We start from the raw sequence: 72,089 nt of genomic DNA, 5'->3' as shown, positions 1-72,089 counted from the left end.
TCGCCAATAGAGATGGACTCCCTCTGCTACTTACTCCTGAGCGAGGATTCTCTACATTCTTAGAAAGCCTCTACAATTGGCAAAATGGATTAATAGCATTAGTTGATTTAGTAGGTCCAACAATTAAAATATCTTTTTATATAATGTAAATAAAAAATACCATTCACGAGTTTGGGTTTATAAAGTAAAGAAATGTGATTGGTGAGTTGTAAAGACTATCTACAACTAAGAATGCTGAACATCTCTATCCATTGCTCCTCTTGTTTTTTGTTTTTTGTTTTTTTTTCATTTTTATGTTTCACTTTCAATATGACCGTTGTGCGTAAAAGGTCAGACTTCATGATAACATGTGGAGATTTAGCCAAATATCAAATCTCCAAATCAAACTGTATTGTTTTGGTCGTTGGATTTGGAGAAAAGGAAGAAAATCATCTGTACAAGCTTGACCTTTTACTAATAAATAAATAAACCCTCACAGTGAAAACTTGTAGCTGAACTATAATCAGCAGTAACACAGTATCGAAAAGATCCAGCTTATATCAAGAGAGAACATACGTACCTCCCCTGTAAATCCAGAACTCTCTGCAAACAGTATCTCTTGTACCTAATATTACAAGCGCTTGTAAACCTTCGCTCTTTGTCTATTCAGAACAAAATACTTGCTGAATAGTGAAATATTCTTCTCTTCTCTCTCTCTCTCTCTCTCTCTCTCTCTCTCTCTATATATATATATATATATATATATATATACATATATATATATATATATATATATATATATATTCATATTTATATATATATTCATATTTATCTCCTAACCAAGGTATTCGAGCCTTTCAAGCATTTGCAGAATCTGCACTGGCTGTCCGTGCATACAGATATTTCAATCTCAATGGGTGAAAATACCAGTCTGGCTTGGACACTCTAAAAGAAGAAAAAGGAAATTTATATTTCATGCTCAGATAATATACCTATGTAATACATGTATGTATAATAAACTGTCTTGAGAAATACAGGGTGAATTACCCCCTCATCAAATATTTTAAATGTGAAACCCGTGATTATGCTCACGACGACGAAGCATGACCATTAGAAGTGATTGCAAGGGGCTGTTGCTCACTGACGGCTACAGATGTTCCATTTACAGCAGTTCCATTCTGCAAGAAAAGAAAAGAAAAGAAAAAGATCTGCATATGAAAAGTTTAAGGGGAATAACCCAAAGAAGACTAATTCTTTTTATGAACATGGAAAGCTTACTCCTTCCTTTGGGACTGGCAGGGGATTATGAGTGGACTGGGATGGATTTTTTGACAGATCTTTCAGCAAACCCTGTGAGTAACAGAAAGCATAGAATGGATGAACAAATCGGCAATAGGAGTATCACATGTATAATTTCCTCACAGTGTAAATATCTCCTTTGGTAAGGGGAAGTACAAGATATACTGCGCCATAAATAAAGTCGAAAACAGGTGCCACTATTAGACTATGATAGAAAGAGAAAATGAGAATATTGTTGTCGTATTTTCTGGTGATGTTGATCTTCAAAACAGATGCAAGTTAAAGAAGAAATAAATGAATATACAAAATTAGTGTGTGGCTTCATCTAATTTTGATGAATATCCTGAAGGCAGATAACTCTTTTAAGTGCAAATTCAGAAAAAAGGCTAAAATTAGAGAAAGGAACAAAGCATTGTGCAATCAATGATTGATTAAGATGCTTTAGTAGAAATACAGTAGTGTTAGTTGATTTCTAGATACCCAATTAAGGTTGGAAGGAACTAATGACAATAAATGGAAAAGTAAAAAAGCAGTATAAAGTATACGATTGAAATGATGTCCATCGAGTAGTATGGTTTGAAAGAACTTCATAAATCAAAACAGAAGGTACACAAACTAATCATGAAAGATAAATGTTCATAACTAGCTAGCAAAGAAAAGTTTAGGTTTTTTTTTCCTTTTTTCTTTTTGGTGTGGTTGCCAAACTCACCCTAAAGAGCGCTTGTCGGAGCAGGTACAGGCTGGAGCCATGTCAAAGTTAACTAAACATAATGAAATCTTTTTAATATAAGTTGAACGATGTTTTAGCACAGTTAAATAACCTTCTAAGCTGTTGTGAGGTGTCAAGGACTTATACTCAGTGGTATCACATTAGACCACATATAGCTTTAACCGGTTCACTATCAGAATCTATAGATGTTCTCAAAGAATTAACTTGTTTCTTCCTAGTTTTGATAAAGCAAGACCTAACCATGTTTCCTTTAGATCTTTTGGTCTGTTTGTATATACATGTTTATGTCAGTGTCTGTGACATGCTCCTGACCTGCATTTTAAAGGATTAGGCTTGTACCCATGTCCACAACTTAATACATTTGTGTCCTGTGTCAGTTTCCAACCTTTTTCGTGTTTGCAACAATAAAAACTGATTATTTTATCTCAAAATCTCTCCTTCACAAACTGAGTAACATGCCAAACCAAAAAAGTGAACTCTTCCATGACAGTTAGGACAGAATTTGAATGGAAAAAACGTCTAACAGTTTAAATGAATGATTATAACAGGCTCATGAGAGAAAGAAATAGATTAAGTTATGAATAAAGAGAAGATTAAAGTCATTGTTGAAATAGATATAAAGAGTGCCCAGTATTAGGATATGGACTTCGAGAAGATTAAACTGGTAATTAAGATAACTATATAAATAGTTTTCACTTTTAAAGGACTTCAATAACAAATATTTTACCATCAAAACTGGACCTTGAACTATCACCAAAAAATATTTGTTGTATAACGAAGCCTACAGTTTTAAACTTGCAGGAAATTGAAGTTCTCAACTTATCATACCGAGTTTCAGATTAGCATATGCGTGTGATAGAATCCTTAAATTGTTTTATACCTTGAAGTGATCCTTTTACCGTTTTGTTCCTGTTTACCTAGTGGTCCAAGCTCCAGGTAGAGGAATAATACAGAGAATGCCTTTGATCTTAGTCTCATTTTTGCATAAATATTACTGCAGTAATGTTTCCTGAGCCTCAAACAGTAGAAAATTATTTATTATAAATTTTCGTCTCTCAAACTCTAATTTTTCATAAAAAGATTTTCCCTAATTCATCAAAATGACGATGTTGCATAGTGCGTTAATTCTTCTCCACCAATACCATCCCTGCTATTTAAAAGTTGTTTTTAACTGTCATACATCATAAAATATTGGGTCTCGTTGTCATGCTTTCCTCCAATCATCACTGCTCGCGTCGTCTATTTTACCAAATAGGCATAAAAAAAGAAAATAAATATGCTAATTTATTGGGAGAGGAAAAGAAACCCAGAGCTATTCTAGATACCCTATAAGCTGCGGTTGTAATTCTCTTAAAATTTAATTCATAAATAAAAACTTAAAAATTTTCAGGGTCTGTAAAATCCCTTACTGAAGGATTGAGAGCCGCAATTTCCAGATCAGCAAAACAATCTAGAAATGTATCATGCGTGTGAAAAGAAAGCTCAATTGTTCAAAATCTAACAACTATGACCAAGTACTAACAAAAAATCTAAGGTGAAAACTATTTACTTAATTTCAACCTTGCAGAGTTCAAATCAATATGAGAACAAATAGATGTAATTTTCAAACAATAGAATTTTTTTAGGGTAAAATGATCATTTCCCCCTTAAAGTATTGGTGAACTCTCCAGCTGCCCCCTAGAGTACCAATTTACCTATTTTGACCCTCAAATTATGTTATAGTTTCAATGTGATCATTTTGAAAGTCTATAGTCAAAAATTTAACAGATTAATGACGTAACATTTTTTTTTTCCTTCATGGGTTTTTATCAGTTCATCTCCTTTTTTTCCAAACTAAAAAAATATTTTTAAACTACTTTCTCCCAAGACTTCTTATCCTCGAAAGCTTTTTATGAATTAAAAACTCATTTTTTGGATCGCAAAAAAATACAAAATTTGCCCAAAAAACACTATCACATCATTATTTTGTTAATATTTGACTTTTATGCTCACAAAATGATCACATTGGGCACATACACATAGTTTAAGGGGCAAAATAAGCAAATTGATACTTTAGGGGGTAACTTCAGAATTCACCAATACTTGGGGGAATGATCATTTTATCCACATTTTTTATGACGCTGTAATATAACTCTTACCTTGTTTGCCCACATAAGTCCACATGCATTGCACAATGTCCTTGGTCCATCTGGCCCACGACGCATCATCGGTGTAGATTTTGAATTAATGCCACAATGATGGCATCTGAACGCATTCAAATTGAGATCAGCTAACAAAGCTGACACTATTATAGATTATAACATAGAAATAACTGATACATGAGCTTGACATAAGTATTGACAAAGTTGAATATGTAATCTTCACAAAAGCAGAAATGGATGTAATAAGATCATAGTCCTAAAATGTTAGTTTTATCAGAAAGAGTTTAAACTTTACACTGCCAAAATTGAATCATCACTTAAAGCTTACTCAGATGCTGCTTGTGGTCGACCATCTACTGTACCCCATCTTTGAGTACCATCCCATGTTGTAACACTTTGTGTTGCATCTTCAGGCTTTGACTTGGATGACGTAAACTGACCCTTGTTACGCTGCATCCTAGAATAAGTGAAGAGAAAAAAAAATTCAGTGTCATAACATGAAAATGAGTGATAATTAAAATTGTGCTACAAGTTCAGAAATTAACCAACACCCAATAAGGAAAGTTCAGCAGTTTCTAACTGGAACATGCCACACTTTAATTACAGAAATGAACATCGTACCAAAGAGTACACAAAACTATAGTTTGCTTGAAGTAATAGCACCAGATTTAGACCATTTCTCAGCCTTTAGAAAGTAAGGGAAAATCGGCAGATTATGTCCAGTTTAACTTTAGACACTGCCAGGAAGAGCAACAAAAATGATCGATGCAGGCTATCCTCAGTGTGAATATCATTTGAGTTTACTTAACAAAGTTTAACAGAGTCTCGAACTTTCAGAGCGAAGACAGAAGACAAAGGTTTGAAATTGGTCTCAGTGCGACAGGAATTGATAACAAAGTACAGCTTCAACTACTACTCCTTGTCACGGAATCCCATAACATGAATTCTTAAATTAACATCAAATTTTTTCCCCTAAAAGAAAACATAATCCATAGTAAAGAAGAACTTAATCGAAGTAATGTAACATTTACCTCAGTGCAACCTCCTTGCGAACAGTATACCGGATCTTTTTATCAAAATTCCTCTCTTTCCTCTTCTCTCGGAACCTCATCAATGATGCAACTCTATGAGGAAAATTTGACTTCTGCCAGCAATGAAACGAAATCACTTCTCAAAGCAAACACAAACTACCTTCATTGCAAAACATACATAACCAAACCAAACAAAGACATGCAAACCTACCCCTAAATACCAGTACCTTATTATACTGTTGTGAGGTTGACGGAACTGAAGGAACCGTACTTGTTATCTCCCTACCTCCCAACAACAAAAGTACGGCTTGGACCTGTCAACAAGTTTAAAAATTGGTCGTCTTCAGATTTATAGTCATAAATTATGACTCCGGAATAATTTCCGAGGAAGATATCTTATAAAAAGGGCTGAGTTTGTTAATCCATTCCCACTATAGTTAACGCGTTAAGCAGGGATTAAATCACTCATTTGCTCTCCTTGATGTTTAGGAACAGAAATATATATCCATACTTTCTTTCCAGAGTAAGGATTATTTTGCAACCCATCTAAAGAGGCAGATTAGTAAACTCTTAACAAGTCTAGAAGGTAAATAACTATTTTGTCAATGTTTTTATGTTTGACAAATTAAGAATCGTTAAGCCTATAATTTCTTCTTCGGCACTATTTTGCTTCTGAGAGTTATAAGGAGATATTAGCCTTCTGTAACCCTTGGCTAACCCATCGCGAAACGATAAACAACTAACAACGACAAAGTTCAATCCAGACAGAGCAAAACTTGACCTTCTTCACACTAGAGCCAATTATAAAGAGCATTAATGACCAAAATCGGATGTTTCTTTGATTAATGTGAATTCAACTATAAACTAACAAACTTAAAAATCTCAATCCAATCCAACCTTTTAGCAAGAGTTAATAGTTAACATGAGCAAATTTTGACTTTTTACGATTAATGTTTAAGAAAAATTTTCTCTTTCCCCAATTAACAGAAACCCTACTAACCAACGGAAAGACGAGCACTAATATTTCAGCAAGAATTAATGAATCAAATCCGTAAAAAAAAAAAGAACACCATACCTTTTCTGGTGAAACCGAATCAAACACGTAAACCTCGCCCTGAAACGAAAGCGTCAGCTGATTGCTCCCAATCTGAGGCCCAATCGCAGCGATGGGCTCCGACGGCAAATCGCCGTCATGATCCTGCTCATGCTCGTGATCTCCATCCATTCCTTCAACTCCGCCGCCTTCTCCTTCTTCGTACCGCTGTATCGCGTGCTCACCGTCCATCATATGCGACTCGTCGCCGGCGCTGGCGGCGGTGCCGCCGACGTGTGCGTCGCCGATCTGACCTTGGATCGGCATGGAGTAGCGATGATTCAAACCGGATGGCTTGGGGTTCATGATCGAATTGAGGTTCCAAGCTTCATTCCGTTCGATTGCTTGTTGAATCGAAACCCTAGAAAAAATTTCGAGGGGAGAGAGAGGAGATGGATCTGAGACACGATAGAATGTGGGGGGAAGGTGTGTTGAGGATTAATGTCAGCCGTTGGATTCGGATCGATGTTAGGAGGATGTCGGGGGGTGTTTTATGCGGGTGTTGAATTCGCCGTTGGGTTTGCTTAAGGGAATGGAGCTGGGGAAATGGACGGTGGAGATGGAGTCGTATTGAGAGCGACGGGATTATGCGAACGGTATTTTTAACCTTGACAGTAAATTAATTACTGTACAGTTGGATTTTTACTGAAGATGACTGAAACATTCTTTAAGGGAGGACTTTTCTATCTCTTGTTTTTATTTTTCCCTTTTCTGTTTTTCTGCTAGTTTTCTGGGATTTTTCATATTAATCCTTAAATATTTAATATTTTGAAATGGGTCGCTAAAATCATTCAAATTGCGGTCCAATAAAGCACAAGAAAATTGAGAGACCGTCTTAACTTAACAGTTTGGTAAGAATTCTATCAAATTAATCCCACCACAAGTAAAATCACAACACCACGTATACAATTAAATAAAAGATGACCCTACAATTGCCAAAGATATACAAGAACTCAATAATCTCGAATCCAAGAACATAATTTCTACAACAATTGACAACGCATCAGGGCATTTAGCCAATAACTCTCAATACAATATATACATACAACAACTCAAAACTCTGAATCCAAGAACATAAGATCACAACAACCGACAACACATCAATGCAATTTTCAGTCTAGTCCTTCTACCTGAATCCAAGAACATAAGATCACAACAACCGACAACACATCAATGCAATTTTCAGTCTAGTCCTTCTACTTCATCATCTCTCCAAAGCACTTGATCAACCGACAACACATCAATGCAATTTTCAGTCTAGTCCTTCTACTTCATCATCTCTCCAAAGCACTTGATCGTCAATCTTAGAGAGCTTGCCATCATCTAATCTCTTCCAAGTCCTAATAGCTTCAATCCCTAACCAATTCCTCTTACCTCTCCTTAGGCTAGCCGAAATGACCCTTGCTCGCCGAGGCCAATGAGCTCTTCCATAGCCATGGTAACCAAATCCCCCACCGTAACAAAACCATATACCATCAATTTCGCCACAAAAATCGTTAAGGTGATCGTGACCGAGGAAAACTGCCTTTACATCTCCCATAGAGACTAGGGATTTTAAAACACCGGAGTTGACAGAGGAACAAGCTACTCCTTCTTGATAATGGCCTATGAATTCTTTGAACCAGAGATCTCGAACTTCTGGTATTGCGATGTGGAAAAATGCTAAGGCTGGGGCTTGGAAATTTGCCTGTTTGACAATAATCAGTGTTGATAGCTAGTTAGAGATCTAAAGTTGAAGCTTCAGAACTAAAAAAATATTAAGAGCAGTTAACATTCTGTTTGAAGAATGAATTGTATCCAGTTCTACTTTCTGCTGAACTGTGAAATTCATACAGTTAACAAAATTACATGGGAAAGAAGTGATAGGTTTGTCATGATGATTAGTCTCGTCTCAGATCTATCTATAATGTTTAAGGCTGGGCAATTTCTCACCCAATGTAGTTGATAGGGTTAGGGCACTCGTTCATATTTTCTCCTTTTGATTTTCCTAGAATGAGAAATTACAATACCTTAATATGTTCAGGATATCTTGTCGCAAAATTTACAGGTCCGATATAGAAAGACATCAATCTGAAAGACAAAATAATCATGGGCTTTAAAATTTCTGTTTGATATTAGACTTGTTTTCATTTCTCTTTTCTCATAGAAAAAAATACAGTCTCTCGCCTTGGTCATATGTATGTTTGAGAGAGACTTCTGATTCAAGTTAAGGAGTTTTTGAAGTTGATATATAATATATGTCATGACCAGATAAAGAGATATAAACTAATGATGAACTTACGTCTTCAGAATATAAAGTCTCTATGGATCATATATCCGTAAATATAGATCTATTTAGCATATCGGAATTAGGCTCCACAAGTTCTCCTGTTAAGAGGAATCGTGGTCGACAATCACGTACCTTAATTTATACTTCATTAATATTGTGTAAGTTTGGAACACATGGCAAAGATTTCTCACATATTTAGGCTCTTCACTACCTTGAGTTACAGTGAAACTAAACGCATTGGTCACAAACCAAAATTAAACCCACTAAAGAATTGGTCACAAAGTATAGGTTTATTTCTAGGCAATTGCTAGGGAGTTCACCGAAACATGAATTAAGACCCACATTCAAGTTTGTAAGATGAATGCTAAAATCCAACATGATCGCATTGAGTGAATGTATATAACAATTTCATTCAGGTAAGAATCAAGAGAACATGTGATCACCTGAAGCTCTTGAGAAGTTCTCCGAAGCCAAGCAAGCTGAGACTCCTTGATATACCCGTAAGTTTTAAAACCATTAACCATTTCGCGATCGCCGCTATCAAGAAAATACAGACTGAAAATGCTCGTATTTGATAATTCCGACCCAAAAGCTCCCTTCACTGTAACATCATAATTCCCAAACCCGTCGATCTTCGTTGGCTCTACCGTGGACGGATTCACTTGTGAAATAGAGTAATCCATGAGAGAGATGAAAGACATCAGCTCCCCTCGAGTCATCGTCGACTCTTGATCATGGTTGCCCAGGATAGCAGCCCATGGTGTTCTGGACTCCATGACAGGTCGAAAAGCTTGGAAAAGAGACTCAGCTGCATCAGTTGCGCTGCTCCCAAATATATTGTCCCCTGATAACAAAAACCAATACATTTCAGTGAACTTCAACATCTGAGCAAAGAAAAAACAAATCCCCCTACTGTCTTCTGATCAAGATTACACTGGCCGGAAGCAACGTGACCAATGAATCTGAAAATTTCACCTCAAAATTTTCACCTGGGTTCACTCAAAAAACCCAAAAAAGATCCTCTCTGGGTCCAAATCCCACAAAGCACCACCTGGGTCAAACACATTTCTGCTAAAAATCAAAATTTGAACCCACCTGTAAAGACAACGAGATCAGGGTCCTCAGCCTGAATCATCCTCTTAAGGAACCTCGTAGTATTGAGATCAGAGCACCAGGCAGCCTCGCTCAGTTCCACATCTCTACACCGAGTGATCAACCCATTACCGAAGTGCATATCAGCCACCTACATAGATAGAACAGACAAATTAAAACCTCAAGCTTTTAATTTAGAATACTCCAGGGGTGGTCATAGGAGTTTGCACCGGCCTGCAGAATTTTAAAGGTGCCGTCGTAGCGGAATCGGAGAGGGAGAGGAGCCGGTCTCTTGACCCGCGGGGCGGCGGAAGGGTAGAGAAAGAGGAGAGGGAGGAGAGGGAGAAGGAGAGGGAGAAGTATGTGGCATGGCCGGCGACAGCAGCTGCACATCGAGTAGATCTTGACGGCGGACGATCCGGCCGCTGGCTTCGCTCGAGTTTAGTCTCTTCGGATTTTGGCTCTGATTTCAACTATTAACTATAACCATATTTCTGTCGGAAAATGCTGACTAATACTACAAAGGGTTTACTGTAATTTTTTTTTTACCATTGGACCCAACTGTCTGTTGCTGGGTTTTTTTTTTTTAGATAATTATTATTTTTGGATAAAATAATAATATGATGGCAGTTTGATATGCGAAAATTGGGAATTTTAACTGTATTTACAGTTAGGGCCTTTTTGGTTATTTCTCAAAAAACCAAAAAATAGAAATGAAAACCAAGAACTCTCAAAAAATACAATTTCACACATTTTCATCCCTAAAACTCACCTACAACATCTAATAAAATATTATTTTTATCCAACAACTCATCCATCATATCTAATAAAATATTATTTTCAAAGAACCCGTTCTACTCTCGAGGAGCGAATCCAGAAGCGTCGCGCCTTGCGTGCACATGCCCGAGCCCTGTTCCAAAAAGCACGAGAAATGCTAAAGGGAGAGGCAATTAAGGAATCGCCGAGATTCGAACGAGTTTGGGTACCAAAGGCCAAATCAACGCCTAAGGTAATAGCAGGTAATATTGCTCTCCAACCTTCGTCAATTTCAGGTCCCGAACCTTCGGTAAAGCCCCACCGCAGCGTGGATTTTCCCAAGTTCAAGAATCTTCTGAACAACCGTATCGATGCTCTACCCGAGAATCGAGGAAAAGCGCTTGTCAAGGAGAGCTGGGGATCGTTGAAGGAACTTCGAGCCAACATCCAGACTGGGGGTCGTACACGATCTCCTAACAAATCGATCTCTGCAACAAACAGCTCGGCGGTGGCCAACCAAACAATCCCAAAACCTATTTTTCTTAGAAATAGGTTTCCTTTTCTTTGATTTCCCTCTTTTTAGGGCATGTTTGGCTATTTCCACGAAAAAAAGGGAAATGGAAAACCCTCTTTGGAAATGATTTCAACACATATCAAGAGGTTTCCCAGTTTTCTTTTATTTAAGGACCAAGAGCCCGTTAAGGTTTCACCCTCACAAAAGAGTGATTCCAAACGTGCGACTCTTGCAGAAGCCAACAAGGTAGTGTCTACTCAGAAGAAGACGCGTCGGACAAACAAATGCGTTATACCTGAGAACCCATGTGAGCAGCCGATAGGTTACTCCGACGGCAACGTCAGCGAGTCTTTTATTTTGTTTGTTTCGCAAAGAAACCTCCCATTTTCACTGCCAAGTCACACAAAAAACAAAAAAAAGCCTCCATAGTAACAGTGCTTTTGATTTCCATTTTTTTAGTTTGTTTGACAATAAGAAAAGAAAAAGAGAAATGACCCATTAAAAAAGAAATTTATTCATCATGATACTCTCCAATAGTGCATTTCGGGAAGCGGATTCTCACTGTCCGTGTACCAAACTTATCAGGGCAGTATTATCAGCCTGTAGCTGCCCCAGGACCGCTCCACAGAGGGTCTCGATATTCGAGGGAATCTCAGATGGACCGACGAAGCCCAAGTCAAGGCGTTCCCACCAAAGAGGATCGATTGATCGAGATGACGAACTCCCAGAAGTTACCGTGCTTCTATTAATTAAAAACTCATTGATGTGATATTTCCAAGTGTTTTCACAGCTTTTTGTTGTGAAAACACATTTCTTGAAATGTGACATGGCATCCTAGGTGGCATCCTCATTTCCTTAAATAAAAAAATGAAACAAACATGTGAAATGGAAATGTGTTGAAACCAAAAGCTGATGTGGATGGGGGGATTTCCTCAAAGGTGACATGGCGGCTAGTTTTCTTCTTTTTTTGGCAAACAAACAGCCCCTTATTGAAAAGTAATCGAGGTTACAATTGCTTTTCATTGTAATTACAATTTTTTTTTTTGCAAAGAACCATTGCAGTGCACTTGAATTTATGATCGTCCATAAATTTTTGTTCCGCTTCTCAAAACTGATTTTATTTTTTTAGTCCTGAATCTTCAGAAGGAAAGAAAATATGAAATTGGGTACGAGGGGAGCAGAAGCGCAAGACTCTCCCACAATCTTTGGATGGGAATCTCTTGCGCAGCTTTTTATTAGCTATTCGTGCTGTTTCACTCATTATTGACTGTTTAATGAAACAAATTGATGCAGCTCTCTCCGGTCAATGAGCGTCTCATACGCCTGTGAGCGCGACAGTAAGCAGCAGCTAACAAAAATCTTTTAATTAGTTGTAAACGATAACGCTGAAGTACATGGAGCTTAATCTCCGAATGTATAATACAGCTTATCATGACTGCAGAAAATTTACAAATCCGTAACAAAATAAATAAATAAATAAATAAAAATCAAGAGGGCCTCTCGATATAACAAAACATAAATATCTCTGTTTAAATTTATAATTTACATATACATCCAGTAGATTATCGGACAGGAATTGAACACAACATAAACATCTGTTTAAATTTGTAATTTACATATACATCCAATAGATTATCCGACAGGAATTGAACGCCATATAAAATCGAGGAATACAAACTCTAGCCTCGTTTTCTTACAGAACCAAGAACCAAGATCATCGATGTAACCTCCCCTTTTTTCATACCCTAATGCAAGGTAATCCTTCTTTGACTTCTCTCAGCAACAATCTGTCATAATGTGCATGATTTTGGATTGAGGTCAGCTGACGTTTGCAGCCCAATTCTGTTGTAAACTGTGAATGGCTCTGAACCAAGAACACAGCCTCAGTTGCAAAGAGAATTGTTGAAACATGACAGCATTGACCTCCTTCAAGTGGTTCAATGTGTCAGATGAACCAGCTTCCTTCATCAACAAATAACTTTAGGGACAGCTAGAAAGACTTGATTTGTTATCTCATGTCTGCTTTTCGTGAAAAACGACCAATTGAAGGGGAGGGTTTCTTCAAGAGCAGCTTTTACCTTCTCATTCTGCATTATTTGATCACAGTAGTATGCAATTTTAGATTAGAGTAGCTATTACCTTCTCCTTCTTCATTATTTGATCACAGTGGCATGCGCGCGGGCGTGCATGTGTACACCTAAAAATGTGATTTATATATTGTAGTTTAGGACAGAAAAAGGTCTCCGTATAGAGCTAAACACCAAAGAAAGGTAAAGCTCTATAAGTTGAAGTCAATGAGAATGCCTACAAATTTGGATCCTCTCCACTACAAAACGGTAGTAGTAACACCACTACTTTTGATCATAACCATTGATTACCTTACTAGTGGGTGATTGTGGTTCCTTCTAAATCTAACACTCACCATACCCCCCATGAATTGCACTCATTCCTAATTTGCTCTCAAAGAAAAAGCTTAACCGTCAGCGCAAAAATAGTCCATACAATCATTTGTGCACACCCATGCATCCACATACACTTTCACACCCACTCATATTCGCACAGGCAAACACTTAACACGCACGGGGGCACACACAAATTTTTCACACATGCATGCATAAACATATTCATCATACACAGATACATGCACACGAGGTGCATAAGCCGGAGTACTGCCCTGAAAGTATAAATCCTCTTTAATTTATCAATAATCCTCTATAATGGAAGAAAAAATGAGCATGAGATAGCGGCTCATTTAGTAAAATGAGCTACCATGAGATAGTCATGTAGTGAGGCCCACCCTACTAGGCACATCAAAAGGTGTGGGTCTCACCAATCTATCTCTTGGTAGCTCATTTTGCTAAATAAACCGCCACCTTATACCCATCAAACCCATAATGAAATTAAGACTGATAATAACACCCAAGGGCCAAGGCAAAAAGAAAAGGAAAACAACTTTCCTTCTTGTTCATTAAGAACATGTCTATACTATTTAGATAATTGTATTATCTACAGGTTTTGAAATATGAATGCATGCTAAGTTGCTAACTTCCTGAGGTGGCAGTTCCTTGTAACTTCACTGTCATATGTCAAAGGTTATTAACAGAAAAAAGTTTTGGCAGTACCCTTTGGATAGAAAGGGTTCCAGGGATACTAAAACGTCACAGTGATCCGAGGCTTCACGTTGATGATTGCTCGTGAAGTACGAAACCATGAAGAAGGCTCTGGGCCGTACGAGTCTCGTCAGGAGTTCCAGAAATAATCACTGTTCCTTCTGCTCCTCCATGTTTTGCATCATAGATTGTGACCTTAGCACCGGATATCTTAAAGTTGAACAAACAAAATTAGGATGAGTTATAACGTCATTAATTATCAAAACAAACAGACGAATTTCCGTGAATATAAAGCATGGGAAAGCACAAGATTGTGTGCAGAAAAATTTTAATTGCCAAATAGATTCAATATGCTGTAGAAGAATACACTCCCTAATAGCTCATAGCTATAATAAGGAATTACAAGTTATGACAAACATGAATGATATACCTTGTATAAACCACTTGAGACTAAGTTTCTGAAGCCTTCATTCACCATCCATGGGCCACATCTAGGAAGTAATATCAATATTCAAGGTTTTCCATAAAAAAATATTTCTCATTTGTTTTTTTTTTCCTGAAACTTTTACTACATGTTAATATGTTATAACAAATCTTCCTCTTAGCCTTGGTCTACTGAATGTATGAATGCTTCTAATGAGGCAAATGATCATATTTATTAAGGTTATAGTTTTCATATCATAACATGATTAATTTAATGTATGTTTGGACTATGTTCTATCATGTGACCACAGATCGGAGGCAAGAAAAGTTGATTGATTAAGGTTTGAAAAAGTAATGCAAGACAATACAACAGAAAGAATCATGCGGTAATCACAAATTCAAATAGTAAATGAACTTGATTCTTAGATCTGACGCTCCCTCATAAAACGGAACCAACGGTAAGAACAAATCATTCCTGAATTTTTTGCCAGACCTAATCAGCTCATAAAATAACGAGATATATATTTTATATAGTATATATATGATCATATGACTATAACCTAGTATATATATCACACTCAGTCTAACCTAGGTACGAGAGAAGAGAGATGAGAGAGAGAGAAACTCAATATCTCACCTTAAGGTGCGATACGAGCTGCCACCCAACACTTTTATCCACTCCCATTCTTGTCTCAAGATGTTTGTGTCATCAAATAAATGCCATCAAATCTTAAAAGATTCTTCATATCTACCTCACGGGATCCAATGTTAATATCAACCGTCAAAAAAAAGTTTATGGATGACTATCTCTATCCACTAAGTTGACATAAGTTCTCAAGAAGAAGAACCCTCTTATTCGAATGACATATCAATCGATAGCGACTTGGTCGAGGAGGTAACACATAAATAGGACGACATGTGACATGCCATTATCTTATGGAAAAATTCATATACCATTAATATATGATAATTACTGATTAAATATCAACGACTTAAACACTAAGTCGATCAATCATTATCTTTTCCTAAGTTTAAAAATAACTAACTTTTACATAAATTTCATTCACAACTAAAAGAAGCAAACTGCAGATGAAATAACAGCCTATATGTCTACACCCAGTCTGCTTTGGATGCTTAAAGATGAAGCAATTTTTGTTAAAAAGGCTAGGCTACTCTACATCTCTTAGGTTTTGACAAAATTGAAGTCGGTGGGACCCTCAAGCTTTGATGGATATGAAAGGAATCTTTTGCATAGTTCCTAAAGAAGTCTATAAAAGGAGAAGAAGTTGATGGGTTGAGGGAGGCGTTTTAGAGAGTGAAGTCTGATCCTCTCTAGAGAAATCCCTCCGTTTTTAAGTTTTCAGTTTCCAGTTTTTATTCTAAGTCTGAGGGAGGTTTGTTTTTAAGTTTTCTTTTGAGTGTTTGTAAGATAAAGGTGTGCTCTACTATTACTACTACGATTCATCATCGCACGTCTGGTTTGTAAGTGTTTAAGTTTTCCTTCAAGTTTGTAAGCGTTTTATATAAATACTACTACTTTAGTTTGCTTCCGTTTTCGATGTTACTGTTCATTACTGTTCACATCGTTACTGTTCATTTTTCTATTCATTACAGCATTTTCTTCTTTAAATTTTGATATACATGTGAATGAAGTCAGCCGGTGTATATCCACACTGTGAGAAACTTGTAGATATTTGTAGTAAAAAACTACTACAGATATTGTATGATTGATATCTTTAATTTTGAAGCACCTTCTTTAGAGCTTTAATTCTAAGCCATTTATTGTTTAGCCTCTTTACTTTACAATAGCTTTAATCTTAAGCACTACTCTTGCTTTACTGTTTTCTTTGAATTGAATTTTAATTCTCTAAATTTTCTAGTATGATCTAGGATCTCTAGCATCTTCTAGTTCTCTGTCATTGTTCTCTTTTTCTTGCCTTCGTCGCAACTTACACAGCAACAGTAATGAACAATAACAACGAAAAACGGAAGCAAACTAAATTAGTAGTATTTACATAAGACGCTTACAAACTTGAAGGAAAACTTAAAACACTTACAAACCAGACGTACGGTGATGAACCGTAGTAGTAGTAGTAGAGCACACATTTATCTTACAAACACTCAAAAGAAAACTTAAAAACAAACCTCCCTCAGACTTGACTAAAAACTAGAAACTAAAAACTTAAAAACGGAGGGATTTCTCTAGAGAGGATCAGACTGCACTCTCCAAAACGCCTCCCCTTAACCCATCAACTTCTTCTCCTTTTATAGACTTCTTTAGGAACTATACAAAAGATTCCTTTCATATCCATCAAAGCTTGAGGGTCCCACCGACTTTAATTTTGTCAAAACCTAAAAGATGTAGAGTAACCTAGCCTTTTTTGACAAAAATTGCTTCATCTTTAAGCATCCAAAGCAGACTGGGTGTAGACATATAGGCTGTTATTTCATCTGCAGTTTGCTTCTTTTAGCTGTGAATGAAATTTATGTAAAAGTTAGTTATTTTTAAACTTAGGAAAAGATAATAATTGATCGACTTAGTGTTTAAGTCGTTGATATTTAATCAGTAATTACCATATATTAATGGTATATAAATTTTTACATAAGTTAATGACATGTCACATGTCATCCCATCTATGTGTTACCTCCTCGACCAACTCGCTATCGATTGATATGTCATTCGAAGAAGGGGGTTCTTCTTGACCAAAGACATGTTCTTGATATTGTTTTGCTCCCATAAAAACGTCATAGGCTTCTCTGGTTTCTGACCCAATAGAAGGATTAGTCATCCATTTATCAATGCCTGCCTTAGTAGCTCTGTGATGTGAAGTTTTCAAAAACAAGTGCGTCTAGGGCTTTTCTATCCGTGTTCATCTCTTGCTGTTGACAGGTTAAGTTTTAGAGTCTTTCTTAAGATGTCTAAGTTTCTAAGCTATCTCTCTCCTGACAAAAAGAATACATGTGTAAGAACTATGTCGGTTAAAAACTCAGAATCCTTAGATTATGAAAATATTGATCAAAGCATTCAAAATTGAAAAATGCCTAAAGTTAGTACTAATGATATCTATTGTAAAGAAGGTTTTAAACTAAAAACATCATATCACGTTAAAACCATTGAAAAAACAAAAACTGTAACCTCTCACACAGAGAAATTACAATTACTTAGTGATAAAGATATCCAAAGAATCACTGAAGATCCTACTCTTAAAAGATATCATTAGTACTAACTTTAGGCATTTTTCAATTTTGAATGCTTTGATCAATATTTTTATAATCTAAGGATTCTGAGTTTTTAACCGACATAGTTCTTACATAGGTATTCTTTTTGTCAGGAGAGCGATAGCTTAGAAACTTAGACATCTTAAGAAAGACTCTAAAACTTAACCTGTCAACAGCAAGGAATGAACACGGACAGAAAAACCCTAGACGCACACAAAGCTTAGCGGGCGAAAACCGTGTGAACTGCGACAACTAGTTAAGAGAATAAAGACTTAAAGAAGATAGAAAAGTAAACAAGTTAAATATTAAGCAAAAATAGAAACTCTAAGAAGTTCGCAGTGTCCCCACCAGTCAACAACACGGGATGAACAAAATATTTTCTTGTCTCCAATAACTCTGGCACATCTTCACTTTAACATCACAGCTACCCTACATGAACGAAACGGTCCTTAGGGCTGGGCGTATTCGGTTCGGTTCGGTTTTAAGCCCAATCCGCATCCAATCCGAATTTTTCGGATTCTCAAAACTCTCATCCAGATCCAGATTTTTTCCCATTCATCCGAATATTCGGCCCAACCGAAATTCGGTTCGGTTCGGTTCGGTTTCGGTTTTGAACCGAATTAACTCCATTTCACAAAAATCTGGGTAAGTTTTAGTTATATCCAAAACTGAAAAGAAGCAATCAAAACTGAAAAGAAACAATCAAAACTGTACTAAGCCACTTAATCAAATTGTATGATCTGAATATAACTAGCTTAATACACTAGGAGGACCATGTAATTATGTAGCCTTTTTTAGAGAAAGAACAATGTTTGGCAGGCACACACACCTTTTGATGATTTTCGTTAATTTTTAGCTGCCTTTTTCTCATCAAGAATTATCTTATATCCTTGACAGCCTATACTATAGGTTAATTTGATATCCAGCACCAGCAAGTTGTATTCATGTTATCACTGAAATTTGACCAAAACACTAAATTTATCCTTCAACCTCAACATCTTGTATTGATTTACGGAAATCTCACTTAACTATATCAGCGTACTCAAATATATGTTAGTATAAACTCCACCCCACAATTCTTAAATGCTAAACATTCAGCCATAAATTTTCTTCACACCCAAGGCTCGCAGTTACTTTTTGTTTAAGAATTCGGTTCGGTTTTTTTTGGGCGGTTCAGGGGTTCAAACCAGATCCAAACCGGTTTAATTCGGTTCGGGCGGTTTAGAGACTTCTTCTCATCCATTTAATTCGGTTCGGTTAACCGATCCGTTTTTTCGGGCGGTTTTTTCGGTTGAACCGGTTTGTTTCGGTTTTTGCCCACCCCTAACGGTCCTGACTATTTTCCGAGCCTACAAATATGGGAAATTACTACAATCTCTGGACTTCATCCTAGGGGTTCAGGTTTCAGAGAAGAATGCTATGATATAGGCTTGGATCGTTTTCAAAGTACCATCTGGTTCTACAAGAAACTTGAGTTTTTATTCGAGGATTATTCCTACTTTATGACTGACGGACTTCGAATTATATGCACCGACATTAGGCAGTCATTGATAAATGGATGACTAATCATCCTACTGGACCAGAAACCAGAGAAGCCTATGACGTTTTTATGGGAGCAAAACAATATCAAGAGCATGTCTTTGGTCAAGAAGAAGAACCCCCTTCTTCGAATGACATATCAATCGATAGCGACTTGATCGAGGAGGTAACACATAGATGGGATGACATGTGACATGTCATTAACTTATGAAAAAATTCATATACTATTAATATATGATAATTACTGATTAAATATCAACGACTTAAACACTAAGTCGATCAATCATTATCTTTTTCTAAGTTTAAAAACAACTAACTTTTACACAATACCTATATCCTCTCCTCCGTTCACATGTATATCAAAAATTAAAGAAAAAAATATTATAACGAATAGTAAAAATGAACAGTAACAGTGTGAACAGTAATGAATAGTAACAGCAAAAAACGGAAGCAAACTAAAGTGGTAATATTTACATAAGACGCTTACAAACTTGAAGGAAAACTTAAACACTTACAAACCAGACGTACGGTGATGAACCGTAGTAGTAGTAGAGCACACATTTATCTTACAAACACTCAAAAGAAAACTTAAAAACAAACCTCCCTCAGACTTAGACTAAAAACTGGAAACTGAAAACTTAAAAACGAAGGGATTTCTCTAGAAAGGATCAGACTTCACTCTCCAAAACGCCTCCCCTCAACCCATCAACTTCTTCTCCTTTTATAGACTTCTTACCTATGTAAGAACTATGTCGGTTAAAAACTCAGAATCCTTAGATTATGAAAATATTGATCAAAGCATTCAAAATTGGAAAATACCTAAAGTTAGTACTAATGATATCTATTGTAAAGAAGGTTTTAAACTAAAAACATCATATCACGTTAAAACCATTGAAAAAAACAAAAATTGTAACCTCTCACACAGAGAAATTACAATTACTTAGTGATAAAGATATCCAAAGAATCACTAAAGACCCTATTCTTAAATTCCTTCATCTTGGTCTTGTTCAAGTGTCTATTAGACCCCTTACTAGAAATGGCATCAACACCTCTGTTCTCCATATTCCTTCAATAATACAAAGAATTACTATAGGAGACCCACTCCTGCCGATATGTAATTTGAAGAATTTAATAACCAAAAAATAAGTTTCGATGGTAATTCCCTTGTTGAATGGAATCTTGATGGTTATACTGAATATCAAATAATACATCTGTTACAAAAAATGCTTATATATGCCAATGCATGTAGACAACAAGGTAATACAGAAAAAGATATTGCTAGTGGTGTATATCCACACTGTGAGAAATAACTTGTAGATATTTGTAGTAAAAAACTACTACAAATATTATATGATTGATAGCTTTAATTTTGAAGCACCTTCTTTAGAGCTTTAATTCTAAGCCTTTTATTGTTTAGCCTCTTTACTTTACAATAGCTTTAATCTTAAGCACTACTCTTGCTTTACTGCTTTCTTTGAATTGAATTTTAATTCTCTATATTTTCTAGTATGATCTAGGATCTCTAGCATTTTCTAGTTCTCTGTCATTGTTCTCTTTTTCTTACCTTCGTCGCAACTTACACAGCTTTGTTCTGTGTTCATCCAATGTTGTTGACTGGTGGGGACACTGCGAACTTCTTAGAGTTTCTACTTTTGCTTAATATCTAGCTTGTTTATTTTTCTATCTTCTTTAAGTCTTTATTCTCTTATTTATATATATATATATATATACGCAACTTACACAGCTTTGTTCTGTGTTCATCCAATGTTGTTGACTGGTGGGGACACTGCGAACTTCTTAGAGTTTCTACTTTTGCTTAATATCTAGCTTGTTTATTTTTCTATCTTCTTTAAGTCTTTATTCTCTTAACTAGTTGTCGCAGTTCACACGGTTTTCGCCCACTAAGCTTTGTGTGCGTCTAGGGCTTTTCTGTCCGTGTTCATCCCTTGCTGTTGACATGTTAAGTCTTTTAGTCTTTCTTAAGATGCCTAAGTGTCTAAGCTATCTCTTTCCTGATAAGAAGAATGCCTATATAAGAACTATGTCAGTTAAAAACTCAGAATCCTTAGATTACGAAAATATTGATCAAAGCATTCAAAATTGGAAAATGCCTAAAGTTAGTACTAATGATATCTATTGTAAGGAAGGTTTTAAATTAAAAACATCATAACATGTTAAAACTATTGAAAAAACAAAAAACTATAACTTCTCACATAGAGAAATTACAATTACTCAGTGATAAAGATATCCGAAAAATTACTGAAGATCCTACTCTTAAATTCCTTCATCTTAGTCTGGTTCAAGTATCTATTAGACCCATTACTAGAAATAGCATCAACACATCTGTTCTTGTTTGCTTACAAGACGGAAGATTCTCTGTTTTCATTGACTCTTTAATTGGTCTAATTGAGTCAAGTCTGAGCAATGGTCCTATATTCTTTAATGCTTTTCCAAACTTCTCAGTTTCTCTATCAGACCCTGGCATCCTCAAAGTGTTAACTTTAAATCTTCAAACCTTTGGATTTAATATGGATACTAATTCTGAGAATATAGCTTTAACCTATAGAATCTGCTATAAAGCCATGAATACGCTCACACTTTAGCTAAGGTTAACCCTGAGAAAGGAACAACTACTTTATTTCTTACCCACGCTAAAAATAACTTAGTTGTACCATGGACTTTAAAATGGAATGAAATTCAACTTCCTTCAGTTTGGAAATTAAGTCAAGTCATTGAACTCTTACCTCCTGAAAATTCTAATCTTTAAAGAATTATTGAGTATCCTAATGGTGATGTTGATGTTAACTTTTCCTCGTTTAGAAAAATTACTCTTGAAACTAACGACGAACGACGTGCCTTAGTTTCTTCAATTCCAACTCGGGAAAGAGACTTCTTTAAACACAAAAAAAAACTAATAGGAATTAAATATGACATGGAGCCAACTGCCATCTATGATGATTCTAATCCATCAAGACTAAGTATTAATGTTATTGAAAACTTTGATAATACACCTCCTTTTGAGATTGATAATGGCTGATAGGCCTTTAAGTCTCATCGGATTGTAGAAAAATGGAGGTTCCCTTGAAACTTGTAACTCGTAGACCAGTCTAGTATCAATATGCGGGACGTAGTGGGGAATATCATGAATATTTATCGTGAATCTGGGAGAGCCACCTATTATGGGAATCGTATGTTCCTTGTGAGCTTTTAAAAGGGAGACAATATTGTCATTTTCAACTTTTGCCTTAACAATGTCTTGAATATCTTGAGGAAAAATGTTTAGTTTGGACCATAGTTGCTCTCTGTTAAGACGTTCCATGCAAATATTTTGCTGAATGTATTCTGGTATCCCGAGGATTTGAAACATCTCATGAGATGTTAATGTAATTTTATTGGAATAAGGATAGAGATAATTAATCCCATACGAAAGATCTATAAAATTTTCTTTCAGCTGATGATTCTGTTTAAGAAATTGCTCATCATTCTCTTTTAAAAGATTGACTAGATGAGTCATATGAACTTTGATTTGTCTTTTGAGGTCAGTGCCTAAACAGATTGAACCAACAATACCTCTCTGATCAAAATCAGGTTACTGTCATTCTCACCATGAACAAATGCCAGCAAATGTTGAGGAACAATGACTTCAATAGATGTGTTTGTCACAACGGGTGAGGTCAGTGCCTAAACAGATTGAACCAACAATACCTCTCTGATCAAAATCAGGTTACTGTCATTCTCACCATGAACAAATGCCAGCAAATGTTGAGGAACAATGACTTCAATAGATGTGTTTGTCACAACGGGTGTATGAGGTACACTGTTGACAGCACCAATCATAAGCGAGTGAACCTTTAAAAGAGAATATAGAAGTCAAGAAATAGAGGATACCTTCCAGTCAAACCACTCCTAAAATCAAAGCCTGTTTCAGTATCAGGGATACCTCTGGGGTTTCCACTGCTTGTGATCTGCAAAATCTAAAGCCCCTGAATTCAAATATCTGTAGGCATATAGGTATTTGAGTTTGAACTCCGTGATAATGCAGTGGAGTTATCATTATAAACTATCAAGTAACAAAATATGGCAATATATGTCCAAAACACAGTTCAAAAGTATGAACTAACAACCATTAGGCCATGAACAGCTATCAACACAAAACGGATAGGAATATTTAGGTTTCAAGAACATCTAGCATATGAGAAATAATTAAAGTTTAGAGGTTTAGACAATTGAAAATATAGATGTAAGAGAAGGGATGATGAAATCAGTTAAAAGGTTAAGTAAAAACAGCCAGAACTTACACCACAAACAAAAGTCATTCATCCTTCAGCTTTATCATGGAGCACATCTTTAAAGTAGTCAAATGTGCAACAATATCTATATTCCTTCAAGGTCGTTTTGGATCATCTCCTTAAGTAGTAATTTCGGTTAGAAGTCACTAAGAATAACAATGATTAACTTAATCAAGGAGATAGCCGTCAACAAAATTGTGTGCAAGAGTAGGATTCATGCATTCGACCCGAAATTTTTAGGGTTAAGGGTTTGATTGTTGTTGTTTCTCCTAAAAAGCAGTTATTATCAAGCCCTTGGAACAAAAAAAAAATATTAGTCCACCCATGTACTACAAGGCAATATCAAATTAAATCATGACTTAACTAACCAGTAAACTCAATTCTCCCAAGATTTTCCTGAATTAAATAAACACTAGTGTAACATTTATTTCTCATGAAAATGGATGCATATTGTATATTAGTATAGATCTCAACTCAACAAAGCTACATGATTGGACACCCAATCACTAAGCCATAGGTGACACTAATATTGGGTAAGATATCACATACTAAGTGACACAAGGTGCTAATGCCACTCTGAGATGTGTGGAATATAAGCACTATAGTTCTAACTCACAAAAGAAGATTGCTAATGGTTATTGCCCAGTGTCAGTATATCGAACAAAAAATAATTATGAAATATAATTTTCTCCTGAGCATACAAATCTTGCCTGCCGACCCCAAGATCTTGGTGAAGGAGAATGATCAAAATGCCGAAGTCCAGTAGTTTCACTGCTGTATGAGAAGGGAACTCGATCTACTGCTAGATGATCTACAGCATGAGGAAGAGGAGGGTGCCGATCAATGGTATCAAGACCATGAGAAAGCCCGACGGTTTGCTCGTTTCTTGATCTATGTAGAGGAGGGATATCAGAGTAATGCGTCATGCCAGCACTTGCATATAGTTTCTGGGGGAAGATAGTCTCCCGGATCCTGCTCGTTATATGGAATAAGGCATCTTGAACAGAGTGCACTGTACCAATCACCTGAAGAAATAAATGTATACATACATATAAGGCTCATTAGTACATGTACCAACTACAGATGCATGTGCATATTGCCGAAGTATCACTCTTTTCAACGTAAGTGCATAATATCTTTTTGTGTAAAGTATCTAAGAAGCCTGCATTCACAAGGTATGAAATAACTAATGGTGGTAAATATCAATAGATGACATTACACATTTTATTCTTATCCAATTAGGCACCCAAAATAGTCATGTAGGGGAATATGCTATTCACCCCGACAATTCTGAGGACAAACATATGTACTATTGGTATATATAATCTCTTCCATCTCCCCTTCCTTAATGGCAGAGGGGTTAGGTTTCCTGTTCTGCATATCTTGCTCGCAAGTGAACTGAGATTCATCTTTTTTCAGAATAGTAGTTATTCATTTTGAATCTGTGTCTTCATTTCTTTTCGTTTTTATTTTAGTTTCTAACTTTCAGGAGAGTTTATATTCGCAGTAATGTTTTGACTACTATGGTTACTCCGCTCCTCTTGAGATACTTGTACAGGTTTCAGAAATTAAAGTAGTCAGAGAATGCTGGCCAATACTGCGTTGGCCATAATGTAAGCTTATAACAGCATGTCAAATTTGTGAATAACTGCGATGAACAGAAAACACAATGAGGTTATATGAATTTATGGTTTTCATATGGCTCCAGCTTCAGTAATTACAAAGGCATGTTTTGTTTTGTTTTGTTTTTTTGTTTTTGTTTTTTTTTTTTGTTTTTTTTTGGGGGGGGGGGGGGGGGGAATTTTTTTTTTTTTTTTTTGTTTTTTTTGGGGGGGGGGGGGATATATATGCAGGAGAAATATGTGATGATATAAAAATTATGTATAATAACCTTTTAAAAAAGTGTATATCTATATCCAAACTATCATTCATTTTAATTTCATGGGGAGGGTGTACAGGGTTTTATGCTAAATGCAACTGTCAGAGGAATGTCCTTGCTAACTGTAAAAAAGGAACAGGGTTAATAACTTAAAAATTGCAGAACTTTGCCTTTGAAGACAAGCATGATGGTGTGAAGCCATTCAGTTTGAATCTGGGACTGCAAAACTCCTAAAAGAAGCTTGCTTGCAATTCTTGGTAATGATACTTCTAGCAGATACTAATACACTGAACAAAGCTCTTAAACATCGCAAAGAGACAACAAAGCATCAGACCTGAACAACTTCATCATTTGGCTGAGCACAGTTTGGAACCTGCTCCTTCGAAAAAATTCGGATGTTGGCTCCGGTAGACCTTCTCATTTCAGCAATGATGGACCCACCTTTACCTAACAAACAACCTATATGTTGTGCAGGTACAAGAAGCCTTGCAGGTACCAAAGATCCTTTATCAACTCCTTCTATAAGTCTAGAATGCACGCGAAGAACAGCATCTTGTGCAATTGAACCTTTCATTTCAGAATTCTGCACCACTCAAAAACAGCAACATCATAAGAACTACAGGATCTCAAATAAAACTAAAAAAGTTATGGTTAGCCTACAGGATTTGGAGTGATGCACGCACCTCGTGAGCAGATATCACAATAATTCTTTCATCTGAATCGCTGACCGCATCTACAACCCTAATTGAAGCACCAGTTTCATTTTGCAAGTTTCGAACGATGATACCAGCCTTCCCGATAATACTTCCAACTCTATCTTTGGAGCATAACATTCTGAAGATAACATCCTCTTCATGAACTTTTCTGAGGGAATGTGTAGTAACATCTATTCCTGGATTTGACGTATAGGTCCTGGAATGATAATCTGGGGCATGATGACTGGGCACATAACTCCGATGAGCATACGGGTCCACAGGTGCAGGTGCACCAGATCCATCAGGAGTTGATCCGAATGATCTCATCGTACTAAAGTTGGTTGGTTCTGTCCTTGGGTTGCCTTGTAGACAACTAGAAACAGATAAAAGTGCTCTCCTTACAGCTGATAAACTCCCCGTGATCTGCCAGGAGTTGAAAGCACGTTATGTTTTTGAAAGCCACAATTGGCAATTTGAGAATGGGGCCATTAATTACAGAAATAAACACTAGAGAATAACTAACGCTACCACAGAAAATGAAATGCATCAAAAGACAATTGCCCACTTAAACAAATATCATGAATGTTTGTTTCATAAATTAAAAGATCATGTAAGACAAAAGCTTCCTCATGTATCAACTCACTTTCCCCAACTCCAACATCGCACATGCATTGCACATGGTTACTATCTCATTTGTCATAAACAGTAAGCTGTTATGGAAACATGGACAATAACCATACAAGGACACAATCATTAACAACATGGAATGGACTAAAATTGCAAAAATGGAAACTCCAATATAATGACTTTCATGGAAAGAAATCAACAAGAAGCATATTGAATCAGGAATAGAACCACAACTTCCTTAAAACGAATCCTAACTAAACTTTAAATCATAAACAACCTTAAGAGATATTCACTAAAATAGTAACAAGACGATTAAAAATATCCATAAACAAAAAAAAATTGACTAAAAGCAAAAAAAGAGAACATAAAATCAAACCAAACCAAAATCAAACCCTCATTACAAAGGTAACAACTTCAATCATAAATCAAGTTGTTTGTTCCCCCCTTCTACCATATACAACAGTTCCTAAAATGCCACCATTCTAAACCCTAAGTTCTGAAAATACTAGTCAAAAGTTGTCAAACAGCGTAACAATAATTTATTGGATTTTTTTAATTTTAAACTCATTCTGTTACCCTGGATTATTTTCAAACCCGCCCAGCTCAAAAATCATTCATACCCACAATATAAAACCTGATTTTTCAAACTCAGATTCCGTACTTAACCACTTTATTATAGCAGTTTAGATCGAACGGTAGCACTTTACTGTTCTTTAAGTTCTCGGGGGTGAATGATTTTGGAAGTGTGTGCGAATAAGGAAAATCAGAATAAAACAATTGGCTTACAATAAAAAAAAAAGAAGAAATTTTCATTTTAAACCCAATCTAATTTTTATTTTTGAAAACCGACCCACTCCCGTTTTAATTACCAAAATCGCCCATTCCGTGGCCACGTCAGCAACGTGGCCACGAAACGGGTTGATTTTTTTTAAAACAGCTTGCTAAATAGTAGGGGTTTCCAACCCCGACTATTTAGCAAATGTAAAAGCTAAATTAGTCGGGGTTCGCAACCCCGACATATTTAGCACAGCTTTTTTCGAAATGGTCGGGGTTCCCAAACCCGACCATTTCATTTGATGATTGACGCTAATTGCTTTGCGTCCCCTTTCATCCTGTTCCTAAATTATGGATCGCATTCATCTCCAGAATTATCAATTGCTTTGTCACCTCCCTTCATATAAAAAAAACAATAATCCTCCATCAAAATCCAATTCACCTCCAATTAAAATTCAAGAACTGGGAAGTCGTCGGCGTCGGCGTCGCCGTCGTAGTCGGCAAACCTTGTAGATGACAAGACCGCAGACGATTTTGAACACTAAATTAGTCTCAGGGCCTAATTTGCGGGCTCACGCGTTCAGCTTCTATTGAATTTGGATGGAGAGACTCACACGTGTGGCTGGAGAGAATAAAATCAAATGGTCGGGGTTGCTGACGTGGCCACGAAATGGGTCGATTTTGGTAATTAAAACAGGAGTGGGTCGGTTTTTAAAAATAAAAATTGGATTGGGTTTAAAATGAAAATTTCTTCATAAAAAACCCTAAGTTTATAGACATGAAAAAATGCATCAAACAATTAGTTTAGTTTGGATTCTCAAAATTAGGTCAAAAGATCAAAACTTTCTTACATAAATCAGCTCATCCCCAGCCGCCGCGCACACCGGCAACTGCTCCTTCCCCAAAACCCTAATCTGAGCTCCACTTTCCCCTCTTATCCGCTCCACAATCTTCCCTCCTTTCCCCAACACACACCCGACCTGGGTCCCACTCACCAACAATCTACAGCTCGCCTCCCTCCCCTCCTCAAGCTCTTCGATCCTCTCAAAAACCCTGACCAACGCCATCTGAGCCGATGACACGTCACCATAATCCCTCGAGCTCGAGTCAGCGGTGATGACGATGACTCGGTCGTCGGATCCGGGCACGGGGTCATCGATGCGGATCTTGGATCGGGTTTCATCGCGGATCTTGGAGATAATTGATCCGCTCTTGCCAATCACGCCGCCGGTTTTGTCGGTGGGGCAGAGGAGGCGGAAGACGATGTCGCCACGAGGGGCGGCGTTTGGCGGTGGAGATTTCCGCGGTGCGATCGAGTGGGCGCTTGATGGATTCCATGGAGCTCCGATTTGGATTTGGAGAGGTTTTGGGGGTTTAGGGTTTTGTCATTTTGAGATGCGGAGGTTTTAGACAAAAACACCCCTTCTTTTTTTATGTTTTTTTCCCGCTCGTTGATGAAGATATATAGCAGGACTATTTGTGGGACTATCAGCTGGTGGGCTAAGGCCCAAACTGGAAGGGGTTGAAGCTATGCCATGAAATAGAAAGATGCATACGAGTGCTGGGCCTTACTTTTCATTGGAACATCCCCGTGAAATTGAAAACCTTGAGCCCTTATAGCTTAATTGCACTTGCATACCATCAAATTTTTAAACTTTAACTTATATACCCTCACTTGTTTTTTTGACGACACTCATGTACCATAAGGCCAAGATTGGCAAATGGTTGTGAGAAGTTAAGAAGAGTTAACCCTTTCTTAGACTGCCAAATACAAAAAAAATTGTATAGGGTGTAAACTGCGTTAACCCCTCTCATATTTTGACGAACACAGAAAATAGTGCAAAGGGTTTACAAACCCCTTTAGAGGGGTTAAAATGAGTTAATCCCATAAAAACGAGGGGTTTATAGAGCAAGTGATCATAATCCTTTTTATTCCCAAACACAAAAAATAATCAAAATGATTAAAATAAACAAACCTAACAGATTAAAAGTTTTAATCCATCAGATTATCAAATGAGCTAACCATATTAACACTTGTCCTTAATCCTTCCACCTTTTAACTCTTTTGACAAATTGGGCTTAAAGTTTAAAATTTTGCACTTATATATCCTTATTACTTGTTTTGACAGCACTTACATACCCTAAAAATTTTAGATCTTGCACTTAAATACCCTAAAGTTCTTAAACCTTGCACTTAAATACCCTCAATCCTGCAAACTTGAGGTTAATTGAGTGTAAGTTTTAAAAAATTTCAGGCATCTAAGTGCTATTTTAAAATCTTTAGAATATTGAAGTGTAAGTTTTAAAAACTTTACGGTATGTAAGTGCTATCAAAAACAAGTGACGGTGTGTAACTAAAATTTTAAATACTTTAATGGTATATAAGTTCTGGAAAAAAAAAGCAAGTGAAGGTACATAAGTGCAATATAGGGCATTTAAGTGCAATTAAGCTTGAATAAAATACAAAAACTAAGGAGAGACGCTCTAGTTTTAGGTCTAGTTTTATGGGGATTAAGAGTTTGAGAGAGATGTAGGGTTATTTGCACTTTAATACTAAAAAATCTCACCTCAAATATTCTCAGATGATAAGATATTAAGATGGTTTCATCACAACTTCGAAGTGTTTTGATATAGTAAAAAAAGTCTTTGAGATGGCATTAGAAAAAAAAAACATTTACATTCAAATCTCAGTAAGCATATGCATCTAAACATGTCAAAAATAGAGTATAAAGTACACCATTGCTTCTAAGCAAGGTTCGTAACCAAAGACAATGAGAGTTTAAAAGGTTGTTTAATCCCATTAACGTGACTATCATGTTGATATAGGTACATAAATAATTCCTGAAAAAAACATCAGATACACACATGAACAATAAGTCTTTTGTCACGTGCTACATTCTTACACATCACCCCACTAAGAATCACGTTCTTCACAAGCTAATAAGGCTTCCACAATAAAGAAGCAAGGGAATTAATGCATCTTTAAAAAATAGTTAAATATTGTAAAGCATTTATAGCCCACGCGTAGAAAATGATTGAGGTCGCATATGGTCTGCTGATTGCTGATTTTTTTTTTTAAGCCGTGCTGGTTTTTTGTAAAGAAAAATCCACGAGATAAGACGAAATTTAATATATTGAAAATAAAAATAAAAACTTGATACGTTGATACGATGTCTTGAAAGCTAACTGAGTTTCAGCCAAGCCTTCAGCCTTTCACGGACAATCTAGCTGTTAATTTTGGATTTTTTTTTTTTTAATACGGAGTAATTAGGATTCTTCAGAATTACAAAAATTTTCAATTTCCGTGTTTTCTTTTGGTCGGATAGAAACTTGAGCATAAGATTTCATATGGGCATCACTTTCTCGATATAATTCATGAGAGAGTATAGGACTTCTAATAAAGCATAATTCCATCGAGATCAGAATTAAAACTGGGTTGAAGATTTTGGTTGGCCACGATAAAATTCTTGACTCCAAATTTAGAATTTTCCATGGGATCATTTAAAACTTTATGTAGACATACAATCTCTTAGCTTTTAGCGAAGGGAATAAAACAAATGGGTGGATGTACCTACTTATGGTTCAATCTTTTACTAGGGAATAGATTAAAGAAAAACTAAAAATATTAAAAACTCACCAGAGTATGCCACCTCATATTCTTCCTCCTTAAAATATTTCAACGCGTGTTATATCATCTAATATGTCCATTTAAATTACTATTATATCTCAACCATTAATCATATATGTACTCACTTTAAAAGTACGAGTTCGAGAAAATCTTTCTATGGTCAATATTATCTTTGCCTATTTGAATATTTTATTTAAATGAGCTATAATATATGAAGATTGCAAAAAAACCCCAAAAAGTTTCAAAAATTGCACAAAACACTCTTAAAAGTATAAAATTACACAAAACATCCAGACGTTATAAAACTTAAAACAACAAACATGAAACACTCAATATTTTAAAAACTATAAAAACACCCTTAAAAGTTTAAATAATAATAAAACACTATGAAATTCTGAAATTTCAAAACTTGTGAACAACAAAGATGAATTCAATGAATTACTATCAGACACTAAAAAACTAAAATTTATAAAAAATAACCTCAAAGTTATAAAAATTCCGAAAAACTCCTTCGAAAAGTAAAAAACGCACAAAATCCTAAAATTTAATAACTTATAACCAATACATATCAAATCTCAAAATTATCAACAAACCGCTAAAATTTTAAATTTTGCAACAAACAATCTAAAGTTTCAATAATTGCAAAAAATACCCTCAAAATTCAGAGTTGCAAGAAATATTCTGACATTAAAAAACTTACTACCAACACATGAAACATGAAAATTACAAACACTCAACTTAAAATTTAAATTTTTTAAAAACACTCTCAAAGTTTCAAAATTTGTAAAACACACCCTAAAAATTCAAAATCACGAAAAAGCGATTAAAATTTTAAAGCATAGCAAAAAAAGAGTAGTTGTTTGATATTCTCTCATTAAGATATGTAAATTTAACTTTTATTTTAAGGTTTTACTATCCTTTTTTGGCATATAAAAGTAATCTAATTTTATCAAAAAAGATAAAGGTGAAGAAGGATTGATAACGTCTCAATAAAAAATAAAACAGAAGAAATGAAAGGCATTATTTTCTAAATATTTTATAGAATAGGTTTTTTTGGAGTAAATTAGGAATTTTTGGAAGAGATTTTCATAAACTTTTTTAGTACTTTTATATGTTTATGTGGATGTTTTCATTATATAAAAGTATATTAGATTTAGTATTAATCTTTATTTTATAAATTTTTTAAAGTCTATCAATGATTAGGAACAAACTCCATATTATCTTTTGTGTCATTTAGCCCACTTTTAACCAATCATCTTGTCTTATAAGCTTTAATTATTCATTTTCCTTTTAGAATGCTATTTTTTAAAGTGTTTTTTTCTTTTACAATGCTATATTTTCTCAGGTCAAGCTTGGTTTCATGTTGGTCTCAATGACATGATAATTCAAATTGATTTCAGATTATATTTATTTTTTGGTAATTTAATTATCAATATAAAAATTTAAATTGGGTGTAGTTCATTTAAATGAATATTAAAGAAAATAAATAATCGCAATGCTAAAGTTTAGAGATATAAACTAAGGAAAAACCATCAGAGTGGAACAAATGAACAAGTTTTAGTAAGGAAATAAACCAAATATATTTAATCATGATATTTGACCATGTGCATTGCATGTGCATAAAACCTAGTTTAAATAAGGGTGTGTGCATGTGCGTATGCCTCTCTCTTTTTCTCTCTCTCTCTCTCTCTCTCTATATATATATATATTCCTCTATAATAATGGGAGCATTCAAGATTCACTATTCATACTACAGTAATGCTACAGTAATTACTGCAGTATTTGTTACTGTAGAACAAACAAGAAGATCCAAGATTCACTATTCATGCTACAACAAATTACTGTAGTATTATTGGTATAAATGTTATAGACTCATGTTAATATTATAGACTCTAATATGCATTTATGCAGGGGGAGTAAGTTAAATGTTATAGACTCATGTTAATATTATAGACTCTAATATGCATTTATGCAGGGGGAGTAAGTATATTTGTTTCCAAATGTTCTAATTCTTTTAGAATATACTTACATATGCATAAATTGTTTGTCATCATCAAAAAGGGGGAGAATATTGGATATCATGTTTCCATGATATAATTTTGATGATAACAATTTATTCATAACATGAATCACTATGTGTGTTACAGTGCACTAACATTTTAGTATAGATTTCAACATGAACAAGTGCAATATGTGTTCAAGACATCATGAAGTAAAGAAGATGAAGAGTTTATATATCAATATAATTTTTTATACATTTTTTTACTTAGAAATATTGTACAAGCCTTGATCACTCACACATACACACACATAGAGATTAGAACACATTAACACATGCTTAATGTGTTGGTTAACAATAGAAATCCATTATGTTAACCATTAGAGTATTCAGTTAATCATTGAGTCTAAAAATATTTCATACATTACATTTTTATCTCTTAATAGTCGACTAATTAGCTTTGTAGTCGACTACTAAAGTCAAAAAACAAAATATAAGTTTCTGTAAAACTACAGAGTAGTCGACTACTGAGAATTATAGTCGACTACTCAGATTTGAATTTTGATTTACAGAACTATTGTTTTACAGTATAGTCGACTACAAGTAACTATAGTTGACTACTGAGCATTGAAATCTATATTACAGAACATCTGTTTTACAGAATAGTCGACTACTAAGGATTATAGTCGACTACTCAGCTTTAATTTTTGATTTACAGACTTTCTGTGATACAGAGTAGTCGACTACTTAACATTATAGTCGACTACTAAGACAGTTTTTTCCATAATTCAAAATTTGAATTAGTGACAGTTTATAGCCGCTTTTAAACATTTTACCAAATGTAGGATCTGAAATAAATACACTAGAACACTAGAGGGGGGGAGGGGGGGTGATTAGAGTTCTTTTAAATTTTATGTAAAGTAGATAATAAATTGTAATAAAGAATGACAACAATCTTAGAAAATCATATTTACAAACAAGAGATTTTATACTGGTTCCACCAATCTGGTGTATATCCAGTCCCCAAGTAAATCCCGTTTGAGATTTTTACTATAATTTTGAAGCAAGTACAAAATTAAAACCAAACTTGACCAATTTGCAAGTCCCTACAAATTGCAACACCAATTGACAACACCTTACCAATTTCACACCAATCTCTAGACCAAAAGATCAACCTCTCTCAAACCGAGAGAACTTTCCTTGAATCAAACAACTCAATTCCTATAAGCCTTGATTTATAGTGTTGTGTAGCAGTGGCTTAGGAATAATTTTAACCTCTGGAAATTGCCTAAATAATTTGTATTTTGAATGATGATCAAAGGCAATTTCAGAAAAGATATTTTTCTCAATACTTAGTAAAATCTGAATTTTTAACTCTTGAAAAATGCACAAAGATTGAAGCTTATGGGTAGATAATCATGTGCTATTTTTCTGAACATATAACCTTTATATAGCCCTTGAAAAGACAATTTTTTAAACTTTAAAAACGTTTAAAAACGGCTATAAACTGTCACTAATTCAAAGTTTGAATTCTAAAAAAACTGTCTTAGTAGTCGACTATAATGTTAAGTAGTCGACTACTCTGTATCACAGAAAGTCTGTAAATCAAAAATTGAAGCTGAGTAGTCGACTATAATCCTTAGTAGTCGACTACTCTGTAAAACAGATGTTCTGTAATATAGATTTTAATGCTCAGTAGTTGACTATAGTTACTTGTAGTCGACTACACTGTAAAACAATAGTTCTGTAAATCAAAATTCAAATCTGAGTAGTCGACTATAATTCTCAGTAGTCGACTATAATTCTCAGTAGTCGACTACTCTGTAGTTTTACAGAAACTTATATTTTGTTCTTTGACTTCAGTAGTCGACTACAAAGCTAATTAGTCGACTATTAAGAGATAAAAATGTAATGTATGAAATTTTTTTAGACTCAATGATTAATTAAATACTCTAATGGTTAACATAGGGGATTTTTATTGTTAACCAACACATTAAGCCTGTGTTAATGTGTTCTAATCTCTATGTGTGTGTATGTGTGAGTGATCAAGGCTGGTACAAATATTTCTAAGTAAAGAAAATGTATAAAAAATTACATTGATACATAAGCTCTTCATCTTCGTTACTTCATGATGCTTTGAACACATATTGCACTTGTGCATGTTGAAATCTGTACTGAAATATTAGTGCACTATAATACACATAGTGATTCATGTTATGAATAAATTGTTATCATCAAAATTATATCATGGGGACATGATATCCAACAATTATTACTATATCAAAGGCGGAACTGTAGCGTTTAAGAACATTACTATAGCAGTATTACTGTAGCTCGTACATCTTCGCGAGTGCTTCTATAAACCTCACTGTCGTCTTCTCCTTCAATATATTATGGGTGAATAATTTGGTGAACGACAACCGGATCTACCCTAGAGCCTTACGATCCAGTAGTTCCCAGTCCTCGTCTAATTCCACCTTCTTATTTCCCTTAGCCTTGCCCATCAACAGACGGTTAAGGTCCTTTTGGTACAGATAGTCCTCCATCTGTGACTTTTAGTAGGTGAAGTCTGATCCGTCAAACTTCTCGACTTTTAATTTTCTTTCATATGCTATGGCTCTCGCACAAATCTTCTGAACGAAGCTCTGATACAGTTATTGGGAATTCGAAACAATCAATCGAACACGTGCTCTTCTGGATCTTGTACTAAGAGTTTAGCAAGTAGGAAATCATCGCAAATAAAAGAAAAAATTACAGGAAAGATAAATAAGAAGGAACACACCAGATTTAACGAGGTTCGGCAACGTGTCTACGTCCTCGGGAGCCACACCACACAATTTTTTGATTAATTTGAAGAAGATTACAATGTCCACTGTAGACGTCAAAAAATGCTTACAGACATCCAAATACCACTCAAGACAAAGAGAAGGTGATAAACATCAGTATCTAAGTCATGGGAGATCATACAAGCCCAAAGGAAGCAAAAGGTCTATGAATCAACACAAAAAAATGTGAATTCACAGAACAATGCAAACTACAGCGTGTGGGCGTGGCAGTACATGGTGCCGCGGCTGAAGCGCGGCAACCCATGGTGCCGCAGCTAAGACGCGGCAGCCTTAGCCGCGGCAGTGTCGACTGCCGCGCCCTTTAGCCGCGGCAGTATCGACTGCCGCGCCCTTTGGCCGCGACAGTGTCGACTGTCGCGCCCTTTAGCCGCGACAGCATCAACTGCCGCGCCTAAAGAGGCAGTTGTTGATCGGCTATTTCTTCAGTTATCGTCTAAGGAGGCTATAAATACCCCCCTATGGCCATCATTGACAAGGGCTGAGCATTTCCAGAACAGATTAGAGTAGAGAGCCTTGAGTTTTGGTGAATTAGAGCAAGAAAGAGAGTCTTCCTTCTTCACAAACATCCTCAAGAAGCTTCTGGCGATTCCTAGAGATCTAAGCTCTGACTTGATCTTTAGAAGAGTGAACATCTTACATCGATAAGATATTCGCTTCAAATTCTTACTTCGATAAACGAATGAAGAATCATTAAACCCTTCACAGTTCAATCAGAATCTGTGATTTGGTGGTCCACGAGTCAAAGCGCTCCCGGCACAGGCAAAGATCCCACGCAAGCAGCGATCCAAACAACGATCCTGCGTTTGTTTCTAAAAAGTTATAATTTTTATTTTGTTGTGTAAAAGAAGTCTTATAAAAAGACTATCTCTTTTGAATTTATTGTAATCGACCGAAGATATAATGAATTCCACAACAGAACCAACTTTTGACGCAAACATCCACAAATAGGTTTTTATCTCTCTAAGATCTCTCTGAAAGAATCCTCTCAAAACCCTCTTTTTCTATGTTGCATATAACCCTAAAATCGTTTAGGTATATATATAGGATCCCTGCCCAAAACACTTTCCCAAACAGTTTAGGAAACTGGAAATCTTATTTCTGATCGACCGGACCATGTGCTTTGGTCGACCAACAAGAATATCAATTTCTGCAGGGTTTTGGTGTATGTTTTCGGTCGACCGGATCACCTCGGTCGACCGACCAGAGCTTTAATTTCTGTCTGTTTTCCTGCAGGCGCATCGGTCGACCGGACGAGGTCCGCTGGTTGACCGGACCCACGTTTTTCCTGTTTTCTTCGATTGTTTGATTTCAAGTTTGGGTCTCCACACCCGAGACCAACAATATCGAGGCTGCCGAGGGCAAGCACGAATAGAGCTTTTGAGATATAGAGGATCTAGATATAGAGGAACAAGATAGATGTCTCTCCGGGATCAAGAGGACGACTCTAATACCATGTTAAGAATTGAGCTTTTGAGAAAAAAAAACTTATTTTATTCATTATATTGAATTGCTTAAACATAAAAACAAGAGGAAATGTTTCTAGAATCAACCGTGCTTTTTGGCTCGCGCTTTAACGCGCGAGCCGAAGCCAAAAAAAATTTTCCTTCTAGAATTAATACTGATTGACGTGAGACTAAAATAAAGAAAAACAGATACCTTGACATCAGCACACCTTACGTAAGCATGGCTTCAGAGAACACGAACACCTGAAATTCACAGTATGCTCAGAAAGAGTGAATGATTTCACAAGGAAATCTTATCTTTTTGTGCCTACCTATCTCCACCCTACCTTGGCGTGTTGACGCTTTTTGGTTATGTTTCTCTGTCATAGCAAAAAATAACCCAAGTGAAGTCTTTTTTTATGTTACTTAATATATTTCAGCTTTCTGAGGACCTGAGCTTATTAAAGCGTATTTGGTTATTTTTATTTCTTCTTATTGAAAATTGGTTAATTGATACAGATAATCGTGCTCATTTATATCTTCGGTGACTTTTATTACCCCTGGACTCATTTAATAGCACTTATCACTATTCAATTTGTGGAAAAGAGGGTATCTGTTTGCACTTAATTATTCTCAAAATATCATCCGAGGATGTTAACTGCCTATGTACAAGGAGGAGTGAGTGAGCGCTATTGAAGATATGATGAATAGAGTTATCTACAATTTACCAAAGAAAATTTTGAAAGTTAATTAGCTTATGTTTGCCGAGAAACCTTTCAATTTGTTTTTCTCATTTGGTATCGCTAGTGTAAGAACATATTTGGAATCTTTGGACTATAATCCACTTATTATTAGTGGATTATAATCCAACGTAATTAATAAATTTGGTGAATTATAATTTTAGTTTTCAATAGTAAAATGTTCCCAATAGGAAAATCCCAATTCAGTGTGTCTTTTGATACAATCAAATAGATTGTCATAAGGGCGCCATATTCTAGGAGCCCAAACTATGTGATTGAATAAATCCTCCCCTATCTGTTTCGGGTCGAGGGCCCCTTCCCCTTCTTCAAACTCCGATTCGTATTTTCATTATTATTATGTTAGGTGTTATTTTAATTAGAGAATAATATTTTTATGTATATAAATCGGGTTCCCGTAAACCGTCCCGAGAACACGGTTTCAAGTGAAGTATTGACCATTGGCCCTTGCATATATAACTCAGGATATCAGGAATGCACATGTGCCCGCTTATATACACTTTATATTTTTCGTCCAACTTCCCTTTATTAAACCTCATATTTGTATATTTATTTAAGTGACTATGCATGAAATGTTGTGCACTAACCACAGTATTATCGTCAAACGACTTTCGTAAAATTAATGAAAAATAACCATGACCCAAAACATATCCAATCAAGATCCATTTTGCATCACTCCTTTTGGTTATGATACTAATAAATGTAATCCTAGAACAACCCCTTACATCTCTGCAAAGCGTAAAGGTATTCATATTTAATCTGGTGTGATAGAAAGAACTATATATCTAGATATACAGTTCTTTCTACCACAACAACCAGTATTTTATACTATTTTTTAGTATTAAATTACAATATATATGTACATATATTAGGGGGGTGTTTGTTTCACTCTTTTTATAGATTAGGAATATAAATTGGATTTGATAGGGGTAAAACTGTAAATAAAGGATTCTAATGGTATCCTATTCCTAAGTTTGGTTCATAACGTTTTTACATATATGGATATCCATAAAGTTGGAAAAGAGGGGGGTTTTTATAGAAACCCAAATCAGATGGGTTTGGTGGATTTGGGTTGAAAAATTGACAACACCACATACTCTTCTCATTCCCTTTCTTTTTCGGATTCTGCCGCACCGCAAACCTTAGATTGGTTTCGGCCTTCTCCCGCTAATCTCCTCCCGCCTCTTTTCAATCCTGTTCGCGCCTCTTCTTGAATCGTTCTTTGATTTCTTTTTTGATTGTGAGCTTTGATTTTGAGCTTTTGTCGGTCGCTTCGATTTTTAGCTTCGTTCTTCGATTTCGAGCGTCGATTTCGAGCCTCGATCTCAAAAGCTTCAATCTTGAGCTTCTTTCTTTGATTACGAGCTTCGATTTCAAGCTTTGATCCCAAGCAATATTGTTTGTTGCTTCAGTTGGTTGCTTCGATTAGTTGCTTCGATTTGCAGGTTTGATCTTGAGCTTCTTTCTTCGATTACGAGCTTTGATTTCGATCTTTGATCCTAAGCAATGTTGTTTGTTGCTTCGATTGGTTGTTTCGATTTTCAGCTCTGATTTAGATCTTTGACAGTTGGAGGGATAAATCAATAACCCATTTTTTAAAAAGTAATATATGATCATGGATGGTTATTTTTCATGGTTGATTTTGTAGTGGATATTTGATAATTTAGGTATTCGTTGCTTCGGTTATTTGTCATGGTTGATCATGGATGGTTATAAATTGGGAGTTTTTTTTGTTTTTTGCTAGGGATTTTTGCTAATACACCCCAACATCGTGAAATTGATGAATAATGTAGACTACATTTTTTATTGCAACCATAATATATGGTTCTGTGTATAGTAAAAAATAAGAATACTAAAATGTTTTTCCCTATGTATGTTGACTTTGTATATTCAAGCGGATAGCCATAATATATTGCTAAACTCACTAGTTTATGAAAATAAATTCCTGCTATCTGATGTGAATTTTACAATGGATATAGATGGATAACGTCGATGAAGAATAATTAAAGAGAATGTGTGCTAATACAACCGTTTCTTTGTTTTGGTGGTTTCGGTTGATAATTTGCTGGAGCTTGGGTTGCTCTTATTTGGTTTTCTTGGTTTCAGTTGATTACATGTTGGAGCTTGTGATGCTCCATAGTTGATATTTTGGCAATGATGATTATCTTTTACTGAGAATGCAATCTAACTTATAACGTTTATTATGTTCAGGTGAGGCAATCTGTGATGAGAATGTAAACTACATTGAATTGACAATGTGTAGGTGAGGTAATCCATCATTAGAATGCAATCCATAATAAACCTATAAGTTGTAGGTGGGGGCATTCAATGTTCATAAAATGTCTTATTCCTGAGCCATACAATATCAACTAGATTTGTAATGATAGTTTACTCAATTCTAATAAAATTTTTCATTACAATATCAATAGTTTTTACAAATACAAGTACATGATATGCAGTTTACAATAATTAAAATGATACAAAATATCACCACTAAAATTGCAGAAATTTTCCAAGTTAGTAGTTGTTTTTCAACAAGTTACTATTCTTTCTTTAGCCTCTTTGATTTTAAAAAATACTTATATTCGAACCTGTTTTCTTTGACAAATTGGTTTTCTAAGTTGCTTATTTCTCTTCCTTCATGAGCCCATTCAAAAAAAATTGTATTCTTTATTTGGGTACTTTGCTCGCCCCCAATAATACCCCCCTTATTTTTACCATTCTTGCACAATTTCATGGGCGTTTGGAGATTGCAATCGCATCAAACTTTAAATTTTTTAGGGCATTCTTTTGATATCATATTGATGGAGGAGATGAAACTTTCAAACTATGAGAATTTTAAAAATGGTAAGAATGAGGGATACATTGGCACAATGAGCCCTTAATCCACATTTATATCCTCCAAGTCTTAGAATTAGCCGTTGCTATAGTTTTTTTTTTTTTTGAATTTTGGTAAACGGGTAAGATTACCCCAACTTCTCACTTAATAATATTTTGTCCGCGAGTGAGTGGCAAGATTACATATGGCGTTGTCATTTATTAATCCCAAAAATTTCTCATTCTAAACCAAACAAAATAATAGGAATTAGAGTGTTTCCATAAAGTTAGATTCTATATTAACATAAAAAGGTAAAAAAAAAAAAGATTCCACAACATTCTATAACAACAAAAAATTATCATTAATTTTTTTATAGATTAGGAAGGAACCCATAAAAAACACCCTTTTACTAATCCTATTCTTGCTCACTATTGAACCAAACACACCCTAGTTGTACATATAGCTAGTAGTACTCTAATTCTATTTCTTTTATTTTTATTTCCAATCTTAAGATCTTAAGAAAAAAGTCATTAATTGAACAATTAACAGGTGACTCTATCGTATCTGTCAAAATGACGAAAAAAGACATGCATCCATGTCGAATTTCGTGGAATCCCGAGGACTATACCTGTTTTAGATTATAAGTTACTAAAAATAATCTGAGATATTATAATTCAAAATAATTTGCTTGTCAAATACCGAAAAGTAGATTACAATTCATCTTGGCCACTTTTTAGGAAACATGCTCTAAATAATTTATGTGTCAAATATGCAAAAGTATCTTATCTTATACACCACGTGGCTGGTCTCAACGCGGAGACATGGACCCAACTTTTTTCATTCACATCCACCCCCTCGTTTGAACAACGTGCGCTTTTTCTGAAGCAGAGAAATAAAATAGTCAGCACTAAAATACTCCCCTTAGTTCTTGCTGACAGCATTCTCTACATAAAGGGTGAGCTTCCAAGTTGAGGAGTGTGAGCTCCCAAGTTGAGTTCAGCATCAAGCAAAAGAGAGCCCCCCCTCCAACCCCTCAAAAAAAAAAAAAAAAGATAGAAAGAAAAAGAAAAAAACATCACCGTACAACTTCACGCTCCTTTTTCTCCTTTGATTTTCCTCATCAAGCCAAAGCAATGGATATGTTGGAAGCAGAGTACAACAATTATTGGGAGACCAAGATGTTCTATGAGGAGCTTGACAGGTAGTTTAGCAGGTTTTCTATTTTAAATATAAAAAGATTTCACCTTGGTTTGTGTCTGTCAATGAACTGCATGGGTTATCCTATTTTGGGTAAAATCTCATTAGTTCAGTGAACTTCTCTCTTTTGGGTTGTTTTTGAAATTGGTAATGAGCTCTGTTGGTTAATCCTTTTATGGGTTCTCCTTGTTTCAATTGATAAACAGCAGCAGATTCTTCTACGCGGCTCATTCTATTTTATTCCATTTGTTCTGAAAAATGATAGTAATTTTCTTGGGTATTTTGAGTTAAATACTAGTAATTCTCTGTGCTTGAATGAAACAGCATCAGAATCTTATATGGGCTTTATCACATTTGGTTTCATTTCATTCTATCCTGGGGGTGGGGGTAAAAAAAAAGAAAGAAAGAAAGAAAGAAAATTTGATGGGTATTTTGAAATACACATTTTCTCAATCTGAAGTTTCTCTGCAATTCAATCATCAGTTGGGGAATTGACGAAGCTCTCTCAAACCTCTACGATTCGAGCTCTCCCGAGGGCCCGGCTTCCCCCATTACTACAAAGAACATAGCGACCGAGAGGAACAGGAGGAGAAAGCTCAATGACAAGCTCTATGCACTGAGAAGCGTAGTCCCCAACATTACAAAGGTACAAAACTTAAAAGAAATGTTTAGGTCTTTCTCTTCCCCTTCTGCCTAAGTTTAGCGGGTTAATGGGTTATTGGGTTAATGGATAGATGGACAAGGCGTCGATCGTCAAGGATGCAATTGACTAGATTGCAGAGATAGCGGAGTTGGAGAAACACAAGGAGGATAAATCGTCTGTTAGTGAGATTACAGAGGAAGATGATGGAGAGGTTCGTAAGAGAAGGAAGAAGAGGAGTCGGAGCTCCATTTTGGCTAACGGGTCACCCGGAAAGCCTTACATCGAAGATATCCAGGTATAAGCTCTCTTTCTATTCTTTTGTTTTCCTTAAAAATCAAAGAAAAATACATCAAACAATTTTTCTTTCCAATTTCCTCAATAAAAAGCATGAAACGTGTGTCCTGAAATGTGAGTCACGTCTTTTTGTTCCAAGATGTGAACCAAACAAAGAAAAGGAAAATGTTATGAAAAACTTAAAACGAGTTGTACTTTTCCTTCATTTTACATAATTTTTGGGCAAACCAAACAGCCCCTTATCTGAATTAGGTTGAACTTGAAATCAAAGTTAATTTATTCACAATTTTTTTTTTTTGGGTTGCTGTCGCAGGTCAGAGTATCTGAGATGGGAGAGAAAGTACAGGTGGTAAGCATCACTTGCACTAAGAAGAAGGATACGCTGTTCAGAGTGTGCGAGCTCTTCGAGTCTCTCAACCTCAAGACTACGAGTGCAAACATCACCTCTGTTTGTGGTCTCCTCTCGCACACTCTCTTTGTCGAGGTATGATCTCCCTCGCATTAATTTACTTTTTACCGTATTTAATTACGCTATTTCCATAATTTCACCATGAATTATTTCATTACTTTAATTTCACTAGATTCTCTTCCTAGAATTAATATGATTTCCATGTGCGACGAAAATCCCACGTAAGCCATAACTTTCACAAGTTGAATTAGTTTTTTAAAATATAATTAACATGATGCCAATGACGCGTGTAGACAAGTTTATTCAAAAAAGATATAAACATCTTTTTTTTTCTAACACGTGCTGATTCTTTTCCTGTGCACTCACGCAGTACTGTACGTATTCTTCACGTGTTGGATGAGGGTTACATAAAGGAACAAAGGCGTCTAATTAAAGTAGTAGTTGAAGGTCAAAAGTGTACATATGGCCCATCGGCAGAAAATGATTAATTGGTGATAGCATCATCACATTGTTAATCTATTACTATAATACCAACCTTGAACAATGGTCAAATAACGTCACAGCAAGTGAGTACTTGGCTATTAGAGCATTTCCAGCAGCTTCCTCTTTTTATTGGTATTCTCATTTTTGGAGAATTTAGGTTTTTTTTGTCCAATAGATTCTCCATCCCATTCCCCAAAATAGGGATGAAGGAGGAAAAAATGGGAGTCTTCCCTAAATCTGGGACATTCTTTAAATATTTGGGGAGAGCTTTGTCATAAATGCAGCACGTTCTTCAAAACGGGATGGGGGAGAAAACAAATATAAAACAAAATCCGTAATTACAAAAAAAAAAAAAAATCATAGGGTCAGTTCCAATGCATAAGAGCATCCCAAAATAGGGATGTAGAATATTTTTATTTATTGTAATAAATACAGGATTTTTCAAAATGAGGAAGCTGTTGGAGTTGGAGCAAAAATAATTTGGAGAATATGACTTTTGCTTTCCCATTTTGAAGAAATTTTTAGAGAAACTGTTGGAGATGCTCTTATATTTCATTCATTCATTTTCCATTGTCTTTCTATTAAAAATACCAAACTTAAACAACTGTCAAATAACGTCACAGCTAATAAATAATCGGTTATTATATTTCATTTATTCTTTTTCCGTTTGAGATCCTTAAGACTAGATCCTACCCAAACTACAGCAATCAGCAATAATAAAGGAACTTCATTAGAGACTAACAACTGTCTATTGCAATTTTTTGCACTGCATATGAGTTTTTACATATATAGCGCTCTTTGTAAGTATTTTTATTTAAATTTTTGCTGAACTTATGTGTAATGTTTAATTTTCAGAGTGATGACATGAACAGTGTTCAACTGAAGGAAAAGATTGAAGCTGCACTTTCAGGATATGATGCCATGAGCCCTATAAGTTCTCTTAGCTTTTAATTGAAGAATCAAATGAAGGTTTATCTTCGTTAGCAGTCCAAGAATTGATGATGCCTTGAGAAATTTACCTTTGGATTCTCTCTCAGTTTTTTATTCTTTCTTCTCTTTTTTTAATGTCTTTTAGGCATTTCCCCCCATTTATTCTCCAGTATGTACTTGAATGTATTTGTTTACTGGAGATAAGTGGTGATGTTTCTGAGGAGAAAGATACTTTTTGTGAGACTGTAATCATTTTGTAAGTTTCAGAGCGTAACACAAGTTTAATGGACTGCTATATAATGTTTTTTGTGTGCCAATTTTCTCTAATGAAATGCTTGTGCTTAATTTTGTCTAATAATTTTGATATTTTGTGAGAAAAGTGCAATATTTGATATCAATATATTTCGTCGAAGTCTTTTTTAATGAAATGCGGGGATCTCCTACCTTTTTATCAACAAAAAGGATTTTTTTTTTATTTACCATGTCTCCAAAGAGTATATCAATCCAAAGTCCAGTAAAGATGCATCTTTATATTGTTAAGAGTGAATTTGATAAAATGCTATAGTGTCTAGACAATGAAAATGTAATTACCAATGCCAAAGAAAACATTAGCAGCTTACTGTGCAAATACCTAAATTGTTAGACCTTAATGCAACTAGGAAAGAACCCTAGAGGGGGGTGGGGTGGGGTGGGGTGAATAGGGTTTATGCTAATCTAATCCGATTTAATACCAATTAAAAACTTAATAATAATTTATTCTTGCAAGATAAATATACAATGTGTTATGAGCAAGAATGAGCAATATAAATAAAGAGCAATATCCTTATTCTTGCAAGATAAATATACAATGTGTTATGAGCAAGAATGAGCAATATAAATAAAGAGCAATATCCTAGCTATGAGATATATTGAGCAAGAATGAGCAATATAAATAAAGAGCAATATCCTAGCTATGAGATATATAGTGAAATATATGCAAGGATATATAAACTAACACAATGGTAAAATAAACAATAAACAAACAAGAGTGATAGAGCGCAAATGACAAACTCAAACACAAGCAAATGATCACGGAGTTCGGACCTTCCGTCATACCTGTCCGCTCCCCACTTTCGGAGAGAAATCCACTATCACACCGGGTTTTCGACGCTCACCCGAAAATGTTTACACCTCACATTCGGTTTTCTAGCTCACTGAAAACTTTACAATCAACACTCTTGCAATCACACTCTATACCCTCTAAGTGTTGGTCTCTAGCCCGTGTCTCCCTCAAGTGCTCATATTTGTAACCTCTCCCTAGGCTTTACTATTGACGCCACTCCTCTTGGGACGACCCCGTCTCTCACCATATACTCCTCTCGGTGTATAAGTATATTACAAAGTATATCCCATAATGAAGGCTCTATACAATAATTTATTCTCTAATATGGATGAGAACACAATGAAAGCTCACTCTCTAATCACAAACTCACAACCCCAAATTATACTATGTATGCAAATACAATAAGCTCAATAGGTTGAGTGTGAACAAAGAGATATATTCAAAACAAGTCTAAACTCAATTAAAATCTAGTTTATGGAAATTATGAACAAAACAATAAATAGCTAGAAATAGAGTTTAGAAAAACTTCTTTATAGATAACAAGAGGGAGAGGGAGAAGAGTTGAAGCTCAAACACAAATGGTGATCTCCTCTAGCTCTTGTAAATTCTCTTCACAAACCAAACTCTTAAACAAACTTTTAAAACCCTTATACAAACTTGTAAAACTTTTTAAATCTTTTCTCATGGATAAAATAAACTAAGGATACGTGGGGGTATTTATAGGAACCCCAAAGGAAAGAGAAAACAAGGCAAAAGACCAAAAACCCAAAACAGGCAAAAGCTAAAAAAAACTAGCCGTTACAGCATTAGTCGACTGACGGGTTTGATCAGTCGACTGATGAGCTGACCGTTATAGGCAGTTCACAGCTCATCAGTCGACTGAAGAACTCGTCAGTCGACTGAAGACCTCATCAGTCGACTGAAGACCTGATCAGTCGACTGAATAAAAAACAAAAACTTTTAATAATTCTAGGCGAGTTCATTAGTCGACTGATAAACTCTATCAGTTTACTGATAACAAGTTATCAGCCTGATATGAATAGTAAAACTAATTTTTGAAGTGCCTTTAAAATAGCAAATAAATTCATAAAAATCTAAAACTTTGGGGAATGCTTGTAAATATGATAATGCACATGTTACAAAAAGAATTTTTAAATTGCACTTTAAATTTGTGAAAACTCATCATTTTCCAAAACTAATTCAAAACATGAAAACGAACATACTTGAAATTTGACATTTTGACTAAACCATGTTTTAAAACTTTATAAAATGATTTTATAGACTTAATAAAAGATGTATATAATGATTGTTTAGTCCAAAAACCAATAACTCGATATTTTATCAAAATTCCTCAAAATCAAGAATTGTGTGTATGTGTGATATTGAGCTCAAAGTATTAACACACAAGTATAAACCTAAAATTAAATTACCCAAGCTATCTTGATCTTCAATATGGCTCGACTTGGTTGCGGATGAAGCTTGAACTTGAATCTTTAACTTGAACTGTATTGCTTCACTCTACTATTTCGCCAACCTCCATTAGATATGACCGTGAAAGCTCGATTCCATCCAACCTCCAACGTATTGTTTGCCTAGAATAAATAAGAAAACACAAACACTAGACAAACAATATTAGTTATAAATTATTTGTTAAAACATCATCAAAACAAGAAGGCCAATAATCTCCCCCTTTTTGATGATGACAAATAATTTATCAATATGGTATAAAATCAATAAAAATACTATATACTCACATATTTCTCCCCATTTGGCAACATCAAAAATGGGGATATAAAAGGAATAGGAAAGCGAAATCTCTCTCTACCTATAAGCATGATGAGTATAGAAGCAAATAATGGGGAACAACCCCCCCCTATCAAAATGTCTTATAGAATATATGAAGTGAATACTAAGACAAACATGTGAGCAAGCATAGATAAAAACATGCTAGGCAAAACTCACATACAAAAAGACAATGAGGACATATATAAATATGTTATTATGAAAATAGTGTCTCATTATACAAACATAATAACAATGTATGACTAGATTTGTGAAAACAAAAGAATGAGGAACATGAGAATCATGAAAAAAGTTTTCAAATGAAAACGAATCACTCAAATAAAATCATAAATCAAATTGAAATCCAATCAATATTAATTTCAACAAGAAATCAAGAGAGGCAACCACATCAACTCATATAAACATATATCACTCGGTAAACATGAAACAAATCTGAGGGGTTGCTTAAACACAAACCTTTCATGAAAAATCAAAACCAATAAAATGAAAACAAAGGAATTTTACTTAAAAATTTGTTTTCATTTACAAAAATTTCAAAACACATTTTTCAAAAACTAAGAAATGAAAAATACAAACCCAATGAAAAATACAAACACATTTTACAAAAATTGTTTTCATATACAATGATTTGTTCTCTAATATGGATGAGAACACAATGAAAGCTCACTCTCTAAGTCACAAACCCACAACCCCAGATTATACTATGTATGCAAATACAATAAGCTCAATAGGTTATGTGTGAACAAAGAGATATATTCAAAATAAGTCTAAACTCAATTAAAATCTAGCTTATGGAAATTATGAACAAAACAATAACTCGCTAGAAACAGAGTTTAGAAAAACTTCTCTATAGATAACAAGAGGGAGAGAGAGAAGAGTTGAAGCTCAAACACAAATGGTGATCTCCTCTAGCTCTTGTAAAATTCTCTTCACAAACCAAACTCTTAAACAAACTTTTAAAATACTTAAACAAACTTGTAAAACTCTTTAAAACTTTTTCCTTGAATAAAATGAACTAAGAATATGTGGGGGTATTTATAAGAACCCCAAAGGAAAGAGAAAACAAGGAAAAAAGACAAAAAACCAAAACAGACAAAAATTAAAAAAACTAGTTGTTACAGCATTAGTCGACTGAAGGGTTCGATCAGTCGACTGACGAGTTCGATCAGTCGACTGATGAGCTGACCGTTATAGGCAGGTCACAGCTTATCAGTCGACTGAAGAACTCGTTAGTCGACTGAAGACCTCATCAGTCGACTGAATAAAAAATAAAAACTTTTGATAATTCCAGGCGAGTTCATCAGTCGACTGATAAACTCTATCAGTCGATTGATAACAAGTTATCAACCTGATATGAATAATAAAACTGATTTTTAAAGTGCCTTTAAAAATAGTAAATAAATTCATAAAAATGTAAAACTTTGGGGAATGCTTGTAAACACGATAATACACATGTTACAAAAAGAATTTTTTAAATTGCACTTCAAATTTGTGAAAACTCATCATTTTATAAAACTAGTCCAAAACATGAAAATGAACATACTTGAAATTTGACATTTTGACTAAACCATGTTTTAAAACTTTATAAAATAATTATAGACAATAAAAGATGTATATAATGATTGTTAAGTTCAAAAACCAATAACTCAATATTTTATCAAAATTACTCAAAATCAAGACTTGTGTGTATGTGTGATATTGAGCTCAAACTATTAACACACAAGTATAAACCTAAAACTAAATTATCCAAGCTATCTTGATCTTCAATATGGCTCGACTTGGTTGCGGATGAAGCTTGAACTTGAATTTTTAATTTGAATTGCATTGCTTCACTCCAAAATATTCCGCAAACCTCCATTGCATATGATCATGAAAGCTCGATTCCATCCAACCTCCAACGCATTGTTTGCCTAGCATAAATAAGAAAACACAAATACTAGACAAATAATATTAATTATAAATTGTTTGTTAAAACATCATCAAAACAAGAAGGTCAACATATATGTCTCCCTTTTTAGAGGAACAACCTACCTATTAGTATTAGTTAATGAATATGGATGACGAAGTTTGTTGTTTATTTTTAGTAGGTACAACATTTATTATGTTATTAACACTATTAAAAAAATCAACTCTCTCTTTGGACTATATATTCACCTAATGAAGAATCCATATGTTTTTTAATGCCTCAATGATTATCCTGTATTTAATTTTTAGGACGGTTATCACATATTAACTGGACCCATTTCTTGTAAATTTATTTTCATTGCTGTATTATCATCTTATCAATTTGCTCGTTCCTGTATGTCTCTCTTCTTCATTTGTACTAATCCATAAAGAACAAAGTAGGGGTATCAAAAAGTTAGTGGAATGGTGACAAATCCTTCTAATTATGGTTATTATGGTGACAAATCCTTCTAATTAGGGGTATCAAAGAGCGGGATCTCCTATCTGCCTTGGCGGGGGCAGCTTCCCTCCGGTCTCTCTTGAGATAAGCTTCTTCAAGTATCCTCTCTAGATTAGATCCTTGATGTCCCTTTTTAGGATGTGGCAATCATTGGTGAGGTTGTCGTGATCTCTATGGTAGTGGCAATACTGTCGAGTATCTCGGCTCCGTGGATCCGAACTCATCTTAGGAGCGGGCTCCTTGAGGTGCCCCTTCTTTTGGACCATGGCGAGAGCTTCTGCGAGGAATGTGTTGAAGACAGTGAGAGCAGGCCTCGGCGCCGGGTCCCTCCGTCGGTCCCTCCTGTCGGACTGATTTGGGCAGGAGTCGACTCTAGGGGGGTCTCTCGACCAATCCTGCCTTGCTCGAAGGGTTCTCGTCGACTCTGTTGTCAGCGCTGCCACCGATACTGCTGTAGGTGTTGATGGTGCGGGTGGCGCTAGTGCTGCTGCTACTGAAGTCGTGGCCGTGGAGGTCTCTGTGGCTCTAGATAACGCCTTATAAGCTCGAGCATCCTCCATGTCCATATACCCATGAGCTTTGGCCATCAGCTATTCATAATTGGTGACCGACTTCTTGGCAAGTGAATCGGCCAATTCGTTGTTCTGCAAGTTGGCCACAAGAGCGGACATAGCAACCGCACTCCCTTGGTCGTTAACCTCCAGCCTCTTTTCTTGGAATGTCTTGAAGTAGGCTCGAAGGCTCTCTCTGAGCTCTTGCCTCATTTGCATTAACACATGAGGGGCAACTTCTGCTTGGTGTCAGCCAAGAAGTGGTGGATGAACTTCCGGCTGACTTGCTGGAAGCTGCGAATGGACTTCTTCTCGAGGGCGTTCCACTAGAGGATAGATATAAATGTACTTTTCGGGCTCTTTTTTTACGCTGAGTTGTTTGGTTCGTCAAAAAAGAGCCTCGAAACACATTTCCCTCTCCTGACATAGCGTCCACCTAGGACGTTTCATTTTCTTTCGTTTCTTTGTGCTAGTTTGGTTCACAGAGGGTTCTAGGGTTTGTTGTGGCGGAAAATACCTCCACCTCAACCAAATTGCTCGTTGCAATTTCCTCCAAAAATGAGCGGAAAATCCACGAAAACCCTCCTCTTGTGTCCTTTTATCAGATCTACAATATTTTCGGAAATTTCTTGGTTGGCTAGGGTTACCATCAAGTCCCGCAATTTCTTCTCTGTTCGCGCGTTGGATCTACGAAAGCTGGGGATTTTGTCGGATTTCGTCGGTTTTTTGTCGGATTTTGTCGGATTTTTTGTCGGCTTTGGGGAAATCATTGACTTTCTTAGGGGATGTAGTCGAGTTTTTGCTTGATTTGTTAAATTTTAGCAATTACATGTATAATTTTGCCATGTTATTCGCCTTTTTTCTTTTTCATTGCCTTTCTGATTTTTGCATGATTTTTGCTTGATTTAGAATTATTTAAATGCTATGATACTAAATCAATTCAGAACCTTGGATTTTACAAACATAATGGATACTTCCAACCATGACAACAATCCTAAACTTGGGAAATAGGAATTAAGCTATGGTGTGTATCATGATTATTTGTATTTATTGTCATTTCAAGTCATGAGGCCACTTAGGAGTTAGGACACAAACGAGCCATAGTTTCAACAAATTGCACTTTGAAAAGTATTTGGCAGTGACTACCAATCTAAAAATTGTGAAATTGCCCTATGAAAGATACTGAGGATTTTGTTGGTGTACGGAATCAAGCACAAAACATGTTTTCATACGCTTGAGCAATTTGAAGTTTGAAGAAGTCACTAGGAGAGCAAGGAAATCACACTTTCTAGAAAATTACTTGGTGAAAAGTGTTGTGCGCAGCGGAAATTTCGGCAGCACCTCCGGTGCGCAAGGTGCACAACAAGAGATTAGATCGTAAGAATTCCTGTCTCACCAAAGAAACAAGAATCTGAATCGGATATCTCAACAAAGTGAGATATCAGCTCTTCCTCTCATCAGTTCTAGGACTGACCTGTCGAGGGATCCTACAAGCTATTACAAATTACAGCAAGAACATAACTTTTACGTGGTTCGGCAAATAGCCTACGTCCACGGGGCAAGGAGGGGGAGATCTACTATTAGAGGGAGAGATACAACTAGGTTTACAATCTCATAATCTAAACCCTCACAAACTCTCAGATCCCTCACAAAATCTCTCTCAAAGGGATGCACAAACAAAGAACAACTGCAAAAACTAAAGAACAACCGCACAAAGACTCTATTTTTCTCTGTGAATAACCACCAAAAATACTCTGCACGCTGCACTTTTTCTTCCTTTGCACGAGCCGCACACACCTGCAACCACCGCTTTTTTCTTCCGCAATTCTTACTTTTCACAAAGCCGCCCTTGCTTGCCTACTCTAATAGCTGATTAATCAGCTATTTATATAGCTTCAATATGCGGGTGGGCCGGTCTGTTAGCAATCGGGTATGGGAGGCTGGAAATCATGCGTCAGTGGCCCCCACACGAAACTTTAAACGCTCATGTGATCTCCTGATCACATCATGGTCACGTGCTTCACAATTCTCCATCTCGGTGAAGTTTTCCCAAAACTGAGCCGACACCAACCAAATCAAATGCCTCACTTGTTGCGTCCAGTACGCCATGGCAACGGACTCATGACAATGGACTCCATCCATAACAGGTCGAGACCCAAACGGGAGTGCGAACACTCTCCCAAACGTCGATGTCTACTCACCAAATCGATCTCACCCCCATCAAATCAAACCCGGCTGCATTATAAAGACTGCCTACGTATCCTCTTGCCCAAGGAATCAAGCCTCACGTTGTTCATCCAAATGACCTCCAAAGGCCTCAACATTGAAGAATGTTCAAAAGCTCCAAACAATGACCAAACTTGACACCTCAAACAACTTTGGTCAACATATCTGCAGGGTTGTCCTTCGTGTGGATCTTCTCCAATATAACGTCTCCTTCATCCAAAACGTCACGAACAAAATGGAATCTAACATCGATGTGCTTCGTACGCGCATGATAAACCTGGTTTTTCACCAAATAGATAGCTGACATGCTATCACAATATACCCGAAGGGTCTCCTGTGCGATCCCCAAGTTCTCTAATAATCCCTGCAACCACAAAGCCTCCTTCACAGCTTCAGTCAACGCCATATACTCTGCCTCTGTAGTGGAGAGAGCCACTGTAGACTGAAGTGTGCATCTCCAACACACCGGTTCTCCTGCTAGTGTAAACACATATCCGCTAGTAGACCGGTGCTTGTCCAGATCCCCCGCATAATCAGAATCCACGTAACCAATACAATCCTGCCCGTTCTTCCCATTCTTCTCGAACACCAAACCAACATCTACGGTACCTTTAATATACCGTAGAATCCACTTCATGACCTCCTAATGACCCTTCCCGGGGTCGTGCATGTATCTGGATACCATGCTCACGACCTGTGACAAATCTGGCCTTGTACACACCATCACATACATCAAGCTACCCACAGCATTGGCATATGGAAATTTGGACATGTATTCCCGGTCCTCAACTGAAACAGGTGACATCTTAGCTGATAGCTTAAAGTGGGGGGCCAATGGAGTACTTACTGCCTTGGCATTGCCATCATAACTGAATTTCTTCAGCATCTTCTGCAAGTAACTCCTCTGTGTCAACTTCAACCTCCCCTTCACCCTGTCTCTCTCGATCTCCATACCCAATATCTTCTTTGCTTCTCCAAGATCCTTCATCTCAAATTCGGATGACAGCTCCTTTTTCAACTTTCTAATAGCTGAAGTATTCCTGGAAGCTATTAGCATATCGTCAACATATAACAGCAAATAGATATACTCACCATTCTGTACCTTGTGCATGTAAACACACGGGTCATATGGGCTTCTTGTGTACCCTCGACCAATCATAAAGCCGTCGAATCTCTTGTACCATTGTCGCGGCGATTGCTTCAATCCGTAAAGAGACTTCTTCAGCTTGCATACCAATTCTTCCTTTCCTGCAGCTTTGAACCCCATAGGTTGTGTCATGTAGATCTCCTCTTCTAAATCTCCATGTAGAAATGCTGTTTTCACATCCATCTGGACCAAATCCAAATCCAGTTGTGCCACCAATGCCAATAAAATACGAATCGACGAATGCTTTACAACAGGTGAAAATACCTCGTTGTAATCAACGCCCACTAGCTGTGCATATCCCTTGGTAACCAATCTGGCTTTGAATCTAATTTCCCCAATAGAAGATCCCTCTTTCTTTGCATATACCCACTTGCATCCAATAGCCTTCTTACCTTTTGGTAGCTTTGCAAGTTCCCAAGTGTCGTTCTTATGAAGAGACTGCATCTCTTCCTCCATGGCTTCCCTCCACCTATTCGAATCAGAGCTTGACTCTGCTTCCTTGAATGTAAAAGGAACTAAATCATCAACGACTTCTGCTGATAAAGCATATGCAATCATGACATCGTTATATCTAGCTGGCCGACGAATGTTTCTTCTTGGTCTATTAGCTGCAATGGACTCCTGAACATGATCCTGTTCCTGAGTCCCAACATCCACTGTATCCTCTAAATGCCCGATTGTCATCCCATCTCCTTCCAGTGTCACCTCTGTAGGAGGCTCAATGGATACAATGTTATCTGGAGTGGGTGGAGTCACATCATCCTCCACCTGCTGCGATATCCCAACTGTCTGGTCTTCCTCCACCTGCTGAGAAACTTGAGGCTTCATCATGTACGCCTCGTCAAATGTGACATCCCTGCTAATAACTATCTTCTTGTCCTGTGGATCCCATAACTTAAAGCCTTTAACTCCATCTCTAAATCCCACAAAGACTGCTTTCCTCGCCCTCGGATTCAATTTACCATCACTGACATGGTAATAAGCTGGACACCCAAATATCCGAAGCGACTCATAGTCACTAGCTACCGAACCAGACCAACACTCCAACGGAGTCTTTTCCTGTATCGCAGTGCACGGCAACCTATTCACGAGGTGGCTCACATAAACCAACGCTTCGGCCCAAAATGATCTTGACAATCCACTCTGTGTCATCATACATCGCACCTTCTCCAGCAAGGTACGGTTCAACCTTTCAGCCACCCCGTTCTGTTGCGGTGTCTCACGTACTGTGAAGTGTCGCCTAATGCCGTGATCCCGGCAAAACTGTAGAAACGGATCACTCTTATACTCTCCACCGTTATCAGAACGTAGAGTCTTTATCTTTCTACCTGTCTGCAGCTCCACTTTCTTCTTCCACTCCACAAAAATATCTAGGACCTGATGTTTATGCTTCATCGGGTATACCCAATTCCTCCTGGAATAGTCATCAATGAAAGTGACAAAATAGTTGGCCCCACCAAGTGATGTGTGCTTGGAAGGGCCCCAAACATCTGTGTGAATATAGTCCAATATACCTTGGGTATTGTGAATAGCGGTGCCGAATTTCACTCTTGTCTTCTTCCCAAGTATGTAATGTTCACACAGCTCCATCTTGTAGGTCTTTGCACCCTTCAATAGCCCCTGCTTCGCTAATACCTGCAGGGACTTATCACCAGTGTGTCCCAATCTCATGTGCCATAAACTGGTAGTATCTTCCTCTGTGGTAATCGAAGCTGCCAGACCCCCTGTTACTGTCTTGCCCTTCAAGTAATAAATGTTATTTTCCCTGATACCTCGCATCACCACCATGGACCCCTTTGTGACCTTCAGAGTCGCATTCTCCAAGATCACCTTATAACCAGCTGCCTCCAAAGTTCCAAGCGAAATGATATTCTTCGTCAATTGAGGAACGAATCTCACTTCCTTCAGCTCCCGAGTCACCCCGTCACACATCCGGATCCGTACTATACCAATACCACCAATAGGGCATACGTGATCATTACCCATGAGCACGATATCCCCTCTTTCTAACTCCTCAAAGCTAGAGAACCAATCCCTCCTAGGGCAAATATGGTATGTAGCACCAGAATCCATCATCCACTACGTAGAGTCAGCATAACAAACTGACGGTAGTGCCAAATAGGAATAGCCTGAAGAATCTGTATCTGAATTGTCGTCACTAGCCTTGACAACATTCACTTCCGAAGCTTGTACAACTTTCCCTTTATTCTTCCCGGCTTTATCTTTCAACTTTGGGCAGTCGTTCTTCCAATGTCCTTCTTCTTTGCAAAAGCGACATTGATTCCTACTAATATTTCTATGGCCACCTCTTGACTTCGATCTTGAGCGATCACCTGGACGACGGTTTGGACCACGGCCTCGAACTGCTAATGCATCTCCCGATGCCCTCTCGGAGGGTTCGCCATCACTCTTCCTCAACTCATAATTCACCAAAGCTGAGGTCACCACCTTGTAGCTAACCGTAGTTCTTCCATTTATCATAGTGAGAACAAACGTTCCAAAATCATCCTCCGGCAACGAACACAATAGTAGCATCGCCTTGTCTTCATCCTCAACCATGATATCTACATTGGCCATAACCGAAATTAGCTTCGTGAAGTTGTTAACATGCACCCGAATGGAAACTCCCCTCTTCATCTTGAATTGGTAAAACCTCTTCTTCAAGTGAAGCCGATTCTCAATGCTCTTCGTCAGATAATTCTCATTGAGTGTTTCCCACATTCTCTTCGCCGACGTCTCGTTCATTACGTCATTGTAGGCTGTCTAAAAATCACAATAAATAGCTTACTCAAACAAGCTCCGACAATGGAAGTTACAATCAGACGGCTTTCTAAATCACTGCATCCGTAACTCCACAATCGCCACAAACACGACTTTATTTCTGAGATGATTGATCTTGATGGTTGCGATAACAACATGACTAATATTTTAGCAACCATTTGAGATGCTGATGAGCAGCGGGATGATTTCAGAAATAAAAGGCTGGACTTAGTTGGTGAGTTGCCTGGTAGAGAGCTGTGGGCAAATATCCGTCTTTGAGACACTATGGATGTTGATTCCCGTCTAGCTCCTACAACGAAAGCTACAATCAAATAGCTTTCGGGTCGGTGATCGGAAGCAGCAAATAGAGGACTTTTCACATAGATCGAGAAGGGTTACAATTCAACAACACTTCCAACAACTGATAAAAACTCTATTCAGCAGTCTTTACAATCTACAATGAAAGTTACAATCTGACGGCTTTCACACCCCACAACAGCTAAAGCTAGGATTACTGAACAACGGTCCTTGCAACGCTCTACAGAGGAAGTTACAAGTCAACTAACTCCTTCTGGAATGCGGATGTCATCCCCGCGTCACAACTTTGGAAATGAAGGCGACCCCCGCGTCCGTCAATGCACAAGCCAAACGTGAGCGACCCTCGCGTTCAATGGTGTTCAGCTAACACCCAACTTCGCGTCTCAATTCAAAGAACACGAAGTTGAGGTTCTGAACGCCAGATTGGGCGTTTGACTCACTCAAACATGAGTCGAACGGTTCCAAAACCGTTTTTCCCACGTCCTGAGGGATTTTCGCCCACATAGGAGCGGATATAGGAGTCAGTTACAATCTCCTATCCCCCTATAAAAGCTCAACAAACCCAACGGAGTAAAGGGTTGGATCATCAGAATCTAAACCAGACGAGTTGGTTAAAGGGGCTGGCTCTTTAAAAACTAAGGGGTGAGTGGTTGGATTTTTGACATCTGAACCGCACAGGTTGGATTCGGAGGATCTCAACCACTCAGGCTTGGAGATTCAGCAGCAACGAAATCCTTAGAGATAGGATTTTTGAATCAAACTCAGAAGATCAAATCTGAGAGGATTCTTCGACAACAGAAAAACAGCTTGATCCTTAACCGAATTTTCGGTTCCAACAACTCTATTCACAGAGTTCAAACTCGTTCAGAGTTCTTAAACTCATTCAGAGTTATTCATAAAACTTTCCACGAAAGTTCATCGTTCCCACGAGATAAAGACGGTCGGATCGTCAACGGAGAGCAAGTTCGACGCAATCAATCGAAGGAAGCACTCCATCGCTGCCAAGAAGAACCCAGTTTTAAACAAAGGGGAAAATCAAATTCGTTTTCCTCTCTTTTGTAATCAAGTTGTAACCGAGATCAAAGGAATCAAAGTCACATTTTCTTTATTCTCTTCTTTGCAATTTTCTCTACATACAAAAGATGGCGACTCCGCTGGGGACTAGCTTTTCCGACGAAGAAGTGGTGGCTCAGTCCGACGTCCACCTCATGGGAACGAGTGTAGAAACTCTCATCGTGGAGTTTGATCAAGCGAAACATGAGGAAGCATTATCCTCTGGATCTCCTCTGGATCGCTTAGCCCCATGGCTAAGCACGATGTCCGTAAGACCTCAAAGAAGGTCGATTCTGTTGTTGAAGTGCCGAAGAAAGCCCTCTCCTTCGGCCAGGAACTCAAACTGGCTCTGCTGGCGGAAGATCCCATCTCCGCGTCAGCAAGACATGCTTCGGGTCACAAACGGCCTCTGGAAGAGACGAGTCCTGTAAACGTCAATGACGTTGCTGCTAAGGCTTTGAAACAAGCAAAAAAGAACGCCGCTCGCCGACGGAGAAGATCCATCCGACGAGCACACTTACGAGAAAGCCGATTGTTGGCCCAACGCGAAGATCGCGTTTCTAAAGATCCAACCGAACTTGGCGTCCCCAAAGAAGAACGCTCACTGCGTGGTAATGAGCCCAACTATCAGCCTAGGCTGATACAGCTCAAACGCGACCCTGAGTGGCGCGTTGTTCACTCAAAACGCAGCCCTCAGAATGGAGCTGCCAAAACCAAACGCGACCCTCATAGGCGCGTTCCAATTGAACATGACTCTCAGGAGTCTGTTTCACAAATTAAACGCGACCCTCAGGTGCGCGTTCAAACGAAGCATGACTCTCAGGAGTCTGTTTCACCAACTAAACGCGACCCTCAGGTGGGCGTTCAAACGAAGCATGACTCTCAGGAGTCTGTTTCACCAACCAAACGCGACCCTCAGGGGCGCGTTCAACCAAAACTTGACCCTCAGAGGTCAGGTTCATCATTTAAACGCAGGCCTCGGTCTAGTGTTTACAAATTTCAACGCGACCCTCGTGTTATTTCTCAAGAACGCGATCTTCAAGAGGTCCGTCAGGTTCAAAAAAGTCAGCGTGGCTTTAAAATTCACGTTCGACAAGAACCAATATCACCCACCCAAGGGCAGGGGGTTCCATCTCCACCTCCAAGTCCGGGGAAAGTTTCCTCCCAAGTTCCTGATCTGCGGGAATTATTGTCAAGAGGAAAATCAACAGTGCAAGCAGCTCACTCATGTCAATGTGAGAGGCTCATCTCTGCAGTCCTGTCAGAATGCCCTTGTTGTGCATCCACACCTCGGCAGTCCGTATTCGACAGGTTGACAAACGTTGTTAGGCCTGCCAAACGACAACGCCGCAACAAAAAGAAGACAGTTGAAGCGGAATACCCTCAGGTCACTATCAACATGATCGGCCGAGGGAAAGCCTTGCCTACTGATTCCGATGAGTCACAAGAGAGTCATCACTCGACTGTCAGAGAAATTTGTGACCAGTTCGAAGGAGTATATCAGAATACTCGGACTCGAACAGGAGCTATTCGCCCGGTTGACTATCAAAAGTTAGCCAAAGGCATTACAACAAGTGAAGAACATTCAGCAATAGCTGAATCTCAATCGTCAAGCTCTGTTGGAGCACGCGAGGTCTCCGCTTACATGTCAGGGAACTGGAGGCTCGCCTCAACGCAATCGCCAACAGAAGCGAGCTTCGTGAAGAAGGAGTAGTGCGGCCTTACCCTGCTGAGTGGGATACAGCTCCCTACCCACCAAAATTTAAGGCCCCTACCTTACAACCTTTTGATGGCACAGGATCGCCAAATCAACACATTTACTACTTCAAATCCTAAACTGGAGATGTAGTAGCAAATGATGCCATCCTGACCAGGCTATTCATTGGTACCCTTAAGGGTGTCGCTTTCGAATGGTTCATGAAGCTGCCTGCTGGATCTATCCAAAAATGGGTAGATCTGGAAAGGCTCTTCTTGGCTAGATTCTTCGAGGACGACACGGAGGTCTCAGTCCCAACTCTTCTCGCCACTAAGCAAAGGAAAGGAGAGTCCATCAAGGCCTATGTGGAAAGATTCCGCAGCATGGCATTACGGTGCCCCTCAGGTATGAACCAATCAACTCTGGTTGAAACTTGCAGGTACAACCTGCAGACCCAGCTCCTCGCTCAGATGGGAGTAGCGGAGTGTCGCTCCTGGAGACAACTAGTTTCGCAAGGAGAACAAGCGGAGGAGATAGTGGCGCGTATCAAAGCTGAAGAAGTGCCACAACCCAAGCCGCAGCAGCAACGCAATCAGCAAAATGCCCAGCGGTCTAAGGGAAAGGAGACTTTGGCAGCCGACTACACGTGAGTTCCACCGCCGAGCAAGCAGGGCAAAGCGCCAAATCAGCAAAGAGTGCCCAAACAGTATTCGTTCAAAGAGGAGCATGTGGATACATTATTCCAGTTGCTTCGAAAGAACAACAAGCTGCAATTGCCTGAGTTCAGGAAGCCGGATGAAGCAGGGAAAGTGGATGACCCTAACTATTATCGTTATCACAGATTCCTTGGACATCCTACCAAAAAGTGTTATGTCTTCAAAGACATCTTACAGAATTTGGTGAATGCTAATGTACTCACTTTGAAGCCGGAGCAGAAGACCGTATCAACTAATATGATAGCGGTCCAATTCGGTGACTTTCCCCCGGTGGTAACAGCGAACGGCGTCATCCCCATTCGCAAGGGAGAAATGCACCTGAAGAATGTTGACCCGCATAGTCAGAAAGACAGGGGGTTTAGTGCCTCTCACTACCCAAAAAGGGGAAATCATGTGGGTCCATCCTGATTTGCTGGGAGATCAACAATGGACGAACACTTCGTCCAAAAAGAAAGGAGGCAAGGCTAAGTCTTCCAACATGATTAGCCCCTCCATTACTAAAAATAATGACCACCTTAAACCTCTTACTGATTCAGAAGAGGAGAGGATTGTTCTAGCAGCATACCCAGAAGGCAATCCTGGCACTCGGTCAGGAAAAGCTTACCTGAGAGATTATGGCCAGAACGCTCCAGAGGTCGTGGAACAGCCCCAAGACGCTGGGGGTTCTGTTCCGAAAAAGCCAGTAGACAAAGGAAAACAGAAGGAGCTCCGATTCCACAGAAATCTCCACCAGGAAACTGGAGAGTCGAGCGCTCCCTTCCAATTCAACGTCATGGCGCAGCTGGCCAACATACCGGCCAGGATTACTTTATATGAGCTCCTAAGGTTATCCAAAACTACCAAGGAAGCTCTGATCGAAGCTTTAAAGAATACGGAGAGCTTCATCACCCAAGTCACTCCAGCTCCCGAGGCTTCGGAAGACCAACCTTGTCTTCAATGCCTGCAAGCGGCGAGAAGTCTACCCTGCATATCGTTCACACAAGAAGACATGCAGGTCAAACACGAACATGACCGACCACTGTACTACACAGGGTATATTGGATCCTCTGAAATCAGTTGTGTTCAAGTTGACCCGGGCTCAGCGCTAAGCATCATGCCCTACAGGGTCATGCAGGTCTTAGGGATTCCTATGCACCGACTGCACACTACCCAGACTACTATCTTCGGGTTCAATGCAAACAGTACCCGACCCCTGGGAAAGATCAAGCTCAGATGCCAGATCGGAGATCTCAAGTCTGAGGTAGCATGCTACATCATAGATGCGGACACGTCCTACAACCTTTTGCTAGGACGACCATGGATACATGCAAACCGCATTGTCCCATCTACTCTGCACCAGGTCATGAAGTACGCCAATGACGAGGGTGAAGTTCGAACCCTAATCGCAGAAAAATACCCCTTCCGAGGAGTAGAAAACTTCCACACCGACTCCGTCTTCTATTTGGAATCCCAAGAGAAAGAAGATGTAGATAGCGGTAATGAAGCAGACATCGAGCCAGATCCTGAGGAAGATAGTCCTTGGGAATTAAACTTTGATACTTTGATGTAATGGGTCAGGGTGAGAGTAATAATGATGTACCGAGTGGGGGCGAGTGGTGCATTAATGAAGATTTCATTTTAGCGTACTTGTCTGATGTCTCTCTTAACAATAAACAAATAGAGAATGATTCTAGTGCAGGTACCAACCCATGGCACGTACTGTGCACGGAAGCATCGCTCCCCTTGCCAATCCAGTCATCCTTCGTTTCAGATGAAGAAGCGGAAGACGCACAGAAGGCTTTCTTCAAAGTCCCATCCAAAAGGAGAGGGCAAAAGCCGATCTGTTTTGGTAAAGTCAAACCCGAACAACTCAAACGAGCAAGTTCGGAGGAAGACGACGGAGTTCCCCAATTCCATTACCATGAACCCAATTCTAAATACTTAATGAAACGAATGGGGTATAATTTTAATGAGAAACAGGGCCTGAACTTCGGGAAGGGGGTTACGTCACGCCTCCCCCCGCCTCGGAAAACAAAATCAGTAATTACTTACGTCATGACCAATCATCCGGAATATCGTCATACGAGTCCGACGTCAGCGTTGGACCCTTCTTTAAAAACTTGATTGTGAACATGGTTTCAACTAGTCATCCAGATGAAGACGCAGGGGGTGACGAGGAGTTAATGGAATCGACCGATGATCCTTGGATCAAGCGTCTCAATATCCTGTGGGATATGCGTTTCGAACAACGCGAACCACCCACTAAAGATAAAGTGATCCAAGTCAACATGGGAGATGAGTCTGACCCCAAGCCCATTTTTATAGCCGAAGACCTATCATCATCCGAGAAGGAAGACCTTATATCTCTCATCCGAGAATATATAGATGTCTTCGCTTGGAACTATGAAGATATGCCCGGCCTTGATCCGAAGGTTGCCATGCACCGTCTCAACATTGATCCGGATGCAAAACCCGTTAAACAACAACAACGCAGGTTTCGTCCAGAGATCATGGAATCAATTGAGTCAGAAGTTAAAAAGCTTATAGACTCAGGTTTTGTGAGGGAAGAACAACACCCAGACTGGGTGGCCAACATTGTTCCAGTTCCCAAGAAGAATGGTAAAGTCCGGATATGCATCGATTTCCGTGATCTTAATGCCGCCTGTCCGAAAGACGAATTCCCACTCCCCATCACGGACAACACTTGCGGATATGAAAGGATGTCTTTTATGGACGGATTCTCCGGATACAATCAGATCAAGATGCACCCGGACGATGAAAAACATACTGCTTTTAGAACACCACTGGGGGTGTATTGCTACACAGTGATGCCCTTCGGCCTGAAAAATGCAGGTGCGACTTATCAACGTGCAATGAACACAATCTTTCACGAAAACCTATGAAAGAAGATCAAGTGCTACGTTGATGACATAGCAGTAAAGAGCCAATGTAAAGACGATCATCTTGAAGATCTGAAGACAATGTTCGAAATCATGCGAGCACATCAGCTGAAGATGAATCCGACAAAATCATTTCTCGGAGTTTCAAGCGGAAAATTCCTAGGATTTATCGTTATGTCCAAGGGAATCTCCCTTGATCCAGAAAAAGTACGTGCCATCCAAGACATGCCACCTCCTAAGAATCTCAAAGAGCTCAGAGGTTTGCAAGGCAGACTGGCCTACATTCGAAGATTCATATCTAATCTTTCAGGGCGCTGTCAACCTTTCTCTAAGCTCATGAAGAAAGGAGTATCCTTTGTTTGGGATGGAGAGTGTCAAAAAGCGTTCGAAGAGATTAAAAGATATCTCACCCAACCGCCAGTTCTTGTAGCCCCGACATCAGGAAAACCATTCCTATTGTATGTTAGAGCAATGGACCATTCCCTTGGAGCTTTGTTGGCCCAGAACAACGATCAGGGTCAAGAGCAAGCCATCTATTATCTGAGTAGAACCATGATGGGAGCCGAACACCGGTATAATCCGGTCGAAAAAGAATGTCTCGCCTTGGTATTCGCAATTCAAAAGATGCGACATTACCTAGTTGGACAGACAATTCACGTCATCTCCAAAGTGAATCCCTTGAGAGTTCTGATGACGAAACCAACCGAATTAAACCGGTCTGGATCCGGTTTGAACCCCTGAACCGCCCAAAAAAAACCGAACCGAATTCTTAAACAAAAAGTAGCTGCGAGCCTTGGGTGTGAAGAAAATTTATGGCTGAATGTTTAGCATTTAAGAATTGTGGGGTGGAGTTTATACTAACATATATTTGAGTACGCTGATATAGTTAAGTGAGATTTCCGTAAATCAATACAAGATGTTGAGGTTGAAGGATAAATTTAGTGTTTTGGTCAAATTTCAGTGATAACATGAATACAGCTTGCTGGTGCTGGATATCAAATTAACCTATAGTATAGGCTGTCAAGGATATAAGATAATTCTTGATGAGAAAAAGGCAGCTAAAAATTAACGAAAATCATCAAAAGGTGTGTGTGCCTGCCAAACATTGTTCTTTCTCTAAAAAAGGCTACATAATTACATGGTCCTCCTAGTGTATTAAGCTAGTTATATTCAGATCATACAATTTGATTAAGTGGCTTAGTACAGTTTTGATTGTTTCTTTTCAGTTTTGATTGCTTCTTTTCAGTTTTGGATATAACTAAAACTTACCCAGATTTTTGTGAAATGGAGTTAATTCGGTTCAAAACCGAAACCGAACCGAACCGAACCGAATTTCGGTTGGGCCGAATATTTGGATGAAGGGGAAAAAATCTGGATCTGGATGAGAGTTTTGAGAATCCGAAAAATTCGGATTGGATGCGGATTGGGCTTAAAACCGAACCGAACCGAATACGCCCAGCCCTAGGTCAAGCACTGGCCGACTTCTTAGCCGATCATCCAGTATCGGGAGCATCCAAGTTATATGAAGAGTTACCTGACAAGGTCGCTGAAGCCTGCGCTACTCAAGAAGCTTCGCAAGTGTGGAAACTATTCTTCGACGGTGCGTCCAGAGCAAATCCTCATGGAGCAATCACCGTGGGAGTAGGAGTAGTGTTAATCTCTCTGAACGGCCACATAATCCCAAGGGGATTCTCCTTAATCGAACCTTGTACCAACAACGTAGCCGAGTATAATGCTCTGCTATTAGGAATGCAATTTGCTGAAGAACTTAATGTTCAGCACCTCGAGGCTTACGGTGATTCTCAACTCATCGTTAATCAAGTCCGAGGAGAATACGAAGTACGGCATGAAGATCTGATCCCGTATTACTTCATACCACGAGCTCAGAATGCTTATGCAGATGCTCTAGCCTCCTTGGCAACCTCATTAGCGTTGCCACCGAAGACTGAAACAACGATTCCAGTCGCGGGACGGAAACTATACTTTTCTAAAATTCCTACAGAAGAAAACTCAGACGAGACACCGTCAGGAGAAGTCTGTACAACTTCTATGGAGTTTGAATCCAGGGATTGGCGATTCCCGTACATCGACTATGCCGTATATGGAATTTTGCCAGAAGATCGTAAGGAAGCGGCCATCGACTATGCCGTATATGGAATTCTACCAGAGGATCCTAAGGAAGTGGCCTCTATCAAACGAAAGGCCCTCCGATTCTATTACGACGCAGTCTCTCAAGTCCTGTATCGTAAATCGCATGATGGAGTTTTGCTTCGATGCCTCTCTCGGAAGGAAGCAAAAGAGGCCCTCAAGGAAGCTCACGGCGGAATGTGCGGAGCTCATCAGCCGGGAGCTAAATTAGGAGATCGACTCCGACGCATCGGCTATTATTGGCCAAAGATGTTTTCAGACGCGGTTGACTACGCCAAACGCTGTCACGCGTGCTAAATTCATGGAGACTTCATCCACCAAGCACCAGGGAACTTACATCCCACATCGGCGACTTGGCCATTCGAGAGGGGCATGGATATCGTCGGACCGATCTCCCCTCCGACGTCCAAAGGACACCGGTTCATTCTAGCCGTGACCGACTATTTCTCCAAGTGGGCGGAGGCAATCCCGTTGAAAGAAGTCAAGACTTCAAACGTGATCAAGTTCATCAAACATCACGTCATCTATCGTTTTGGAGTCCCAAGACGAATAGTTCACGACAACGGGACACAATTCGTCAGCTTTGGGTTTCAGAGATTTTGTGATAAATTCAGAATCCAAAGTGTTGCATCTACGGCGTATTACCCACCAGCAAATGGTCTTGCAGAAGCTTTCAATAAAACCATAGTGAAGCTTCTCAAAAAGTTTGTTTCCAAAAGCCGGCGCGATTGGGATGAAAGACTTGGTGAATGTCTGTGGGCTTACCGCACTACGGTAAGGACCTCTACAAGAGCCACACCTTTTTCTTTGGTATACGGCTGCGAGGCTGTATTGCCATTGGAAATCCAGATCCCCTCTCTGAGAGTTGCTATTACAACCGGGCTAACAGAAGAAGAAAAACATCAACGACGTCTGCAAGAACTTGAAGCTCTAGATGACAAACGACTTCAAGCGCAGCAACAGATTGAGCTGTATCAAGCCCGTATTTCCAAGGCCTACAACAAAAAGGTCAAGGAACGGATTTTCAGGAAAGGCGATCTAGTTTTGGCCAACAGACGACCCATGGTAATGACCCACAAAACCAAAGGGAAGTTCAATCCCAAATGGGAGGGGCCCTTCGTAATAGAATCAGTCTATTCGAATGGAGCTTATCGTCTCATCAATCAAAAAGGAGATAGGCTCATGATGCCAATCAATGGGAAGTTCCTTAAGAGATACTTCCCATAAATCATGTAGCCCCCTGAACCCCAGCTAAATCAGGCTGGGGGTTGCCTATTTATAATGTAACCCTGTCTTGTATTTCGTCATGTTAACATTACACCTCTGACGATTGAAATTTGCTAGAATCGGTATAATAAAGAAAATTTCAATTTCATGCCAGGTTAACACTATACTTATGGCATTTGCTTTACTTTTCATTGTCCTGAACCAGATTTCAACAAAAGAGATGATGAGAGCCAAAATGATATCATTTTCATTCAATATTTTTGATTTGAATACAAAATGAATCGAAACGAAAATGATACAAAATTATTCCTAGCTAAAAAGCAATCCAAGTCCTAAACATCGGGGCTCATCAGTCTAAAAGACTTGAGTTTAGCTTTCAGCGCCAATATTTTCTCCTCACGAGCCTTTTTGACTTCCTCTGTTATCTTGCTCTTGAGCTCCTCTTCATTTGGCGCTGCTTCTGCAATCTCCCGCCTAACTTTGTCAGCAGCAACAAGCTCATCACAATAGCCCTTGAAAAGCCCGTCACAATAAGCAATTAACCCTTTTATGACTTCCATGTCGCCCGCTAATCGAGCAGTTATCTGAGCTTGCTCGATACCAGCACGGGTAAGCTCAATCGCAGTATCCCGAATACCTGCAGCAAAAGTGCCCAAGTCCACTTGCACTTGAAGATGTTCCCCGCGCAGGCGAGTAATACGAGAATCTGCTTCGTTTAGACTCTTCTGAAGAGCTTCTTGCTGCTGTACCTTCAAGGCTCTGGCCTGAGAAAGAGCCCGATCCACTTCTGGTTCGATGGCATCGCGTTGTAGCATTGAAAGGAATTCCAATTCGTATTCCAGAACAATAATGCTCTCGCGACAATGTTCAGTCCACGATGTATCCCCCTGGTCCCTAATCTTGGCAAGACACTTCAGCAGATGGGGTTCGAAGACTTTGAAACTCACGTCCCCGAGACTAACGACATCAATAGTCATCTGCATCCAGTACTCTAATTGCTCGATGAGTTTCCTCAAAGTCTCCGAGCTTGGGGGTGGAGCAGTCGGCGGATAAGTGAAGCAATTCTCATAATCAGTGCGAATGGGAGCGTTTACAGCTTTAGATGATATCTTTTGTCAGTTAAACGCTCAACGAGCGCAGATTTCATCGCATCCCCCATTAACTTGGATCTTTTGGAATTCTTGGCCGTAACAGGTAGCCGCTTGTGAATTCTCCTGTCGTATTCGCCTTGCTCAGCAGCAGAAAGAGCCTTCTTACCCGATCTTAAAGGACGAGGCGTAGGAACAGGCTCTTCTGCAGGAATCTCCTCAGTTGTCTTTTCTTCAGGAGAATCGGCAATTGGTGTTCCCTCTTCGATCCCCATAGGAACCTCTGCCTCAGAAGGTTACGGGTGGGCAGACGAGTACTCACAGAACCACTCCGTGAACGGTACAATTCCCGAATCTCGTTTATACATGAAGTATAAACGTCATATTCCGGAATCCGAGAAGCTTCAGCAAACCACTGGCGAAAATCCATAACAGTAGAGCAGCCGGGTGGTGAATTGGGTAAAGTGAATTGCGCATGGGTTCCCCCGGCAGAGAAGAAGTACCATGCGTGAGCTCCTTCGTACAAATTCCCAATCTGAGCTAACGCTGGGTTAGGATTGCCAACATAGAGTTGTTCGTATCTAAACTGTCTGGCGAACCGAGAAGGCAGGTAAGGTTCGATTACGCACTTCTCTCGCGAGCCATAGACCAGGTAGCCCAACATGATCATAAGAAGCCAGCTGAATGTACCCTCTTCCAAAGAAGACGAGCCTTCAAAAAGCATGTCCATGAAGCAGGCATCCTCCACATCAGCTCCATCAAAGTTAGGAGCACAGTAGAAAACCCGGTAATTGTCTTCCCGGGATAAAAGCTGTCGAGCTCGGACTATATAAGAACTAGTCCACGTGGCCGACTCCAATCTCTGTACGAAGGGAGTATAAGCGTCATCGCCCTCATATACTCCCATCATCAATGAAGGGCAGTGCAACACGAACCAGGCCATTAGATATGTATACGGCACTGGTACACGTGGTTGAGGAGCCTTCCCAGTTTTCTGCTTAGCAGCTTTGACTCCCGAAGCACTGAGAAGTTCTGAAGTCAACACCCTCAGACCGTTCTGAATACAGCCAACCATAGCAGTAAGGAGACTCACAGGTCTACCATGCGCCAGCAAAACAGCTGGGTATACGACCTCAGCTAATATCGCCTCTATCGGTCTTGACGGTACTACGCACCGCTTCAACCAAATCATGAAGAAGTCAGCAAGTAAAACCGTATCAGAGATGGGGACTGTGTCTTGGTAGTGGAAACTTTCAAACTCGACACCAGCCTCGAAGTCATCCTCTGCATGCTCTATCTTATAGGTAGCATCAGGAGCTTTAATCCGAGCCTTGGCATCCTTAAGTGAGACAACTGCAACACGAGATACGGCTACATCTTTTCGGTTTAAATTCTGAAAGAGGTATTCTGCCCACGTGGTATGCATAATGCCCCCTCCACGCATCCAAACAAACCAGGTTTTAACCCCTTGAGTTGTTCCCCGATTTGTGTACGAGCTCGTCGACCAAATCCAAACGACACGTTCTCCTTCTCCTTTACTATGTTGAAGGTCAAACCCCGACGGCAGCTCACATTCAAAAAGTAGGAGGGAGGGTACATCCTCTTCATGTTCGGGAGAAATAAAGAGCGATTATCAACTCTCCGCAGCAGCTTTGAATCCTCCACGTATGTGAGATGATCATCGGCTGGTATGCGATCTCCAAATATGAACGCTGGTTTAGGAAACTGGGCATGATCGGCAGGGGTCTCCATGTCTAAATCAGTTATCAGAATCCTGAGAGTAGAGCATTGGGGGAATTTAATCATTTCCGCTCTTTCCGAATCAGGAAAAGTACACAATGGAATTTGGTTCTGAAGACTGAATATTTCATTCGCGTCAGGTCCCCCGATGTACCCAAAATGATGCTCTTGTGAGAGCGGCACGTTTGGGAAAAGCACTGCACAATCAAAAGCAGAAGTTAGCAGCTAGAAGCGAGCTATCAACATAAAGACAGAGTCTGAAACACAAATGGTTAAAGGCTCATGTCGAAATCTCCAACGCGAAGGTCAAACTTCGCGTCAGAAATCTCCAACGCGAAGGTCAAGCCTCACGTCCGAAATCTCCAACGCGAAGGTCAAGCCTCGCGTCCGAAATCTCTAATGCGAAGGTCGAGCCTCGCATCCGAAATCTCCAACGCGAAGGTCGAACTTCACGTCAGAAATCTCCAACGCGAAGGTCGAGCCTCGCGTCAGAAGTCTCAAAACGCGAGAGTCAACCTCGTGTTGAAAAATTTGAACGCGAGGGTCGAGACCCACATGGGATCCCAACCCCGCGTTTTCATTGAGTTAAAACGAGTCATCTTCCTCGTTATCAAGAACCCATCTAGGGTTTTCTAAGAACTTGTCAAGGCAAGTTATTTTGGTCTGCACTCACCACAACAGGGAGGCCCCTGAGGCGGCGATGTCGACGACAAGGTCCCCGCATGGACAAGAACACCGTCGGCGTCCTCAGCCGACGGCACTTTGGAAGTTGCTACGGCGACTTCCTTGGAGTTCGAACCCCTTCTCCGAGGTGCCATTGATGCAGTCAATCGGAGGAAATGTTCTTGAACGAGGAAGACGAGGTTCGTCGGAGATTTCACCGAAGTCAAACGAGAATTCTCGTTCTTGGGAACGGCCAAAAATTTTGAGAGTCAAGTGACTCTTGACATGACCATTCAGGTCTATTTATAACAGCCGCCAAGCTATTAAGATGGCACAGGATTCTAGGAAGTGAATCCCAACCATCTCCAAAATGCGAAGCTCACAGTCGCGTTCAAATTTCACAAGTGCAAAGCTCTAGCTAACGTCACGAAGACCCGAACCTCGCGTTTCAAATATCAAACGCGAAGGTCACCCCAGCGTTGCAATTCTTCTAAACGAAGAATACACACTTGTAAGCTCACTTAACAGAGTGTTAATCAAAACCTCTGTATCTCTTCAGCAGAATTCAAATTCTCATTGGGTTAATACTGCACCCCAAAACCCACTTATCAATTCTCAAGAATAGAATGATAAGTCTCCAAATCATTGCCAATTTATTAGCTCTCCTCAACAGAGCAATAAATAACTTGTTTTCAGTGGAGTAACAAACTCCCCCAAAATCCTTGTCAAATCACAAGTATCACAATTTCATCGCTCCGATGATAAAACATAGCCCACAAATGTCACGTTAAAATTATACCTCTGACAAAATCAACTTATCGATTCTCGTCAATAGAACGATAAGTCCTCAAAATTGCCCTGATCGCAATATTTTTCCTGTCACGTTAAAATTACACCTCTGACAAAAATCAACTTATCGATTCTCGTCAATAGAACGATAAGTCCTCAAAATTACCCTGATCACAATATTTTTCCTGTCACATTAAAATTACACCTCTGACAAAAATCAACTTATCGATTCTCGTCAATAGAATGATAAGTCTTCAAAATTGCCCTGATCGCAATATCTCTCTTGCTAAGTTAAAACTACACCTCTAGCATTTATAGACTTCTTTTAGTGTTTAAAGTAAAATATAACACAGGAAGAATTCTACCATTCAGCCCTATTGCGGGAAGAAATTACTCCTCAGCAGTTTGAAACTTTCTAGAAGTATCTTGAACGATAATAAAGAGAGCTCGCTGCATCAGAACCATTGTAGAGATTTATTCTAAGTCAGGAATACATCTCAGGCATTTCTCGTGATTTGTTACTTAAAATCAAAACATGATAAATGCAAGAAACAATGAAAAGTCAATATCACTTTTTATTCAGAAACCAAAAGAAAGTGATACAAGACAATCTTGTTCTTATCAAAAGAACATTACAAGAGCAAAATTCACTCACACATCAAATCAAAGGAAGTGAGTTGGGACCTAATTTGGTTTAGCTCCTCTTCGTGAGTGGTTCGTACCATAGCTTCAGCCTTTGCCCGGAGCTCTTCCTCATTGGGTACGATGATGGCCGCTGCTTCATTCCTAGCTTGTGCCAAAGCTCGAGCCTGAGTATGATATTCCAAAGCGCCAGTGGTATTTTGGGTGCTAAGGATATTGATAATGTTTTCT

At 38.3% G+C, this 72,089-nt stretch overlaps 3 protein-coding genes and 1 pseudogene across 14 annotated transcripts; 1 reads left to right on the top strand and 3 right to left on the bottom strand.

Annotated features, from left to right (window-relative positions):
• Positions 930 to 6,707, bottom strand: LOC109849981 (GATA transcription factor 20-like). 2 transcript variants are annotated; one of them, XM_020419887.1, is made up of 7 exons: positions 6,256 to 6,707; positions 5,408 to 5,494; positions 5,181 to 5,290; positions 4,478 to 4,606; positions 4,147 to 4,252; positions 1,258 to 1,329; positions 930 to 1,157 (listed from the first exon to the last, which is right to left on the bottom strand). In XM_020419887.1, the coding sequence occupies exons 1-7, from the start codon at positions 6,577 to 6,579 to the stop codon at positions 1,068 to 1,070; spliced, it is 918 nt and encodes a 305-aa protein (XP_020275476.1). In that variant the 5' UTR covers positions 6,580 to 6,707; the 3' UTR covers positions 930 to 1,067. The 2 variants fall into 2 exon arrangements, with proteins under 2 accessions (XP_020275476.1, XP_020275468.1); XM_020419879.1 differs by having other exon boundaries at positions 5,181 to 5,293; positions 6,256 to 6,705.
• On the bottom strand, positions 7,178 to 10,115 carry LOC109849968 (probable inactive purple acid phosphatase 28). 2 transcript variants are annotated; one of them, XR_002249292.1, is made up of 6 exons: positions 9,869 to 10,115; positions 9,638 to 9,785; positions 8,986 to 9,386; positions 7,552 to 7,960; positions 7,404 to 7,481; positions 7,178 to 7,333 (listed from the first exon to the last, which is right to left on the bottom strand). XR_002249292.1 is itself a non-coding variant. In XM_020419868.1 (5 exons), exons 1-5 carry the CDS (start codon positions 10,025 to 10,027, stop codon positions 7,386 to 7,388), a joined length of 1,143 nt encoding a protein of 380 aa, XP_020275457.1. In that variant the 5' UTR covers positions 10,028 to 10,115; the 3' UTR covers positions 7,178 to 7,385. The 2 variants fall into 2 exon arrangements, 1 of the variants encoding a protein (XP_020275457.1); XM_020419868.1 differs by lacking the exon at positions 7,404 to 7,481 and having other exon boundaries at positions 7,178 to 7,403; positions 7,544 to 7,960.
• LOC109849929 (KH domain-containing protein HEN4) lies at positions 12,405 to 28,654 on the bottom strand. Of its 10 annotated transcripts, none has more exons than XR_002249271.1 (8): positions 28,311 to 28,654; positions 26,047 to 26,481; positions 25,698 to 25,946; positions 24,195 to 24,509; positions 23,084 to 23,169; positions 22,901 to 23,012; positions 12,983 to 14,224; positions 12,405 to 12,866 (listed from the first exon to the last, which is right to left on the bottom strand). XR_002249271.1 is itself a non-coding variant. In XM_020419821.1 (8 exons), the coding sequence occupies exons 1-8, from the start codon at positions 28,524 to 28,526 to the stop codon at positions 14,081 to 14,083; spliced, it is 1,557 nt and encodes a 518-aa protein (XP_020275410.1). In that variant the 5' UTR covers positions 28,527 to 28,654; the 3' UTR covers positions 13,000 to 14,080. The 10 variants fall into 10 exon arrangements, 5 of the variants coding, with proteins under 5 accessions (XP_020275410.1, XP_020275431.1, XP_020275446.1 ...); XR_002249273.1 differs by having other exon boundaries at positions 14,027 to 14,224; XR_002249275.1 differs by having other exon boundaries at positions 12,405 to 12,862; positions 14,027 to 14,224.
• LOC109849918 lies at positions 41,920 to 45,223 on the top strand (annotated as a pseudogene).

This window comes from Asparagus officinalis, chromosome 1 (assembly GCF_001876935.1).
Source record: "Asparagus officinalis chromosome 1, Aspof.V1, whole genome shotgun sequence".
In the NCBI taxonomy this organism is placed as follows: domain Eukaryota; kingdom Viridiplantae; phylum Streptophyta; class Magnoliopsida; order Asparagales; family Asparagaceae; genus Asparagus; species Asparagus officinalis.
The sequence above is the reverse complement of the archived record's forward strand: the minus strand, read 5'-3'. Positions and strand labels throughout refer to the sequence as shown.

Bases quoted from the DNA above. Each gene is read 5' to 3' on its own strand.
- LOC109849981 (XM_020419879.1), bottom strand. From the start codon at position 6,579: ATGAACCCCAAGCCATCCGGTTTGAATCATCGCTACTCCATGCCGATC. The intron at 4,253-4,477 runs GTAAGCTTTAAG...GAATGCGTTCAG, and splicing joins CGACCACAAGCAGCATCTGA to ATGCCATCATTGTGGCATTA. The intron at 1,158-1,257 runs GTAAGCTTTCCA...CTTTTCTTGCAG, and splicing joins TGCCAGTCCCAAAGGAAGGA to AATGGAACTGCTGTAAATGG.
- LOC109849968 (XM_020419868.1), bottom strand. From the start codon at position 10,027: ATGTGCAGCTGCTGTCGCCGGCCATGCCACATACTTCTCCCTCTCCTT. The intron at 9,387-9,637 runs GTGGGTTCAAAT...TTTTGTTATCAG, and splicing joins TGATCTCGTTGTCTTTACAG to GGGACAATATATTTGGGAGC. The intron at 7,961-8,985 runs GTGATCACATGT...ATTGTCAAACAG, and splicing joins GAACTTCTCAAGAGCTTCAG to GCAAATTTCCAAGCCCCAGC.
- LOC109849929 (XM_020419821.1), bottom strand. From the start codon at position 28,526: ATGGCGTTGGTCAGGGTTTTTGAGAGGATCGAAGAGCTTGAGGAGGGG. The intron at 25,947-26,046 runs GTGCGTGCATCA...TGAGTGGTGCAG, and splicing joins TTGTGATATCTGCTCACGAG to AATTCTGAAATGAAAGGTTC. The intron at 22,801-22,935 runs GTGAGAATGACA...CATTTGTTCATG, and splicing joins TTTGCTGGCATTTGTTCATG to GTGAGAATGACAGTAACCTG.